We start from the raw sequence: 67,960 nt of genomic DNA on the forward strand, positions 1-67,960 counted from the left end.
ACACATCTCCACAAGAAATAAGCAACTGCTTCTAGGTGAAGAACATCCAGTTTAATTTTGAACAGAGAAAATAAACATTTCTCCCAAAGAAGCAACAAAGTCTGCAGATGCATAATTCTGGTTGCTAAACCTAGCTAGGACAATTTATATTCTAGCACAGTCACTTAGCATTTAGGCTAAAATATCTGCTTTAGGTTGCATCACAGATCTTCCTAAGAACAATAGGCAAAAGCTTGTTTTATATCTGTATGACTTAAAGGGCCAGAGTTTTATCCCCATGAAATAAAGGATAATCTGCCTCAAAGTGCCTTTTTGTAGGACAGAAACTGCTTACCATTCTTTAACAACAGTATTTTGCAATGTTTTAGTCACCAATGTAACTGAGCTTAGCAGACTTCCTGGGAGCAGCCATAGCTCTTGCTCCAGGCCTGCTATTGAGACTGCATTCAACACTTTGACATGTCTCCAGTATAAGTCCACCTCTTCCATGCATGGATGAGAAATGGATATTTTACTGAAGTTTCCATGTAGATAGTAGAAGAGGTTTTGTATTACAAAGTCATATTTTAAAACTTAATAAAATCCATTTAAATATGCTCTTTCCCCAATTTTCCATTATGGATAGCAGCTTTCTTATCTCTTCAAAAATTTTCCCTGTTCGTGGCCGGGCGCGGTGGCTCAAGCCTGTAATCCCAGCACTTTGGGAGGCCGAGGCGGGTGGATCACGAGGTCAAGAGATCGAGACCATCCTGGTCAACATGGTGAAACCCCTTCTCTACTAAAAATACAAAAAATTAGCTGGGCATGGTGGCACGTGCCTGTAATCCCAGCTGCTCAGGAGGCTGAGGCAAGAGAATTGCCTGAACCCAGGAGACGGAGGTTGCGGTGAGCCAAGATCGCGCCATTGCACTCCAGCCTGGGTAACAAGAGCGAGACTCCGTCTCAAAAAAAAAAAAAAAAAATTTTCCCTGTTCTTCCATAATCATTCTCCAGATTCACATTTTTCTTCAGCCTCTCATCCCAAGTCATCTTCATCACCTCGCCCCCATTCATAGTTCTCTCTCCAGTTTGCATTCTCAGACCCATCTCGGCACTTAGAAAAGGAGTCCCCTCTTTTTAGAAGAGGGAAGAATGGGAGCTTCTAAACCTCAGCTTTTATATTGGTCTTAAAATCTTCTTTTTAAATTACAAACTAAATTAAACATGTGAAAAATAAATACAATATATATGAATGAATAAAAAATAATAATGCACAAAACCAGTGTACTGTATTATGCTAGATCAACTTGGTTAAGCTGGGAACAATGTTTCTCAGTATTCATTAACCCTGTGACTCAGGATTAGCGTTGGCCCAAAAGAGAAACCTGCATAAATAGGAATATGGAAGTAGGCAGCAGCCATTATTCTCTGAAGGTCATCATAGTAAAATGTGATGGATGGACACAGAGTTTCCAAATGGGCTCCTACTTGTCCTGCTTTCCTCTACTTTGTTAATACATCTTGTTCTTGACTGCTTACCCTGCTGCAATTCCAAATATGGTTTCGTGGCTGAAGCAAAACAGCATATCCTCTGGTAGCTACCAATGTAGCAGATGCTTTTTTCTCAATGCCCATTAGTAAAGACCACTAGAAGCAGTTGTCTGACCCAGCAGATCCAATAGTTCTTGGGGCATCTTGACAGAGATGCATTAAAAAGCACATGGCAAGCCTTTGTAGTTCAGACTTTTTGGAATTTTGGAGCAAAATTATGTCACCCTCTCCCACTTGCTATTCTCCTTTTGAGAAACAGCTTCTGACTTGCTACTGGGCCCTAATAGAGACTAAATACTTCACCATGAACCAAGAAGTTAGCATACAATCTGAGCTGCCCACTGCAAAGCAGGTGATGTCTGACTCAACAAGCTATAATGTTGAGTGTGCATAGCAGCACTTCATCATTAAGTGGGAGTGAAATGCACGAGATCAGGCTCACCCAGGTCCTGAAGATACAAACAAGTCAATTACATCAACAAATGGCTCAGATTCCTATGAATTCTACTTCTGCTACCTTGCATCTCCTTTTTCAATCTGCACGTATGGCTTCATGGGATATTCTCTATGAACAGTTTGATTAAAGAAGAAAAAATAGTGCCTGGTTTACAAATATTTCTACCAAATTTGCTGGAAGAAGTTGCATTGAATGCCCTATTTAGGTGTGGCCATGAAGGACAGTGTTGAAAGGAAACATTTCCAATGGGTAGTGCACTTAATTGGTTAATTTGCCTGGAAGGAGAGATGGCTAAATGTGTGGATCTATTAATTCATGAGAAGTGACTAATGGTTTGGTAATTGGTTATGAACTTAGTTGGAAGAAAGATGATTATACAAATGGAGGCAATGAGGTCTGGAAAAGAGATATGGGGATAGACCTCTCTAAATGACTACAAAATATGACAATGTTTGTATCTGAGGTGAAAGCTCACCAAAGTGCAGCCTTACAATAGAAGGATCTTACCAATAAGATAGACAAGATGACCTGTTTTGTGGATGTTGGTCATCTTTCCCCAGTCATTCTTGTCCTTGCCCAATGCTCTCATAAATAAAAAGGCTGTGGCTACAGGGACAGAGGTTATCCAGCAACATAGATTTTCTCTCACCAAAGCCAGTCTGGTTACCTCCATGGCTGAGTCTCCAACTGTGATCAGCAAAGACCAACACCAACTGGAGATACAGCACCATGTTTCAGGTCACCTAGTTCAGGCTGATTATACTGGAACATTTCTATTTGGAAGAGGAAATGCATTGTGCTTATTGAATCCTTTATTTGTCATCACAGTATCTCATACAGCATTGTTTCTGCACTCATTTTATGGAGAATGAGCCCAGTACCAGTTTTTATCTAACCTGGAAGAATAGTCTTCTCCCTACCTAGAAGAAGCTGACCTAATAGATTTTTTTTTTTTTGTAAGAGATGGGGTCTCCCTTTGTTGCCCAGGTTGGCAGGTTGGTCTCAAATCTGGCCTCAAGCAATCCTCCCACCTCAGCCTTACCTGGAATTAGACAGGTGTACTCCACTACCAGCTCTGACAGATTTTTGCAATGCCTCTAAAAGACTCAATTGAGTGCCAGATGAGTGACAAAACTAATTCATTGCATCAATTTATCTAGAGGCATGGTTTTATAATGTTTTTATTTGGAAATTAAATATGGTTAAAGACATGTATGTGGATACCAAATTGACAAGTGGTGGATTGTGCAGGATTGTGTTATGTCAACATGGATAAACTGAGAACTAAATTTCCTAGAATCCCATTTTTTTGTATGATTGCCCAAGAGAGGAACTTGTGTTAGTTTTGAAAGGCAAAGTGAAGCTGTTGTCATTACTGTCTTAAGGTTGTTGTAGTCGGATGTGGTGATGGACAGATTCAGAGGTGCCCAGTGGGCCCATCTTGCTGTTTCTCTCCCATTTGCATTTAAACATGTCTTTTCCATCTTTAAAAAATCTCTTCTTTAAACTCATGTCTCCTCCCATATTACCTTCTTTTCTTTCACGCTTGCTGTGTTCATTTTCATTTTTCTGCTCTATCCTCTGCTATGGGTCTCTGCCATGTCCTTCCCCCTAAAATTGTTCTCACCATTCTTCCCCCATACTCATTATTTCTGGATGTCTATTACTATCAGATGCTGATGGCTCTCAAGAATATGTCTACTGGCAGGGTGCAGTGTCTCACACATGTTATCTCAGCACTTTGGGAGACCAAGGCAGGCGGATGACTTGAACTCAGGAGTTTGAGACCAGCCTGGGCCACACGACGAAACCTCATCTTTATAAAAAATTTAAAAATTGGGCCGGACACAGTGGCTCACCCCTGTAATACCAGCACTTTGGGAGGCTGAGGTGGGGGGGATTACAAGGTCAAGGGATCAAGACCGTCCTGGCCAATATGGTGAAACCCCATCTCTACTAAAAATATAAAAATTAGCTAGGCGAGGTGGTGGGTGCCTGTAGTCCTAGCTACTTGGGAAGCTGAGGCAGGAGAGTCACTTGAACCCGGGAGGCAGAGGTTGCAGTGAACCAAGATCATGACACTGCACTCCAGCCTGGAGACAGAATGGATTCCATCTAAAAAAAAAAAAAAAAAAATTTAGGCAGGTTGTTACATGTGCCTATGGTCCCAGCTACTCAGGAGGCTGAAGCAAGAGGATAGCTTGAGCCCAGGAGGTTGAGACTGCAGTGAGCTGTGATTGTACCACTGTACTCCAGCCTGGGCAACAGAGTGAGACCCTGTCTTAAAAAGAGAGAGAGAGAGAGAGAGAGAGAGAGAGAGAGAGAGCAAGAGAGAGAGAAAGAAAATTCATCTACCCAGATATCTCCTCTGAGTTTCATACTTTCATATCTAATGACCTCCACCTCTGCCTGGATGGCAGACAAGTGCTTAAACTCAGAATGTTCATAACCAAACTCATCATATTTCCCATTAAAACTGTACCTTCTTCATATCTCAGTGAATAGCGCCATCATCCACTCAGGTTTCCAAACCAGAAATCAGGTTTGAAAACTCCTGCATGTCTTCCTCCCACTGTCACTTTCCTATTTTAGATTACCTTTATCTCTTGCCTGGAAGAATGTAGTAGCCGTTCTTCCTGAAGTTGTGCAGATCCAATTGTATAATACAATTGGAAGGTACCATACATATATTATGGTTCATCTTCAGTATAGACCCATATTATTATATGGATTATTGCCTACTTTGAGAATGTGGGCAATAAATCCATTTTATGGGAGCAGTTGAAACAAATAATGCGCTAACATGAACAAAAGGAAAACACATTTGCACAACAGTGGACATTTTCCGTGTGTTAGACCTGGTGGTGATGCTGTCCACTTCACAAATATTTATTAATTTCCCACCATGCACTAGGAACTATGCCTGCAGGAGAAGCTTCCAAGGCATTGATTCACTGTGTACTCTTTTCTGGGCCCAGCATTATGTGACATGCAGAGGATACAAAGATGAAAAATTCATGGTCTCCATTCCTAAGGGACACTCAACTTTCTTCGGTCACTACCCAAGTTGAATGATGTCCCAGATGGTCCCACCTAATGCTGAGCTCCTTTTATAGACAGTGTTGTAGTGAAGTTCCTTTTATGGCCTTTTATTTTTAGAGAGTAAATTAAGTGCAGAGGGGAAAATATTCATTTCAAAGTCAATCTACAGGCACATGGAGACTGTTGTCTAGATGCAAGAATTCTTTTCCAGGGACACACAGGAACCACCTCCCTAAGACCTGATTTAAATTGTGAGCAATTTCAGTAATGAATTCAGCCTTGGGCTCAGCCCATTCCCAGAACCTCGGGTTGAATTATGAGAAGAAAACCTATTTATTCGGGGACATCACCACTTTGGGATAAATTCCTGGAAGCCATCAAAAAAGCAAAGGGAAGATCTTTCTCAGAGTCTCTTCTCTGAATTTCTGAGAAAGAAGCATTTCATGTTTGGCCTGTCAAGTTGCTTTAAGTTTCAGCCCATGGATTTGCCCCTTATTTAATTATCTCTGAACTTACGTCTCCCTGTCCATCCAAAGGCCTAGGTCACCTGTGGGAGACTAAGTCAACCTTTCTTGGGATTTCCTCAGATACCATCTTCCCCTGAACACATTCTTCATATTATTATAAAAATAATAATATGTATACAGTACTTTAAATTTTACTAAACTCTTTTCAGGTATTTTAGTTCACTTTAATAGCAACCAAGAGAGGTGCAGCTATGAGGAATCTGAGCCTCAGAGAAAAGTAACCTGTTCATTTATCACGCTACTGAGAATAAGGGGAAAAAAAAAGTAACATGATCACACAGCTATTGCATGACAGACCTCGGTAAGAACCCAGATATTCTAACTCCTATGCTCTTTCCAGCTTGTCTCCCTGTATCTGTCCAGGGGCCAAAGTAATTTCTATATCTGATATACATCAAAATTATTATGAAAACTGAATAAACTATGTTGATATTGGGAATCAAGGAATAGTGACGTCTGTCCTGGAACTAGCTAGGTTATGGGGATCCACTGTGGCTCCCTATAAGCCACGGTCCCAAGGGGACCTACAAAGAGCAAGGAAAGGCAAGCAAAGCTCTCCTGAGGCAGTGGTTCAAAACCTTGGCCACACATTGAAAACACCCCAGGAGCTTTAAAAAAAAAATTGAAGGCTTGGTTTCAGCTCCAGAGATTCTGATTTAGTTCAAAAGTCTTGGGGGCAGCCCTTCCATTTAGATATTTTAAAATAGCCCTGGGTGATACTGTAACAAGATTTGCTAACATTGCCTGAGGGCACCCACAGTTTCTTTGTAGGGGTTGTGGACTCATTCTTTCTCTTTTGTAAATGCTTATTACACTAGTCATATTTAGTCATTGAATAAAATCTAGAAAATACTGATTAATTTTTGGAGAGTAATCATAATTATGCCACAGAGAAATACATTTTGTTAACAATTGGCTGTATATCCTTCCAGGATTTGTCTACATGCATACACACAAATAACCCTTTGCTTTCTCTTTAATCAAAAATGATATACATACTGCTGTATAATATGCCTTTCATCTTTGACTTTTTTTTCCATATCAACACATTCAAATCAAGGCTATTTTCAAAGACTTTATTGTATTCCACTGTGTGGCTGTACTTCATTGAACCTCTAATAACAAAGAGGAGTCTTCTTTTTTATCCCCATATCTGTTTCCCATCCAAGGAGATGCTTGAAATCCTAGAATCTAGTAGGGAGGATCAGATTTTGTCAATCCTCTTGGCTTCTACATCACTTCCAATTTATCTGGAAGATTTACAATTAATCAAACAATATACTAATGTGGGAAAAAATTGTATTTTGGAGGAAAGTTTGGAAACTACAATTAATACACAAGCCCTAATAGTCTTAGAGAATGAAAGAAACTGAGAGTTCTACAACTCTCAAAATTCCAATTGGTCTTCACTTGTTTGAGGTCCTTTCTCAAAATTGTTTAAGCCTAGTCATTACCTGGGTAAGTTCATTAAGGGAGTCTATGACATAATGCCAAAAGTAATAACAACAACTAGTATTTGCATAGCACTTTAAGGCGGATAATTCTAACATAAAAATAATATGAACTAACTACCATTCATTAAGTATCTAGAGAATCAATGTGCCAGGCACTAAACTAGGCACTTAACACAGTTTTCTATTTGATATCTGTCATAAAGTCTATATACAATGGTATTATTATTTCAGTTTTACAGATAAGACAGCTGAGGCTCAGAGAATTGCCTGAGCTCACCTATTAAAACTAGGCTGTAAATGTGGATTGTGTCATGGTTTTACTCAGCATTATATCTCAGAGTCTGGTTCAATGCTTTGCACTTTGCCTAGGATAAGGTAGGGACTCAATACATAATTGATGGATGAAGGAATAATTAAATCACTAACTGTTTCTTTAATTCATATTGCCTCTGGGTGATGCAGAGATGCTCTACCCAGAGGAGACTTGCTTCCCGGGCCTTCGTCTTCTAGCAGTAATTCACATAGTAATGATTTGGCTCTGTGTCCCCACACAAATCTCATCTTGAATTGTAATCCCCACATGTTAGGGGAGGGGTCTGGTGGGAGGTGATTGCATTGTGGGGTGAACTTCCTGCTTCCTGTTCTCATGGCAGTGAGTGAATTCTCATGAGATCTGGTGGTTTGAAAGTGTGTGGCGCTTCCCCCTTCTCTCTCTCTCTCTCCTGCTCCATCATAGTAAAGATGTGCTTGCTTCCCCTTTGCATTCTGCCATGATTGTAAGTTTCCTGAGGCTTAACCATGCTTCCTGTGAAACCTGCAGAACTGTGAGTCAATTAAACCTCCTTTCTTCATAAATTATCCAGTCTCAGATAATTCTTTATAACAGTATAAAAACAGACAGATACAGTGGTTTATGGAAATGTCCCTTCATTCTTTTCACTCTCTAGAGTAATGGTTTTCCAAATGTGATCCCTGTCCCAACAAATTCATGGACCTTACTTCAGACCACCAAATCAGAATCTCTGGTCTTGAATATCAACAAACTTTTAATAAGCTTTTCAGAGGATTCCAATGAACATTAAAGATGACGATTAAAGTTTGAGGACTTAATAGATGAATGACCTTTCTGTCCTGAGACTCATAGTGGTAATTTAGCCTGGATGATTGGATGGAGGAGCCATTTACAGAGATTGGGGAAACAAACGGAGGAGCAAGTTTGGAAGCAGGTCATGAATTTGGATCTGGTGTGTTTAATTTGAAGTACCTTTGGAATATTCACGTGAAGGTATCTGGAGGCATCTGGAGCCTCTAGGTCTGGAACTCAGAGGACAGGACTGAATTGGAGATACAGATTTGGGAGTGGTAATTGAAGCCATGAATAAGACTGCTCAGGAGAGTGGGAAGCATTAGTTTACCCTAAGTCATAGCATTATTTTAAGATAGTGGGGAAGAGGTGCTGAGAGAATGAAGAATCTGAGGACAGTCATTCTTCCTTGTGAGTGACTTGCATTGGAATGTTTGTCTCATCTCCTCTGGATTATAAGCTCCTTAAAGGCAGGGACTGTGTAAACTTTAATAAGTCCCTCAAACAAAAGTACATTGTTGCCCAGGCTGTGAATAATCAGTGAATTCCTTCCTGGATTCTGCTTTGCAGAAATCCAATGTGATCAGAGCCGCCAGCAAGATGTTTTCCCAAAAATCACTGCTATCATTTCCCAATGGACAGTATGGCAGATTAAAAATAAGTGAATAAATAAAGGGCATCATGTATAATCCACTGATATCTATGCTAATCACATTAATCAGAGTGAATTAATTACACCTGAAAACAGATGCAAAGTTAAATTCCTCAGAAAATCAATTCATTAAACTCATATTGGAATGCACAGTCAACAACCCCCATGTTTAGAAACTATCAGCATGATTTGTGGCAACTTCTGATTTACTAACGAAACTGCTTAAAACATTTTTAAAGGCAATTACAATTACTGTCTGGCATTTGATGGAAAGAAATCTTGTCAGCATTGTCCCTTGTGTGTCAACTGTCACAATTTTCTAAAAATTTTGAGGCGAAAAATAGGCAGGCTCTACTATTTGCTAGCCTCGATTAGGGTTAATTCAATGTGTGTCTGCAAATAATAGTGTTTAATGTAATCTCTCTAATTACAGATAAAACACATTTACAGTCATGCTCATCACTGACAGTATTTTGGGATAAGTTAAACTGACAGCTGCTTTCTGAAGGAAAGGAAAAAACAAACCTTCCTTGGGGTTGTGTTGATTTTTTTTCTCTCTCTCTCCATCTCTCTCCCTCTTTCTTTTACATTAAAGATGAGAAAAAGATGAAACTTGACACTTTGGCTGTGGATACCAATTTTGGAAGTCATGACATAGACTGTCTCCTGGGAATTTAACATATTTTCCAGCTCCTACTCCCGTCAATGAATATCTAACTTGAATTCACTCAACAAGCATATTCTAAGGGTTTCCAGTGAACCAGGTATTGCACTAGGCAGTAAGGAAATCAAGAAGGAATTCTACCAAACCTGCCCTCCACAATTGGCCCCTTGAGTCAAGTCAAGCTTCCTACTATACTAGATTTTACAGTCATAGAGCCCTTATATTCTCAGCTCTTCCAGAGTGAAATTATTCAAATCACAATATTTTCTGAATGGCCAATGCATGTTCCTCCTCAACCACATCTGACTGGATCAGGGACTACTCAAGGACACCTAATCCTCAGATTGTCCCGGCTTCTGTAACATGGTCTCCCATGACAAGTTGAGCCATACCAGTCAGATTTTCTTTCTCAGGAATAGAAATTGGAAAATACTAGATGAGGTGGTTAGGGGCAAAGGTGAAATTAGAAGGCTGTAAGAGAAAACCACAAGATAGGAAGAATTAAGACCTTGAGAGGGCAGGCATCATTAGGTCTGTGAGACTGTGAAGAAGCTGAAACACAGGGCCTAGGTTGAATGAATGAAAGAATGAATAAATAAATAATTGTGACCTAAGATGTCTTTGGCTTTTTTAGTATCCTCAAAACATGAGTGATTCACACTGAGTCACTATCCTTGATACTCCTGACTTTTTTCACCTGTGCTGTAGATGAACCATGTTTCTTGCATCCTGTCTGTCTTAGTTGGGATATAATTCAGCTTTGAGTAATGGAAAAACTCAAAATAACAGTGGTTTAACAAGGAGTTTATTTTTCTCATGAAAAGTCCGCTTATACGCAATCCAGCTCAGGTATGGCTGCTCCATAAAATCCTCAGGGCTGATTCCTTCCAACTTCCTTTGCTACAGTTCTTAGGAGATACCCTTATCTCCATAGTCTAAAGTCACATCCACATTTTAGATGAAAGGATGGAGAGAGGGATGAAGAAGAAGGGGTAGGAGTCACGAGCCATCGCTTAAGATAGGTTTCTAGAACCTGGGAAAGTCTTACTCATGATGTTTGGGTGGAAATTTTGGAAAAGATCTAAATTCTACTTCCAGAGTAGCACCAGAAGCAGAGATGACACTAGCAGTACAGCAAAAAATAAAAATAAAAAAAAATCAATTAACAGAGCTAATGTCAAAGAGAAGTGGGAGCCTGAAGCCAGAGCTAACAATAAAAATTGGGAGAATTTACAGATATCTTGAGGAGGACTTTCAGCTTCCCTGTTTGTGAAATAAAGTGTTGAAAACAATCCCTTCTGGATCTTAAGGAAAAGAGGCCCCAGCAACCTATGGGTTACAATACAAATCAGACATATTCCAAGACCAACCCTACATCTAAACCATTCCTAAAATATCACCCATCATGATACCACCCTTGACTCTCACTAAGTTGAAATTTTCACACATAGAGCCACTCGCCGGAGCCAGATAGTAGCTACTGTCCAATACCTTCTGGAAGAGACAGAGCCATGTAAAACATAGTGCCCAAATTTCTAGCCTTCAAGATGGTAGAATTTACACCACCTCAGAAGTAGGGGAGCTAGAAAAGAAAGGAAAGGAAAGCTAGTTCTGAAAAGTAAGGGGGCTGTTTTGAGTATATGGACTTTGTTCTGTAAAAAGTGAGGCATAAAGCAAAGTAAGATGCTGTTTTATAACCATAATAAAAAAAAATTCTGGGCCGGGCATAGTACCTGATACCCGTGATCCCAGCACTTTGGGAAGCCACGATGGGTGGATTACCTGAGGTTGGGAGTTCAAGACCAGTCTGACCAGCATGGAGAAACCTCGTCTCTACTAAAAATAAAAAAATTAGCTGGGCATGGTGGTGCATGCCTGAAACCCTAGCTACTTGGGAGGCTGAGGCAGGAGAATCTCTTGAACCCAGTAGGCAGAGGTTGCCGTGACCCTAGATCGTGCCATTGCACTCCAGGCTGGGCAACAAGAGCGAAACTCCATCTCAAAAAAAAAAAAAAATTCTGATGAATCAAAGTGTTGGGGAAGATGTAGAACAGTAGAAACTCTTGTTGGTAAGAGTGTAAATTGGGGCAATGCTTTTGAAGAAAATTAACCTATCTAGTAAAGGAAACAACATGTATGTCACATATCCTACAACCTCTACTTCATGGTTGGCCTACAGCTGTGAGTCTTAAACTTTGGTATGCATCATAATTACCTGGAGGGCTTCTAAAACACAGATTGCTGGGCCCTCCTTCAGAGTTTCTGAATCAGTAGGTCTGAGTGGGGCCTGAGAATCTGCATTAGTAAGGTCCCAGGTGATGCTGATGCTGCTGATCTTAGAACTACACTTTGAAAACTCCCAGCCTAGAGAAATTCTTTCCCGTGTTTATTAGGAGATATGTACAGAAATTTCATAACATCATAGCTAGTAATAGCAAGAACCTGAAAACAAATATCCGTTGACAGGAAAATGAATAGAGAAATTATAGTGTATTAACAGAGGTACTACAGAGCAGAGAAAATTAATGAATTAAAGCTATACAACATCATAGATAAAACAAGTTGCAGAAGAATATATGCTTTATATACTAAATATAAAACTCAAAGATGGCTGGATATGATGGCTCACACTTGTAATCCCAGCACTTTGGGAGGCTCAGGCAGGCGGATCACAAGGTCAGGAGTTCAAGACCAGCCTGGCCAACATAGTGAAACCTCGTCAATACTAAAAATGCAAAGCTGGACATGGTGGTGTGTGCCTGTAGTCCCAGCTACTCGGGAGGCTGAGGCAGGAGAATCTCTTGAACCTGGGAGGTGGAGGTTGCAGTGACCCGAGAGCGTGCCAACTGCACTCCAGCTTTGACAACAGAGTGAGACTTTGTCTCAAAAAAAAAAAACCAAACTCAAAGACATATAAATTTCAACAAGAAATTGTTTAGGAATATATACATATATAATGATAAACCAAAATTCAGAATGGTGTAGGGAAGAGGGAATGGACACTGGGGAGGCATAGAGATTCCGATAGTTCTTGAGTTGGGTGGTAAGCTCAAATATATTTGTTCTGTTATTCTTTCACATGTATAAAATATTTAACAATTATTTTGTGCTTTTTTTGTTCCATTATTCTTTCACATATATAAAATATTTAACAATTATTTTGTGCTTTAAAATCAGTTTCATCAAGTTTGGTGGCTTACGCCTGTAATCTCAACACTTTTGGAGGCCAAGGCAGGTAAATTACTTGAGCCCAGGAGTTTGAGACCAACCTGGGCAACATGGTGAAACCCCTTCTCTAAAAAAAATTACAAAAATGAGGTGAGGGTTGTTGCTTGTGCCTGTAGTCCCAGCTACTTGAGAGGTTTAGGCATGACGATTACTTGAGCTCAGAAGGTCAAGGCTGCAGTGAGCCATGATCGTACCATTGCTCTTCAGCCTGGGTGACAGAGTAAGAACCTGTCTCAAAAATATAAAATAAAGTCAATTTCACTTTTGTATGTATGAAGTATTTCACTTTTTTCTTTTTAATCAGTTATATATTTCTAACCACATTATTTTAGTTTCCCATAGAATCTTGACAATATGAAAAGCAAAAATAAAAATATAAAAATGGGCCTGGTGCGGTGGCTCATGCCTATAATCCCAGCACTTTGGGAGGCCGAGGCAAGTGGATCATGAGGTCAGGAGTTCGAGACCAGCCTGGTCAACGTGGTGAACCCCCATCTCTACTAAAAATACAAAAATTAGTGGGCGTGGTTGTGTGTGCCTGTAATCCCAGCTACTTGGGAAGCTGAGGCAGGAGAATTGCTTGAACCTGGGAGGCGGAAGATGTAGTAAGCTGAGATTGTGCCACTGTACTCCAGCCTGGGTGACACAGCAAGACTCTGGCAAAAACAAAAAACAAAACAAAAAGTCATATATATATATATATATGTATCCTTTTTTTTTTTGTAATAAGGAAAAATCCCCTGAATATTTATATATGGACGAGGAAGGAGGTAAGCAGCTATGTTAGGATTGTGTGTGTGTGTGTGTGTGTGTGTGTGTGTGTGTATGTATGTGTGTTTATAATTAAAATATCTTTATGTAGTTCTGAGCAATTGATTAAAAACTGGCAGCACAAAATAAGCAAGGGATGAAAGGGCTGGGGGAAGAAACTATGGTTTTAGGAACAAATGATAGAAAGTGTTTTTGTGGATATGTAAATTCAAAGCGCAAGATAGAGGCTAGGCTACCAGGAAGGGAATGGCTGTGAGATATACAAGGATTGGCTGCTTCTCTGCATTTGTTCCATCATCTTTTCTCAGAGATAAAGAAGGCAGATCTGGGGGGTGATGGCTTTGTGGGTTTTATGTAAGTAACCAGAAGGGGACAGAAAGGTGGTTGTAGAGTCCGAAGGAGAACAACTTGGAAGAGGTGTACTACAGAGCTTGAGTGGAAGTTTTAAATCATTTGGAAATTGGGAGGTTGGCCAGAATCAGAAAAGAGTTATGAGGGGTTGAATGACTGAAGCCCACTCTGAGGATAGGGAATGATTGTGTTTAGAGATGAAAGCACTAGAAAGGGATTTCAAAAATGGAGCAGGGCCTTGTTATTAAAAGCCTCAGTGGGACTGAGGCTGGTGATGGGCGAGCTTTGAGAACTCTGGAGATAATGGTGGGGACCTGCTGAGTCAAGAAGTCTGAAGAATTCACAAGACAGGTGACATGCTTGACAGGCAGGAATGATGAAGCTGAGTCAGAATATTGGATAGTAGCTGTGTTGCTCTGGTAGAGTTTTTACTGTTGCTGATGAGCAAGGAACTGAGATTAGATGACCCCTGTGTTCTGGGAAGGAATGGGGGTCTAATCACAGCTGCATGAACGCAGCCAGGGACAGTAGAGCCATATTGACTTGTGTTCAAATCCACTTACTAGCTGTGAGGTCCTGTTGCTATGTACTTAACCTCTCCTGGCTTCTTTCCCCATTTTCAGACAGAGGATATCACCTCCTTCCTAGAAGTAGTAACCATTAAATGAGAGCATGAATGAAAGGGTTTACCAGAATATCTGGCACCCACCATAGATTTTTAATAAATGTTAGTGAGACAAAGCAGGGACCCTTCTTAGGGACCCTTCTTAGGTGGAAATAAAAGAAAAATCTTGAGTCTCTTCGAGGGAAATTCCAGGCACCCAGATATCCCTGAGAAATAAATAAGCAGGGAATAGCATAAACAGTAATCTCAAGCAAGTTAGAGTCACAAAGTGTTTTAGTTTCCTCTAGAAGCTTAAAGATAACATCTTAACATATGTTCATGAGTTGTTTATTGGAAACCAAGACTCCCACTGATGAAAAATGCTGACCATTGTCAGGGAGACCTTAGATAAAGGGGACCTGAAGATTGAATGCTGACCACCATTCTTTGTTCTAAATTTCTTCCTGAGGGACCTGGTTAAGAGTCACACCTACAGGACAAACGTTAACCTTCCTTTCTGCTGACCCCAAGTTTTTAGACAAAACTTTGTTTCTTTAACCAATTGCAAATCAAAGAATTTCTGAGTCCACCTAATGACCTGAAAGCCACCACTTCAAGATAGCTCACCTTTTCAGGCCAAACAATGTATAACCTCCATGTTTGACTTACAATTTTGCCTGTAACTTCTGCTTTCCTGAAATATACACTGCCTTTAAAAACCTTTGCTTGTAAGCCATCAGGGAATTTGGGTCTTAAGCGTTAATTGCCCGATCCCCTTGCTTGGCACCCTGCAATAAATGCCTCTACTTCTATCGCTGCAAATCCCGGTGTCAGTGTTTGGCTTTTTCTGTGCACTGAGTGAGCAGATCCGAGTTTGGTTTAGTAACATTAGGTTTCTCTTCTCTTCCCCTCAAATCAAGTACCCTTAGAGGCCCAGCATAGGGGATGGCCAGCATCACAGCAGGTAATCAGAGAAGGTTCTGATGATCCTTCAGCTCACTGATGGAACCACGAAATGAGTCAGACAGAGATGGAAAAACTAAACAGGAAGGACAGTGCACTTGCAACAAAAGCCAAACAAAACAAGCATTGCCTATGTCAGTGTCACAATTCAACTCAGAGACAACCCTGAGGAAGACTTTTCTGAAGCATTTCATGAAGAATTTTGTTCATAGTGAGGGATGGTAAATAATAGAAGGTACGAAACCTTCTTTGAAACTGATGGGATTTTCAACTGGTTGGGCAAAGGATGGGCCTTCTTAGAAAAGTGCGTCCAGACAGGATGATGAACCACTTAAGCCTCTTAGATTTTAGTCCTTTCAGTTTTCAGACTAGCCCTGGAACAAAGGTTTATAAACAGCCTTGTTCATGGAGCAAACTCAGATGCCTCCTGACATCAAGAAATGGGGAGGCTCTGAAATCATGCCTAAGACAAAAAAAAAAAACCCACATAAAATCAAGATTGTTCTTGAAAAGCACTTAAATCACATTTAAGCTTAAAGATCAACAATTAGTCAAAATAATGGAAAGCAGGGTTTGAAGAGATATTTGCACACCCATGTTCATAGTAATATTATTCATAATAGTCAAAAGGTGGAAGCAACCCAAATGGCCAATGACAGATGAATGGATAAACAAAATGTAGTATATTTAGCCTTAAAAAGGAAGGAAATTCTGGTACGTGATACAACACGGATGGACCTGAGGACATTATGCTAAGTGAAATAAGCCAGTTACAAATATACAAATTCTGTATGGTTTTACTTACATGAGTAGTCAAATTTATGGAGACAGAAGGTGGTTGCCAGGGGCTGCAGCAGGGGGAATGGGGAGTTAACAGGTACAGACTTTCAGTTTTACAAGATAAAAAAGAGTTCTGGAAATTGCTTGCTTAACAATGTAGATGTACTTAACACTCCTGAACTGTACACTTAAAAACAGGATGGTAGATCTTATGTGTATTTTACTACAATTAAAGTCAGAAATTAGTTGCTTGTGTTTATCTTTGCATTTAACCTATAGAAATCCAACTATAGGCAACTGCCTTTTATTTAGTCCTGTCCTTCCTGGCCCACTCACCATTCAAACCATACCTTTGTCCTTATTGTCCCTCGAGGAGGAGCTTATGCCTCTCCTCTTATTTTTTATTGTAGCCAAGCATTTATGTTTGTTGTTTCTTATTGATAAAAAGCATCTGTATTTGAATACATATATCAGATGGCACTCCACCAGATCTGTCATTCTTTTCTTAAGTTATCATAGTTTATGGTTAAATAATGAAGGTCCTGTTGAGAAGCAGAAGGAAGTGTTTGGCTTATAGACCAAATGCTTGCATAAAGTATTGTCTGTGACATCTAAGCACTGTGTCTGCATAGTACACAAATAATGTATTTATAATTTAATGCTGAATAATATTTCACTGTATTTATATACATTTTATCCATTCATCTGTACTTAGATGTCACAGACAATACTTTATTCATGAACTGATGAAGTCATAAGAACTCCCACACTTTTGAGCCATCAACACACAAAAAGCATATTTGCACTAATTCAGAACACATGATGTTTTGGGTAGAGTTGAACGAAAGTTGCATTTGTATTGTCCACAAAGAAGGGGTTTCTAAGTAATGTAATAGTGATGGCTTAAACAAAAAGGCAGAGAGCACATATCTGTCTTTGAGAACTATAACCCTGATTCTTGGAAATGTTGGTTCACAAACAATTAATATTATATTGTCTTGATATAAAAGTGAATCTCCTTACCTCTAAGGAACACTTTCAGCCACCAAATTTTAGCTCCATTTACATTATATACAGTTGAAAGAAAAATGGAGTTTCACACACTGTGCATGTTTGTATGTCCTCAAAGCACTCAGCAGTGGTTTGCCCCTAGGAAGTAGTCAATAAATGGTTATTGAATTTAGAATGTCCTTCTTTCCGATCAGTAAGGTTTAATATATATCCAATTCAGAAATCCTATTAATTTTTCAGCATTACTGAGCCTTTATAAATCAATTTTGGGGATGTGCTTAAGAGTTCACAGCAAATACTATTACATAATAATTAAGAGAAGACTGTTAAATGAGGCATGCGTATTCAATACACCAGTACCAATTGATAAAACGTAATTTAATTTAATCATTTAAATTTACATTGTTAATGTACAAGAGCATTTCTTTCAAACCACAGGTTAACACACACTAAAGAGCAATGCTGTTAGAGGAGCAGAGAAACTTTGGAAAACTCTGCTGTCTGAAATAAAAGCAAGGCACTCTCTATTAACAGCTGGTAGCTTCCTGATTTCTGCCCACAGAAGGCATGTTCACACTGAGAGAGCTCTCCCACAAGGGGAGGAATCACCTGCTTTAATACATGTTATCCTCTTCTGTGCTAGTGTGGTCATCAACTCTGTATAAACTTATGTGCAACATTAAGACAAAAAAAAAGGGAGTTTAATTGATAGATGACTTGGGAGGTTCTCATAGTTGTAGTAACTATGAGGACAGAAGAACACGCTATCATCTTTATTTTTAGCACTCATATCTGGACCTATTACTAAAAAAGCTTCTTCATTCCTTCCAACCACTAGATTATAATGGCTAAAAAAATCTTTTCCTTAAATCCGATGGGTGTAAAAATAAAAAGTAACAGCATTTCTCTAGGGCTGTGTTTTTGTTTTGTTTTGTTCTTCTTTATAGACATGACAAAAACAAGGATTAACTTTCCAAATACTCATGGTGCACAAGAAGGTTATGTATGCACAGTATTTCTAATTTATTCAAATTCAATTTGAATTTGGTCTGAAGCTATCTTGTATGAAATGTTAGCTTTCCTGATATTTAATAATATTTATTATGTTTGCATATAAGCTCAAAAAATTAATGCAGAAGTACTACTTTACTCATGGTTATCTTCAGGTAAAATGTAAATATTAGTGGTTATGTTTAAAAGCCTGATTTTATATAGATGGAGTAAGTCGAGAAAAAAAAAAGACTATGGAAAGGTAAATTAGGTCTTAGTCTTGATTCTGTTACTAGCTGTTTGACCTTGAGTAACTCTTCACTCTTCAATGGGCCCCAGTTTGCTCCTCTATAAATTTTAGGGGGTTGGACTAATTGACAGGCCAGGCTCCTTCCAAGTCCAACATTTCAAAATGCTGACATTCCAGGTTCTATAATCTTGATATATAAAAATAATCTTTCATAAACACACACATAAACATAACACATGATCACATATTAGAATGACTCTTGGAAAAAAACATACTTCCTATCTGGGTTATACTTTGCAGCAATTAGGCAATTCATTTGGCATTTGTTTGATTGTATAATTTAATGACAATATAAACAGCATAGTTTTGTTATTTTTCCTTTAAAAAGACTAAAGAAAAATGATTTAAAGCTAACAAAAACTACTGTGACATCAGTTTGACATTCAAAGTTTGTTTCTTAGCAAAATGGCCAAAGATATTTTGACTTGATACAGAGTATATAATATAAAGACTTTTAGACCTAGAAATCTTCAAACATTATTCGAATTTAGCAAAACATAAGCAAAATTTTCATATCAAAGTGCTAAACAGTACTGCCTTAAAAGTCACTGCAAATGAACCATAAAATAACGGCATGGGAAGTGACATTTATTGTACAAATGGTTAATAAAAAGACACGTTATAAATATATATATGTAACCTGCTATATTTATATATATATATATATTTGCTTATTTAATTTCTAATTGGTGTATCCAAGTCACTGTGAACACCTCATTTAATTACTCTGTAACTCAGCTTTTTGGAGCTGGTGGTCTTGCAATAAATACAGGCAAAGCTATTACAATATAACGTGCATACAAATGTTTATACAAAAAAGGACACTATGCAACAAATTATCTCATAATAATATGGCATTAACAGTAGAAACATACAAAAGGGAGTACGAACACGGAATGTTGAAACGCAGCCCACTAATCCTTCCTAGTACTCACACTCATACTATTTTTTAAATCTTTTCTAGTATTCACATTCATACTATTTTTTAAAAAGAAGATTTGCTTGCTCTCCAAAATTGTCTCCTTAACCAATAACAAAAGTTAAATTATATCTATAAAAATCCTTATTGTCCCTGGTGCTTACCCTGTATGACCCAGTTCCTGCTGATTTACATGTTCTTATCTAGGGATCAAATACTGACTTATGGGGTTTCTGAACGAATACACCAGTCAGTTGCTATAACTGAAGTAAGTTTAGGGAACTCTGGTGGGGTTGATAGAATATAACCAAAACAGTTACACAGTTTATAATCTGATCCACTTTCAGGACAGCTGGACAGTCAGGGCAGGGATCTGGTTCCATCAAGAATGGCCTAAAAGTCTTGGATGGGCCATACCTCGGAGGGGTTCTAAAGGGAAGGTGAACCCAGCCTCTGCTAAGAATATTAATGTGTCATTTGCTAACATGACTGCCTCCTTTGTATTTCCATATAGAATAAAGGAGGAGTTAATAAACAAGACTGAGTAAGACAGCACTTTAAAAAATTGCACTTGTTTATGGAAGCAAACAGCCATTATTATTTTGCTATGTCTGATTTGTAGGTAATCCTCCATCTTTCACCATTTGTTAAAGGAAGAAAGAAATTAAAAGGACATTTCTGCCTTGTTTGCACCACATACATACCTTTGATACAGGAAGCATATTTTCAAGGGACCAATCTTTAAGACACATCCTACCCTGGCGAACAACCCTTGGCTGTTCTTGTTTTTAAATACAAAGCAACTATAATTGAATTCCCCAGAAAGAGTTTTAAAACAGTTATATTATCCTTTTTTTTTTCTCCTGCTGGGATAGCATTGTCCAAAAGTGCTTTGTTAGCAATTTCTTAGAAAACCCTCATGAACTATATCCCCCTCCCACCCTATCCCTCAATGCCTAAATATAAAACACAACCCCAACACAATACTCTGCAAGTTTTAGGTTGTAAGGAAAAGAGCCAGAAAAAAAAGTCTTTGCTTTCTACAGGAGCTGCTTTTCCTCTTAAGGAAGGATAGGAAATGATAGGTTTCCAGACATATCCCTTTGCTGTGTAGCAAGCAGGTGCTAGGAGAGGAGGCGGCTCACTGCTCAGGCTGTTCTTGATTAGAAAGGTAGGGTGTCCAGGAAGAGCTTGTCAATGATGGAAGGCGGAGACACCAAGTCTTCCAGCTTCAGGTAGAAGATGCGCTGGAGGCCCAGGGTGCAGATCTTCCTCAGTTCGACCAGCGCACTCAAGACCTTGGGCTCCGTGGGCTCCAGAGCCTGTCCCTTACTCTGGTGGTCTTTTAAACTGCTTGTGATCTTGTTGCATAGCTCCTCGACTCTCTTTGGTTCTTTCAACCCATGTCTTTCTGCAGAGGGATAGAGAAGGGCAAGTTTAGGAGGCAAATATATCTTAAGACAGTTTGAATCCCTAATTGAGGTCTGTGTCTCATTCTGCCAGTTCGGATGGCTTTTTACAATCAAAGTGCCCTCCCTCTTAGAGGTAGCTCATGGCCTTTGGTATTAAACAACACCAAGGTTTGAATCCTAGTCCCAACACTTACTTGCTGTGAGTCCTAGAGTAAGTCTCTTAACTTCTGAGGACAAATTTCCTTATGAGATGAAAAAAAATGATGATACTGAATTCAAGGTTTCTGCAATAGCCAGCTTAGGTAAGTAACACAAGGGAAGCACAGCTCCTGGCACACAGCCACGTGGAATGAATGGCAGGGTGGTTATTATTTTGCACACATTATCCTACTTAGGTCTCAGAAAACATGGTCAGTAGGCAACTATTTTTCAGAGTGGCATAGAAACACATCCAGGCAAATGAATTCATATTTCTATCTTGACAGACTCACTTGAGGGAGGTGGGGAGGCTGTAAGTTCCATTTGCTAATCCAAGGACTGCCTGACAAGACCCAACACAGCAAAGTGCATTCTTGTGTTTTCATGCTAACCAGCACTGAGAAGAATTCAGCTTTTCTTTTCCTTGTTTTGTCCCCCCGCCCTTGAAACCCCTATTGACATACACCTGGCACTCTGTACAAAATACACATGTTCTCCTGCTGTGGAGATGGAAAAGCCAAAGAGAAGGGGAGGAAGCCCAGAAGGATGTGGTGCAGTCATTTTATAATGTATCAAGACACAAATACCAATATCTTATATTTTATAAAACAATATATAAAATGATCTCAATGTTCAATGCTATCATCTATTTTATATATAAGGTTAAATGAATTTCCCAAAGTCACTCAGCTGCTAAAAACTTGGATTTGAACCCAATTTTCTGAGGCAAATACTGGCTTCTTGTTCCAGAGCAACAGGAAGGGAGCCCCATCCACAACAAATCACTGTGCTCTCCCTCAATGTTTAGATTTCAGAGCCTCTTTTCTTCTCTTTCTTTCTTTCTTTTTTTTTCTTCTGAGACAGAGTCTTACTCTGTTGCCCAGCCTGGAGTGTACTGGTGCTATCTTGGCTCACTGCTCCCCCACTGCCCACCTCCTGCCCCCGGTTCAAGCAATTCTCCTGCCTTACCCTCCCAAGTAGCGAGGACTATAGGTATGCACCAACATGCCTGGCTAATTTTTTTGTATTTTCAGTAGAGACGGAGTTTTGCCATATTGGCCAGGCTGGTCTTGAACTCCTGACCTCAAGTGATCCTCCTGCCTTGGCCTCTCAAAGTGCTGGGATTACAGGCGTGAGCCACTGTGCCTGGCCTCAGAGCTTCACTTCTAAGGGAGGAGCTTGGCCTCTGTTATCTCAAAGTTTTCTTCTCTCAGTACATTTACATGTAAAATTATAAACCTTGAGAGATGGAAGACATCCTTCTAATGGGAAATCAAGCAATAGTTTCTAATTTTAACGAATTTAATTTTTTTTTTTTTTTGAGTCAAGGTCTTGCTCTGTTGTCTGGGCTGCAGTGCAGTGGTGCGATCATGGTTCACTGTAGCCTTGAACTCCTGGGCTCAAGTGATCCTCCTGCCTCAGCCTCCCAAGTAGCCGGGACTACAGGTATGCACCACCATACCTGGCTGATTTTTTAATTATTTTTTGTAGAGGCAGGGCCTCACTACGTTACCCAGGCTGGTCTTGAACTCCTGGGCTCAAGTGATCCTCCTGCCTCAGCTTCCCAAAGTGCTGAAATTACAGGCATGAGCTACTATGCCTGGTCCTAAATTAATTTTTTAAGTTGGAAACATTTTGTTAGAAAACTTATTTCCTTGAATCAAAAGCCAATCAGAAAAATGAAGAATTATCCAGACACTTTTCTCTTGTCCCAAATAAGAGGTTTGGAACCAGGAAATCTACATTATCCTCAGCTTGGCTAGTTGTGTATGATTTGGGGAAGTTCTTCCCTCTTTGGAGCCCTGTAAAAGGAGAAGGTTGAACTTAATTATCGGTAAGGTCCCAAAACAGCTCTGATGTGTTATTTTCTTTTTCTTACTTTTGTTTTTTTTTCTGAGACAGAGTCTCACTCTGTTGCTCAGGCTGTAGTGCAGTGGTAAAATCTCAGCTCACTACAACCTCCACCTCCTGGGTTCAAATGATCCTCCTGCCTCAGCATCCCAAGTAGTTGAGAATACAAGTATGTGCCACCACACCAAGCTAATTTTTGTATTTTTAGTAGCGACAGGGTTTCACTATGTCAACTAGGCTGGTCTCAAACTCCTGGCCTCAAGTGATCCACCCACTTCGGCCTCCCAAAGTGCTGGGATTACAGGCATGCACCACTGCACCTGGGCTGATATGTTATAATGATATGAAAATACAACCAAGAAGATTGCCAGTGGCATCTCCATGGATTGTAAGCTGCAGGTGTCTTATCTCAATGCAATATGCTATAAAGAGAAGGGCACTGGGCCTGGAGTTAGACCTGGGTTCTAGCTCTGGTTCTGTCACTAGGTAGGTGACCTAATTTCTGTAAGGCTCAATGCCTTCATAGGAAAATCGGGATTACTGGGTGGCAGAAACCCAGCCTTTGCTGTATTCTTCCTTTGCGTCTTCATTGTTATGCAATAAATTAAAAGAAAAAGTGCAATGATATTAAAACCCAACTCCATGGATTGTTGTGGCTCAAATAAGATAATGTTATCGTAAAGTGGTTTGTCAACTGTAGAGTGCTATATACATGGAATAATCAGCACCAAAGACAATGCTTGCCAGTGGGCAAGTGGCTGGCAACTACAAGGTCTAACAAAAGGCAACTAGTGGCCTAGTTCCCAAGCTTTGCAGTGCATCATTTTGCTTTCCCTGAGAAACTATTAGCTAATCAGCCCAGGTGCAGACCTGTCTCCTACGGCTTATCTTTACAAAATGCATAGGCTCCATGTTTCAGTCTCAGAAGAAGCACCTGAGAGTGAATTTTAAGAGAATTCCTGCATGCAGTGGTGTTCTGCCTAAAGTTTTATTTTTTCCCCAAAACAAAAAAGCAGGCTGTAAATTTGGCAGTAAATTTCAAGAGCTATAAATCGTTCATAGCCTCTGACCAAGTAATCCCACTCTTGGGAATTTATCCAAAGGAAACATTTAACAGAAGAATAAAACTGTATACATGGAGACATTTGGTTCAGCATTATCTATTACCAAGACAAAACAAAACAAAAGCAATCAAACAAAAAACTGGAAAAAGGCAAAGGGCTGAAGAATAGGAGAACTGCTAAGTAAATGATGGTATATGGAAGGGAAGATTCTGGAGACATCAAACAGAACAAATATGAAGGCTATGAAGCAAAATGAAAAAAATGTTTAAATAAAGAGCAGAATATTAAATAATATCTAAGCTGTGATTCCATCTATGCAAAAATTATTTCTTCATATAGAGAAGGGTGAAAGAAAATATAAACGTGAAAATACCTATGGGACTCTGGGATAACCTTTTCCTTCCTTTAAAAATGTCCAGGTTGTGCTCTTTGCATAATAATGTTAAAATGGAATAAGATAGATTTTGTCCTTTGTGAAGCCCTTGAGTAGCTATAACATGATCAAACATCACCTTGCTGATCCTAAATTGAATTAATACTGAGAAATATCCAATTAGATTCATAACCTAGGGAGAGACGGCTTTCTCAGAATAAATAACAGTCCATTGATTTAAACTATCCCTTCCCTTCAGTGTCTCATGTCTTACATAACATTCAAGATCTCATATTCATCATCAGGATACAGTAACTGAACAATATGCTGGCTGGATTTGGGGAAGGGGCTAATGTGGAACCTTGTAACCAGACTTTCTCATGGCCAAACTCACAGAAGGTGCTGCAGAGTTTTCTCTGCTCTCCAACCAGTTGTGACTGCTCAATAACTATGGCAACCATTATTTATTCAGTGAATTCAAGTGGAGATCGATACCTCCTGCCAGCTGGATCAACTCTAGGCCTGGAATTCCTCGAGGAATTCAGAGACACTCCTGTTAGAAGCCAAAGGCACCTCAACCCTTCTTTGTTGTTTTGAACAGCCACTGGATTTGTAGCTTCTTTACTTTTTCAAAAGGGCTGAGATAATATTCAGTCTCCATGCTAACTACTGCCAGCAGCCAGTAAGATTTTCAAATCACTAGGGAGTCACCAAGTGTCTGGGTCCTTCCCTAGTAATTTGAAATCCCTTAAAACCCAATCACTGACATTTTAGTTAAAGGGATCTCCTTTCTTCTTGTAGCTTGGTAAATATGGCTACGGAGCTGATATACAGAGTTCATAAATTCCGGGGGAAATCGGACATTTGGACTATCCCCTTTCCTAGAGAATTACACACAGAAGATTTTAGCTTACGGTCTTTGTCCACCACTAAACAAAACAAACTTCTTAGTATTTCTTGCATTTTGATCTATATAATTTTCATAGAATGCTTCAGTATATTAACCCAGGCATTATATAGTCAAAACTTTATAACATACAGAAATGGTTAAGTAATGTATGCATCATCATTGTATAGATAGATTAGAAAGAGTTTGAGTTATTTAGTTCAAATTCCTATCTAAGACAAGAATCTCTACTACAAGCTACTATAAAGAGAGTGTCAGGTAGTGGCTGGACTGGGAGTTAACTATAATATTATGCCATAATAATGTAAATATATTTAATAGCACTTTATATAACACCCTTTTACTTAAGATTATTTTATCTCACTCTCACAACAATCCTGTGAATTAGGCAGGACAAAGATTATCTTTAATTAATAGGTATGGAGGGTAAGTCTCAATTAAATGATGTGCCCATAGTCAAAATTAGCAAGGGGCTATTTTCTTTCACTCCACGTCCAGAGACATTTCTCTTATAACAGGCTGCCTTCCATCTATGGATGTCTCTAATTGTTAGAAAATTTCTCATCCTGAGATGAACTAGCCTTTCTATAACTCTCTCCTATTTTCTATACACCAAATTAACTAATTGTTTCTTTCAACAAATATTTATGAGCACCTATTCTGTGGCAAGCAATGTTATAACCACTGGGATTAGAGACTCGACAGACAACAGATCACACTCCTAATCTTTGTGTGGTATGACCATCTAAAGACACCATTGGATTCCTGTGCATTTTAGCTATCCATGCATAGACATCTCTGCTTAGAGTGAGGGAGTGGGGTTGGGGGGGAGGGGGAACCAGGGAAGACGGAGTCGGGGGAGAGAGTGATGGAATGAAATAATAGAGCTATTTAGGTCTGTGCTCATGTCTTCCCATCTTCATCTGGTTAAGATCTACTCATTCTTTGGATCTCAGATCAAATATTTCTTGAAGGAAGCTTCCCTGTTTACCCCATTCTAGATCATGTTCTCCTCTGGCACTCTAATCTTTCCCTTTGCAGGACAAAACAGTTTGGAATCAGATGTTATATGATTTTTCTTCTCCCATTAATGGTAAGCACCATGGGGGCATGAACTGTATTTGCTCAACATTGTATCTCCAGCACCAAGCCTAGTACATAAAAGACACCCAATCAATATCTGTTCAATGGATACATAAATAGATGAACAAGGGTCTATAAAAAATGATTATATAAGTACTAAAAATGTAAGTTGCTAAGAACAAATATACAGGTTGGGAGTTATTAAGACGCTAACAACAGTAAAGAACTTTACAAACTCTAGAACCTACCACATCAAAGCTTTGGAATTAGATTTCCTGGCTATAAATCTGAGTTCTACCACTTATTTATTTATTTATTTATTTTTGAGACGGAGTCTCTCTCTGTTGCCCAGGCTGGAGTGCAGTGGTGTGATCTCGGCTTACTGCAACCTCTGCCTCTCAGGTTCAAGAAATTCTCCTGCCTTAGCCTCCCGAGTAGCTGGGACTACAGGCGCGTGTCACCATGCACAGCTAATTTTTGTATTTTTAGTAGAGGCTGGGTTTCACCATATTAGCCAGGCTGGTCTTGATCTCTTGACCTCATTATCTGCCTGCTTTGGCCTCCCAAAGTGCTGGGATTACAAGCGTGAGCCACTGTGCCCAGCCTCTACCACTTATTAACTGGGTGACTTTGGGTCTGTTACCACATTTGTAAAATGGTGCTAATAATGGTACCTGCCCTATGTGTTATGATGAGAAGTAAACGAGTTAATAATATATGTCAAGTATGTGGAACCAGGCCTAGCATATAGTGAGCACTTAGTGAATATTTGCAAGTATCCTCTCTACCTAAAACTCAAGTCATTACCTTCCCCTTCAAATCAGCCACTTCTCTGAGCTTGTCTATTAATGATATTACAGCTTTTCCCATCACTCTCATAATCATCTCTAACAATTCCTTCCCCCATCCATCATATTTAATCCATTGTAATTTCAGTTCTTATCTCTATGATATTCCTTGCATTTATATCTTCCTGTCAATACCCATAGTCTCTGGACCAGGATCTTCAATATCTGTGCTATCTAGATCATTTTAGCAGCTCTCGACTGATCTCCATGCTTCCTGTATCTGCTGTTAGACCTACCTAACCAGAATCTGCAATGCAATAAGATGTCTGGTGCTGTGAATGGTGGCGAAGCTCTGCTCTAGTCAATCCTAGTCCTCATAAGATGCTCGACTCAGTCCACACCTAGTGTTCATCTCATCTCCATAAACCTCATTCCCCAAGGCAGGAACTCATTCCTCAAGGCAGCTTATTCCAATTTCAAATGGTTCTTTCTATGATAAAGTTTTTCTTATATTGAGCTAAAATTTGCCATTCTACATATCAGGGGTCCCCAACTGGTTTCTGTCCATGGCCTATTGGGAACTGGGCCACACAGCAGGAGGTAGTAGCAGGCAAGCAAGCAAAGCTTCATCTGTATTTACAGCCACTCCCATCATTTGCATTACTGCCTGAGCTCCACCTCCTGTCAGATCAGTGGCGGCATTAGATTCTCATAGGAGCGTGAACCCTATTGTGGACTGCACATGTGAGGTATCTAGGTTGCACACTCCTTATGAGAATCTAATGCCTGATGATCTGTCACGGTCTCCCATCAACCCCAAATGGGACCCTCTAGTTGTAGGAAAATGAGCTCAGTGCTCCCACTGATTCTACATTATGATGAGTTATACAATTAATTTAATTATATATTACAATGTAATAACAGAAATAAAGTACACAATAAATGTAATGAACTTGAATCATCCTGAAAACATTCCCCCAACCCCAGTCCATGTAAAAATTATCTTCCATGAAACCAGTTCCTGGTGCCAAAAATGTTGGAGACTGATGCTATATGTATTTTCCAGTTCTGCCTCTTGGGCTTAGATGAGAAATGTCAAATTCTCTTCTTTGCAGGGAGTAGGGGATAAAGAAAGGGATGATAGTAACCATCAGGAGCCCCACCGAGGGGAAAAGTAACTCCCCTTTCTGAGCAGGTCTTAGGGCAAAGGCTAACTTGGTGACAACAATACAGTTCCAGCCAAAGGGGCAGGAAAGGTGGGCCCCTGGAGAGAGGTATATGTAACTCAAACACCAACAAACAGAACTCCCAGCTCTGAGCTCTACAGCTTTCTCTGGGAATTCACCTTGCTGCTACCACTCATGTCATATACAACATCCTTTACTGATGGGCAGTCCCAGAGACATTGAGCCCATGCTGGTCAGGAAGCCACAAGTCAGTTGGCAGTCTGTGTTGAGGCTGATTTAAATGGTACTTTTCAGTCTATCTTTGATTTGGTAGAGTATGTGTCTGTCTCTCTCTCCAGTGAGATCACAGACTCTTTAAGGGTAAGGGATTGTGTCTGGTGCACAGTAGATGCTCAATAAATATTTACTGAATTAATCTGAATCAAAATAAGGCAATTCTCAAGAATTCATACTTTTCTGATAACTGTGGTAGGTGAAAAATAATTAATTCAGATTTTTCTAACTTGGGAGACTTTCTGATACAATTGGCCCATTCATTCAACAAATATTTGCCATATGCCAGATACTTGTAAATGCTAAAGTAATTTTAAAGCTAAATAAGACTCTCCCTGTCCTTAAGAACCCCACAGTCTAGTTGGTAAAGAAAGACACAAATAAATTCCTTAATACAATGTGTATATTCAATGGCAGGGATGTATGAACACTTTTATGGATTCTTAGACAGCAAGACAGCTGGCTCTCCATGGAAGTGTGTAAAACAAATAATACAATAATAACAATGAAGGTTTGTCTGATTTTTTTTCTCTGCATAGTATACATTAGTTCATTCAATCTTTATAAGAAACCTGCAAGTAGACATCTTTATCCCTGTGATAAACTAGGAAATGGAGATTCAGAGAGGGAAAGGAACTTGTCCAAGATTGCAAAGACAGCACATTTCAGGGTAAAGACCTGAACTCAGATCTCCAGTCTCTAAATCCTGTGGCCTCTCTCTTCTCCCACCTTTTTTGTTCTTAACTATTCTGCCCTGTTACATTTTACATTTAGTTTTCCTTGCAATGTAGCTGACAGCTTTATTTGATGCAAAAGCAGGGGTAACCAGGTAACCATTTAGAGTGAGCTGTGGAGCTCTGGAAAGACAGATGGCGGAGGGTGTGGCACAGTCAGCCACCTGTCTAGTCCTGCTGTGTCACTGTGTCACTGCTTTCTGCCCTCGGTTCTGCTGTCCTTCCGCCTCCTCAGTCTTAGAGGTCATGTTTCAACATGACCAGGAAAAAGATGACAGGCAGAAGAGAAAGGAGTCATTTTCTCATCTGACAGATGACCTGAGTAGGGAAAAGAACGCCATGGGGAACAGCAAAATGGCATTTGAGCACTCGAGATTCCCTCCGCCATCTAGTTCAAAACTACCTTTCCAATCTTATTTCCCCTATTTCTGTACAGGAAATGCATTTTTCTGTGAGGTTAGGTCATCATATCAGGCCAGAATTATCACACAGAATTAGTTTTATCCCTGAAAATCCTTTAACTTTCCCAAAAGCATAAGACATGTTCTCAGCATTTATCACCAGAGGCAGAGAAACCATGACCGGTAGTGGATTCATATTTTCTCTGTTAAGCTCGCTCCAGGACATACAGTCATCAAATGTAATAACCTGCACTCTTAATTTTTCTCCTCTTGCTACTTGGATCATATGTGTGATTTTAACATATGCATAATGTAATTCCACTGTAATTGTTTTACCCCTTAAGTGTACTGAGGCATTCAACTGCCATGCCCTTGCTATACTCTTTCCTTCATCTGGAATGTTCTTTATATCTTCCATGTCTAGATGCTACCTCTTTGGGAAGCCAGTCATGACCAACACTTCTACCTTCCTTCACCTCAAAAAACTTAGCAGTAATCTGGACTTCCCCCACACTGCATCTGTCCCTTTTCAGGACCTAAGCACTAATCACTAACACATCAAGTTCATATATCATAATCTATGGCTTCCTAGTAGGCTACCCACTTCCTGGCAGAAGAATGCATGCCTAGCTCATCTTTGCATCCCTAGGGACTGTCACAATGCTTGGTACACAGTAGGCCCTCAATGCTTATTTAATGAATGGATATTTATGAAATAAATTCCACACTAACTTTCTGTTTGGTGGTGGTGGTTGGGGGCTTCTTATTTATCAACTCATTGGTATCCCATCAGAATCAAAGCACTTCCATTACTTCAGAGACACAGCACTGGCAAAAGGCAATGGTTAGGGTAGATAAACAGGGAATCTAAAAAATGTTTGAAAACCAACCATTGTGGGGAAACCCCCTATTTACTGCAGGAAAAGAGAGTGATCTGATTGAAACCATTTCCTGCCCCACTTCACCACCTAGTTTTTCTTAAGGGTGTACAGAGAGAGGAGGAAAAAAAAAAAAAAAAAAAAAAAAAAAAAAAAAAAAAAAAAAAAAAAAAAAACGTGTTTGTGTAAACTACCAATACTGACCAGATTCTTAATACTTTTCCTGGAAGCAAGCCTAGTTAAACTTCTAAGATGCCATTTCCTTTTCATGAGCTCTCCTCTGTGGTTTAAGAAAAGACAATTTTGGGATGAATTTTCTAATGTAAATAGCCCAGCTGATACTCCACAATCACCCTTTATCATCAACGAAGCTTACTCAGAAGTCTAGATCCATGGCAGCTCATATTCAAATGAAAATTAACATCCATAGCAATGCACAGTTTCCCAAGCATCGCCTTTTCGGCCATTTCCTGATATTTTCACACGTATCAAATCCACTTTCAACCAGTAAATCACAAAGAGTGTGTTTTAAGGTCCAGAAATGAGACAAGAGAGCCTAAAATTTGTTGTAGGCTAAAACCTACAGCAGGAACGAGGGCAGGAATAGGAGATACCTGGTCCAGGAGGCCCCAAGACACCACTGTAGAGCACTTGGCCCATTGTAAGTGCTCGTTAAATGCAGCTTAATTACTTTAATATCACTGTCCTCCTTTGAGCCTCTCTTTCAAGTATCCAAGGAGACTGACACCAAACATACTACCTTCTAAAGCCACCACCTGTTTCCTTATGCTATTGAGTTTGATGTTTCCAAGGGGCAGGGGAAGGCATATGCCTAACTTGAGGGAATCTGTCACTATTACTCCAAGGGGGACCACAGGTGAATTCAGAACTGCCTATCCTGAATCCAGTTTGGTTATACTGCCAACTGAATTTTCTGTAATCCTCACTGCTGCCCTATGGAATAGACATGGTTATCCTCATTTTACAAGTGGGGAAACTGAACTTCAGGGAACTGAAACGTGTTACCCAATAGCACCTACTTATTAAACTTGGGGCCGAAGATTAAAATCTGGGAGTGCTCGATTCCAAAGTCCACGCAATTTCTGCCATGCCAAACTGCCTCCTCCCACAGCCAGTCTCCACATAAATGGGCAGTGGGCTAAGGAGCTATAACTGCAGGGCATAGAACAAATGGGATGCAGAAAGAGGACTGGCACCACCCTTCTCCTAATTTCTACTCTGTATTCTCTGTACTGAACTGCCCAGTCTCTCCGGGTTGGGTCTTCCTGGAACCCACACGTCCTGGCCTCTTATATATCTACCAATTTCTAATTCAAGAGTGAAATGAAGATGTGGGCTTCAGGGATGGGCCCTCCTCTTGAATCATGGCTCTCACACCTGAACTGGCCTTTTTCCTCTTAGATTCTTCCCCATTCTAATCTGTGCCCAAAACGCACTTGACAGGGTAAATCTTTTAAAATGCAAAACTGACCATCAGGCTCCTTTGGTCAAAATTTGTGGATCCTTGTTGTGCTCAAGATAAATTCTGCTCCCCTCACCTAGGCGTGGAAGGTTCCTCATGTCCCACCCCACCCTGACCTATCAGACCAGTCACATCTCCTGTCATTCCATTTTTCGGCTGTTCACTTTCTGAAACAGCCATATTTTCAATGGCTTTTGGCAAATGTTTATTTATGCCTGGATTCTCACTTTTTCCATTTTAGCCAGGAGACATCTTCTGCATTTACAGAGGACCAGCTCCTGTGATCTCTTCTTAGAGGACCACCCGACCTGCTGTCTCTGAGCACTTTGAACTCACTCCCTTGTCTCCAGGGTGGCACTCAACACCTTGCATCACATGTAGTACTTTGCATGTCTGTCTCCTCTAGGGATGTGTGTTATCATCTCTGAAAAACCTAATAACATGCAGCATGGTGCCTAAGTCAGTGAATATTTGCTGATTAACTAGACTCAACACTCATTCCCATAGAGATGAGGCAATGAACGCCTTTACTTACAGGAATCTGAAGCTGGATCTAGATTTTGTTTTTGTCTTTTTAAAATGAACTAAACTCCAAACTTTCTAGTTTTGAATGTTTAACTGACGTAGGAATTGCTGAATGGTTTTGAAATTGAGCTAAAGAGCTTTAGTTCAAAGGTAGCCTTGAACCAGTTTCCTTCCAGTCCCGATGAAGTAATAAGCTTGTGCCTTAAATCTGTTTATTTTATTCAGATGCTCCCGTATGCCATTTGAAAGCCCTCCAAATGGAATCCATACTCTTTAAGACTGCCTTGGTTTTTGTTTTGTTAATGGCTCTCTGGGAAGTCTAGCAGCCCCATTAAAAAAAAAAAAAAAAAGTGAGTTTCTCATCCTGGACCAAAGACCAGAAGGAAGTCAGTTTCTATTTGGAATACTGAAGGAACAGCTAGTGTCTGAATCCTCACTGCAGCCATGCCGTTTACTTGTCTTTGCCTTCATGTTAACCATCAAATTGTGAACCAGCCTAGCTTCTTAAGGCACACAGACACATCACATCTAACTTTAGCTAAGAAGACATGTCCCAAGAAATGCATGTAAACAATGCCTGGGCAAACCAATGGAATATTCCAGTGAAGCAGAAAAAAGGGGCCATCTGTACCAGAGGATGCATTTGGTGCTCTGGAAACTCACTGTCTGCCTGAAAAACATGTTTTCTACAGCCAAGAGCATATTAATCTGATCTTGAACTCTCAGTTCAACAGCAAGCCTGTGCTTGTGTCTGACCAAAAGGACAAGGATGAGCCCTTCATTTGCACTTCTGGAGCACTCACCCTCTGTCACCGCTTCCCCAGGCCCCAGTCTGACTCAAAAGAATGAAGTCTAACAGGACCCTCTGAAAGGATGAAAGGGCAAAGGGAGCTGGGGCCAGAGCCTCCATGGCCACAAGGAGATGGTATTCCATCCCTTGCCCAACATGCACCTTCCTCCATCCCACCCCACCTTGGGATTCTTTATCTCCCAAAAGATAGAAAGAGAGAGACGTATAGAGGGAGACAGGCATAAATCAAATATGTTTTATGCTTACAGTTAAAAAACTGTTGAGTTGGCTGGGTGCAATGGCTCACACCAGGAATGCCAGCACTTCGGGAGGTTAAGGCAGGCAGATCATTTGAGGTCAGGAGTTCAAGACCAGCATAATGGAACCCCATCTCTACTACAGATACAAAAATTAGCCAGGTGTTGTAGCAGGCACCTGTAATCCCAACTACTCAGGAAGGTGAGACAGGAGAATTGCTTAAGCCCAGGAGGCAGAGGTTGTAGTAAACTGAGATCACATCATTGCACTTCAGCCTGGGTAATGGAGCGAGACTCCACCTCAAAAATAATAATAACATTAAAAAAATAAAAAACTACTGAGTTGAGCCATTTTTGCTTTTTCTCAGTCCTTTGACAATCAAATTTATTAAATCAAGTTGTATTTGATATGTCTGTAGTTTTTTTGGTTTACTTTAGGTTGCTAGCCAAGAACTGGGGAGAGGGGAGGCCTTATCACCTCTGCTCCACAGGAATGGGCTGGTTAAGGTAATCTTCCTAGGAAAGGCTTTGTAAAAACAACTCTGAACCAGTCTGGACAACAGGGTGAAACAGGGCTACAAAACAGCCAAGTATGTCTGGTGGCATGTGCCTACAGTCCCTACTACTCAGGAGGCTGAGATGGGAGGTTCACTTGAGCCCAGGAAGTCGAGGCTACACTAAGCCATGATTGTGTCACTGCTCTCCAGCCTGAATGACAGAGCAAGACCCTGTCTCAAAACAAACAAACCCTGAAGCAGCTAGTCCCACTGTCCACAGATCTCTGGTGTAAACTTAGATTTTCATATATTGGGCTTGTTGACAATAATAATTCAATAGACTAGGGATTCTCTTTCCTAGAAGTTTATGATGACACATTATAGATGCATGTTTCTTTGCTTAAACTTGGTTAAACTTAACAGATTTTGGAAAAATGGTAGTAATTTTCCCGTTTTCTGGTGTATGTGGTGGTCAAGGCCAGACTCCACCATAACAAAGGGAAGGAGAGAAATGAAGATGCAGTTCTGGCAAGGTGGTGCTTACCTGTGATCATGCTCAGTGCTGACAGGCAGGCTAAGGCTTGGATATCAAGGTTCAGGCTCTGCAAATTTAAGGAAAAGTCTTTAATAGAGTCGAGCCACTCCCCAAATCCACGAAGGCACTGAAGTCGATGCAGGACAAGTCCATTGCAGAATACAAACTTATCTTCAGCAGTGTTTGACCTGGCAGGTGAGAGGAAGAGACACATTAAATAGTTCTGTCCAGTCTGTCCAACATGATAACGTGACATACAGGCACCCAAACAGCCATGGAGCAGCACTGGGACCCCGGTGTGGTGCTACGAAGCATGCCCAGATACCCAAAATGAACAAGACTATGTTCTCCAGGATGAACAACTATCACCACTTGCCTATGCTAGTATCTTTGGTGAACATCAGCCCAGGGGAAGATACGGGCTGTGGCACCGGCTGTCTTATTACTAGAATCAATTATTGGCTTTCCTTGGGACAGGACATGGGGGAGCAGGCACTCATGGGTTACGGAAGTGAAGCCCAGTTCACCCTCTCTCTCAGCCATGACCATGAGACTGTTCCTTCCAGGGCTCCTGAGACAGAGCTTGTCCTTGACTTTCTTAAATGTTAAAAACTGCCAAGGCCTGAGGCTAGACACTACAATTCCATTGTGCTTTAAAAATACCAAGTCCTTGGCCGGATGCAGTGTCTCACGCCTATAATCCCAGCACTTTGGGAGGCCAAGGTGGGTGGATCACCTGAGGTCAGGAGTTTGAAACCAGCCAGGGCAACATGGTGAAATCCCATCTCTATTAAAAATACAAAAATTAGCCAGGCTTGATGGCACGCACCTCTAGCCCCAGCTACTCGGGAGCCTGAGGCAGGAGGATTGCTTAAAGGCGGGAGGTGGAGGTTGCAGTGAGCTGAGATCATGCCACTGCACTCCAGCCTAGGTGACAGAGTAAGACTCTGTCTCAGAGAAAAAAAACAAAACAAAAACAAAAACAAAAAAAACCCCAAGTCCCTGCAAGTGCCAGAAGTCAATCACAAACAGAAGGGTGGCCTAATGTAAAACAAGTCCTTATTTTGTATTACCTTCTCTGCTTTTAACATTGGGGCTGCAGAGGGCTATTTCTAAATCTGTCCTGATAGTTTATATTATGTCCATTGTCATCTCCTTCTTTCATGGAAGATGCCCTGGAATTTCCAGTGGGACATCAAGACTTAGGGGTATGGCTTTGGGTGCTTCTTAAATCTCTCTGGACTTCTTTTTCCTTAATTATAAAACAAAAATTCTAATTGCTACCTCCTAAGATTGTTGAGGGAATTAAAGAAAAGATTTGAAAGCCCATGCATGGCGCCCAGTACACAGGATGGTTCAACAAATATTGGGTATAACAAGTAATGAGCTGAATTCTATGTGGTCCTTCCTTTAATCTTAGATTTCCTTTAACTTTCAAATCTCTTGCCACATATTTATCTATCTTGGCCTGTTGTATTCACAAGTCAGATATCTCTTTGTGCTTCTTGGATAAACAGCTTCATTCATTCCTTCACTCAGCCAAGTGTCTAATGAGCATGAAGTATGTGTCATTCCTGGAGCCAGGCACTGGAGAAAACTTGGTGAATGGGACATATATGGTACCTGCCTGCATGGAGCTTATAGTCTACTCAGTCCTTTGTTGCATGTCTAATAGATGACAGTCACATTGCTGGCTCAGCTCTGGTGTATACTGGATTGGCTACAAATTAAGCTATTACTGGCGATCTAGTTGTAACTCTACCCAATCTCTCCTACTGATCCCTCAACAGAAGGCAGAGACAGGACAGAATGATTCAGTCTCAGAGTTTAAAACATGGACCCTGATGACTGGCATCAGAATAGTTAAAAGCATCAGTTAAAAATGCAGACTTCTAGACTTCTCCCACAATCTACCAAACCAAAATATATGGCAATGAGGCCTGGCAATCTGCACTTTAAAAATTAAATGGGAGTTTCTGGTAACAATATGAAACTGGGGAGGGGATGGCAGGAAAGAGAAAGAGGGGAAAGATGGATTTTTCTGATAATATTTGGTAAAAAGTTGGTATCATCTCCTAAAAATATATAACTAAAAGGAAGCAAGGAACATGAGTTAAACAGGTTATATGTAAATAAAAACAGTAATGAAATAAACATTAAAAAGTCTACATGTGGAACTTACTAGAGGAGCTTAGATCCAAGGTTCTATCTTTTTGAAAAAAATCACTTTTCCTTTTTCTGTTTGGTGTCACTGAGTATGACAGGATGGACTAAATCTTTCAATCTAAGAGTGTTCTCTTGGAATAAAACTGGGGTTGAGAAGCTGTGGGAACTCTTTAGGGTCCCATCAGGTGTGCTATAATAGTAACTTGTTAAACAGAAACCCACGAGGTAAATACAATGTTCCAAAGCAAACACTTGCTCCCAGGAAATAGCTTATGCACCATGAGAATCCTTCCAGAATCACAGAATGTTGGAGCTGCAAGGGACTTCAAGAGATCATCAAATCCAACCTCTTCCTTTTAAGGAGGAGGGAACTGAATTTCTGGTCATGCAAATGACCTGCTCAGGGTGTGACAACAAGTCCACAGTAGAACTAGGACTAGAAGCCAGGGGTCCCGGTGGCAAGCCTAGTGCTCGTTCTGTGACTTGCTGCTCAGTTTTTTTAATGCCTGATCATATTTCACATTTGCTTCTTGAGAAAACGTTTCACCAGTGATTCAGTTACAAACACAGAAGGTTTCAGCCTTCTTCAAAGAAAGGAGCAGACGGAAAATAAAATAGTAGTAATTACCTGATGGAAAGTCTGAGGACAAACAGCTCCAAAAAGGCTGATTCAATAAGTAATGTCTGATCTTCTTTGGGGAGATCAGTAAATCCCGGAATCTTTTCTGCCCAGCTTCTGGATACATCAATGGAGGCTGTCAAGAGGTTGTAGAATTGCTGCACATGCTCAGCATCTGTGCCTGCAGCAGCCTGGTCAGTGGGACAGTACTAGAATGCAAACCAGAGAGAGCAGCATTATCCTGCTTCAGTGGGGATAATGGCATCAATTGCAAACAGGCCATTCCAAGACCATCAATGCCTAAATTCTTCCTTTTAGGCGTCACAGTTTATAAAACCCCTTCACATTCACAGTCTCATCTGATTCTTACAATGGCCCTCTGATACAAATACAGCAAATTTTATTGTTATCACTTAATAGACAAATTTGCTTAAGTCAAATTAGCAAAGCGGTTTCACCCTTGACAGTGCAATCACCTGGGAAGCTTGAAGAAACAACTCTCATCTGGGTCCTGCGCCAAGAGATTCTCATTTAATTGGTCTGGGGTGCAGCCTAGGGGTCAAGAATTATAAAAGCTCCCCTGGTAGCTCCAAAGTGGGATAGCCCAGTTGACAACTACTGCCCCAGCATTTTGTGTTCAAGTAGATCTCCAGGTCTACTGCTTATTTCACTACAGCACAGCTGTCTCCCCATGAGATGCTAAATTAACAGTGGTTCTCAAAGTGTGGTCTCCCAACTGGCAGCATCAGCAACACCCAGGAATGTGTTAGAAATGACAGTCTCGGCCAGGTGCGGTGGCTCATGCCTGTAATCCCAACGCTTTGGGAGGCTGAGGCGGGTGGATCACCTGAGGTCAGGAGTTCTAGACCAGCCTGACCAACCTGGTGAGAACCCCCCCCCCCCACCAACCACCATCTCCACTAAAAATACAAAAATTAACTGTGTGTGGTGACATATGCCCATAATCCCAGCTACTTGGGAGGCTGAGGCATGAGAATCAGTTGAACCTGGGAGGTAGAGGTTGCAGTGAGCCAACATCACATCACGCCACTGCACTCCAGCATGGGTGACAGAGTGAAAAAAAAAAAAAAGAAGTGACAATCTCAGGCCCTACCACAGACCTACTGAGTTAGAAACTCTTGGGGTAGACCCACCAAACATTAAAAAAAATTTTTTTTTGTAGAAATGGGGGTGTGAGTTGGGGGTGGGTATCATTGTGTTGCTCAGGCTGGTCTTGATCTCCTAGACTTGAGCAATTCTTCTGCCTCAGCCTCCCAAAGTACTGGGATTACAGGCATGAGGCACCATGCCTGGTCCACCAAACTGTTTTATCAAGATCTCCAGGTGATTCTCATACACAGTAAAGTTTGGGAATCGCAGAAATAGTAAGAGAAAGAATGATTTTTGCTTGCTGTTGATGGATTTCTGTGAGATAAAACAAACCAGGAAGTGGTGGAAGGGGAGGCCTCCTTGGCAGAACCCAGGCAGCTGTGTGCCATCAGACTCAGGACTCGTGGCTATTTAAGTTAATAAAAACTAAATGAAATTAAAGTTTCAGTTCCTCAGTCAGGTTAGCCATATTTCAAGTGTTCAACAGCCAAATGTGGGATAGAATATTTCCATCACTGAGGGGAGGTCTATTGGACAGTATTGATCTAGAGTCCCAAGAGCAAGAAGATATAAGTAGGAATAAAGTCTTCACCCAGCTTTCCAATATTCTGGTAGAACCAGGGTTTGTTTCTAATCACTGGTGGAAAGACTTTTCTGCTGCAGGCAGGAAGATTGATACAGTGATACTAATCAAGGGACAACCAACAACATAGAGATTTAAGAGATTATGCAGAAACACTCATGTAAATAGGCACATCATTTCCTTCACATTAACATGGCTGTGTATCATTTTGCATCCCTTTTCTGAATTGATCCTCATGGGGTAGGGATTTTAATCTTTATTTTACAGATGAGAAAACTGAGGCTCAGAGAAGCTAAGAGACTTTCTCAAGTTACACAACCAATAGTGGCAACAGCCAAGACTTACACTGACCCTGTGATTTCAAGTTTTACCCCTCTTAGCTGTTAAGCATGTTCTGATGTTACTAGCTGGTGGGATCATTTATGAAATATTTTTTTTTGAGACGGAGTCTCACTCTGTTGCCCAGGCTTGAGTGCAGTGGTGCGATCTCAGCTCGCTGAAGCCCCCACCTCCTAGGCTCAAGAGATTCTTGTGCCTCAGCCTCCCGAGTTGTTGGAACTACAGGCATGTGCCACCATGCCTGGCTAATTTTTGTATTTTTAGTAGAGACAGGGTTTCACCCTGTTGGCCAAGCTGGTCTCCAAATTCTGAACTCAAGTAATCCACCTGCTTTGGCCTCCCAAAATGCTGAGATTACAGGTGTGAGCCATCATGTCCGGCCTATGAAATCTTTAAAAAGCATTTTGTTTTACTCTCATTGGAGCTCTCCAGGTATGTATTCATTGGTCCTATGTTTCTGTCAACAGTACAGTGACTGGCACATAAACCTCAATAAATAATTGTTGACTATTTTTTCAATGAAAGAGTAGTCAGAAGAGTGCTTAGGTTTGCTGTAATACCTTAACCTGGTTGGAGGAGAAACAGCTAATAAGCAACTAGGTGCTTACTGTGGAGCTACCTAGTGTGAGGAAAAGAGACACTTATTTAATTGGGTCTTTTTTTGTGTTTTCCCAAGAAGCAGTATTAAATAACTTAGAAAAAAATCAGAGAGTCCAGCTACTTTAATCTCAATTTTGTTCTGGCTCCTAATATGTGAAATAATGTAGCATCATTTTACTTTTCTGAATCTCAGTTTTCTCCTCTTAAAATGGGGATAATACCTTCCTCAAAAAAAATTTTTTTTGAGCCAGGGTCTCACTCTATTACCCAGGCTGGGGTACAGTGGTGTGTGATCACAGCTCACTACAGCCTTGACTTCCCTAGCTCAAGTGATCCTCCAACCTCATCGTCTTGAGTAGCTGGGACCACAGGCAGGAACCACCATGCCCGTCTAATTTTTTCTATCTTTTGTAGAGACAGTGTCTTACTATATTGCCTAGGCTGTCTTGAACTGCCTGGCCTTCCTCAAAATTTTGTTGTGATGATTAAATTTGATAACATGTGAAGGGCCTGATATATAGTACATGATTAACAAATGACAGTGATGATATTGAAAACAGTTATGGTATCTGAAACTATTGCCATCCCTCAGCTTCTATATTTATGAAATGGAATGGACTGAAGTAGAAAGTTTTTTATTTTCAGCCCTGATGTTCTAAGATCCCATAACATCTGGTTCAGTTCAGAGCCCTGGCTCCTCTGTTCCCAACAATCCTACACAGTGCCTGGGATTCTATGAAGTCCTGAATATTCTGTGATGTCACAGACCATGGGAGCAAAGTCCAGGAGAAGGAAGCAGTTCTCCTTCCCAAGGATATTTAAGGATGGCAGCACGATCCTATGTCATAGACACTTCCCACTACCTCCTTTTGGCATACAGACTCTTAACTGGAAGAGAGTGGGAAAAAGGGAATTAACTTTTTTGTTTTTTACTTTCTTCTTACTTATGAATCTATTTAATAATTTCATAGATTCTCCAAGAGCAGAATGAAATTCAGGGCAGACCCTTCCTTTCAAAAGCTGAGGGAGTTACTTGTGAAACTCCCAAATGAGTGGGAGTAAAGGAAAGTATGTTGGACCAAGCAGCAGGTCATGGGGTCCTTGTCCAGGCTCTGCACTGACTTGCTGTGCAGTTCTAGACAAGTCACTTAACCTCTCTGAGTCGGTTTCAGCCCCTGGAACAGGAATCAAGCGTACTAGCTGATCCCTAAGGTTCTTTCTGGCTCTTGCATTAAATGATTCTAAATATTACTAAATAACACCAGGTATGATGTTATTGCCTGGAGCTTGACACTGATTCAGCATTACTTTGTTTTAAAATAGTGGGTTAAATGGAAAGAAAAAGACTAAAGAATGAATAGTTTCCCCTGAGAATGGATCTGACAGCTACCTCCTGCACTGACTCCTCTGAATCCATGGCTCACAACTCAACAATTTCTCTGCTTCCATTATTTGTTCAGAATCCACCAGAGCACATAGCGTTCACGCAGGGTCCTCTGCAGGCTTCTGCCCCTGCTGGGCTCACATTTCATGCCTCCTGCACACAGGGAAGTGAAGTCCCTGCCCGCCTTGTGTGTGTACTTTTCTCTGATGGAGCACAACAAGAAGGAAAGCCAATCAGCCGGGCCTGCCAGACTACAGACAGATCCTCTGGGCTTCACCTGCAGTAGTTTTGGTCCAAGTCTCAGAATTATGGAGCCAAACTGAATTCAGCCTGAGCCACCAGTAACTTGGGGGTGACTGGAGGGTCAGGATCCAATGCTGGAGGAAAAGAAAAATCTCCTCTATTGGAGAAAAGATTTAAAGGAATGGAACAAAACATTTTATTCTTTCTCTGCCTGGCCTACCAATTTAGAAAACCTCACTCAATGAATACTGGTCCTAGAGTTAGAAGAACTGGGCCCCCAGCTATGCTTCTCTGCTGCCCTACATTGATTGTGCTATCTCTGGGCTAAGTGGGTTTCAGTGTTTGAAAAAGAAAATCTAGAAATATTTGCTTACTGCTTATGACAATCAAACATAGGTCAAATGCAAAAAAAAAAAAACAACAAAAAAATCTTTAAATGGAGTTTTTTCCTGTTAATGCTCATTTTTTTCCAGCCTTATAGGGGTTATTGATTTGTCAGAACTCTGGCTTTCTCACTAGTCAAAGACACGGTATTACATTTACTGACAGCCAATGCCTAAAGAAGGTTTCTCTGAAGCACCTAGAATGAGAATCTAGAGCTGCAAACAACAGCAATGGATATTATTTAAACAAAAATGGGTCTGCATGTTTCATATGGCAGTAACACAGCTATATGAGTCAGACTTCAGCAACAGCCCAGGCCCAAAATGAGATATTTGTGTAGAAATTAAGTGAGGCCCATGGAAAATACCACCCCTCAAAAATTAGTGATGTGAGGCTTTAATAGCAGAGTGGAATCTAATATTTACTCTATTTCACTTTCAGCCCTGGCTAAATATGTAGCCTATGCTAAGAACACATTTTCCTTCCCTTAAAATGTTACTTTTCTCAATTCTTTATAGCTCTAAAAATTTTAGATGTGATCATTGCGTAGGTCAAACTACGTATACATATTCTTAGACTCTTATACTTTAAAAAGTGACATTTAAAAAATTGGCAATGAAAACAATTCTCAATGAATATATTTTATTTCCCCCCCAATTTTTTCTTTTCTGATCTAATTCTATGCTCCCCACTCCAAAATGCAAAAAGCAAAAAACTCCTCTCCTCCCACCAATGACATCACTGCAGTTGTATGTTTGTTTACTTTTTCTCCTTTACTGGTATGTAAGGTTCATGTGGACAAGGCTTTGTCTTGTTCAGCAATGTGTCCATTGCCCTGGACAGTGCCTACTACCAGGTAGCCATTTAATCAATATTTGCTAAATGAATTAATTGCTTTCAAGAAAATTTATATCTCTATTGCTCATCCCTTCTCAACCCCTGGAAAAGCTGGAAAATTCAAGGTAAAATTGAGTTGTTATTATAAACTATATCCATGGCTCTCAAACCTTAGTGTGCCAAAGAATCATCCGATGGCACCTTTTAAAATACAGATTTTTGCCTGCCTCCCCTTATTCCCAGTTCTGTTTCAGTATGTCTGAGTGGGTGTGGCCTGGTAATCTGCATTTTAAAGCAAATACACCAGCTCTTTTTGGTAGAAGCAGTCTGGGCACCATGTTTTAGGAAATGCTGACCTGTACCCATAGTGGAACTATAGCTTAATATTATGGACAGAAGATCAGGGAATGAAGGTTAGAGGAGATCATGGGAATGAATTTAGTTTAACCTCTTTACCATTTGGATCAGGAAACTGTGGCCCACACAGGGACAGGAACTGGCCAGAAATCATCTAGTAAATTGGTAACAGTTTGAGAGGGTCTTCTGAGATGCTTTATGAAACCACTCCTTTTGCAGTTTCATTCTGCTTACCTTGTAGATCTAACCTGTCTTAAGCCACATTGTATCATAGGCTATCTTGTTAACACATTTAAATGCCATTTGCTGATGCCTGGTTTTATCTGGTCAGTATCTCTCGTATTTGCAAGTCTGTTACTACATTAAGTGGCACTGATTACCAGAAAGCATCCTAGTATGCTGAAAAATACTTGAAATGATCAGCTAATGAAGGTACTAAGTATGTTTTCTCATTAGTAATTATGCAGGCTCTGAAGCCAAGCCCAGTATCTATACAGACTTGTACTGCTAAATTAAAAGCAACTGTGGGGCAGAGAATAGCAACATTTTGAGGAGAGACAAATCAAACCTGACATATTTTGACTGCACTGGTGTACAATGATCTGAGCTCACTTTTAAGGGAGAGAAGTTTGGCCCAAAGGAGAAGTGAAGGTCCCAGAGCCAGGAATGCTTCACAGAACTCAGGAGCTCTTTCTGGCCTCTAAAACATTCATTCCCTCTGTGACTTGGAACAAAACCCCTCCACCTCCCATTCCCACAAACAGAGAAAACTGCTCACTTACTACCTTAAAGGAACACATGCTGGTACACGAAGATTAAAACATACTGGGCTGGCAACACATTTCTTTCTTTTTCTATTGACCTGACTCATTGGGGGAAGCTAGCATCTTTAATAAACTGTAGGGCTCAAATCAACTCTCAAACTTGACAGGGCAAATTCTTATTTATCATGTAATAAATTATGGATACACACTAAAACACTGCTAAGGCGTGGAATCAGGCAGCTATAAATGAAGCAGAGAGTTTCGTTTTTCATTTTATCCACCTCAGAATGGTTTGCCTTCAAAAAAAAAAAAAACCCAATGGAGATATATATATATATATATATATATATATAATTGTAATTTAAAGTTTCTATGTTCAAAAATGTACATCATCATTAAATAAAAGTGGCAGTATGATGAAATAGGAACATATTACTTTGAGTGATGAGATCTGGATCTTGCCCTCTACTCTGTCACTGACATTAGGCAAGCCAGTTAACCCCTTTAATCCTCACTTTACTCTTCTCAAAATATGGGAGTTGGATTAAACAATCCAAAGGTCACCTCCAGTTCTATGAATTTGCAAATGTAAAATTTTAAGAAGGAAGGTATTATGAAAATTGAATTTTGGTGAATGATAGTATTAAGAAAATTAAACCATAAATTGTACCACACAGAGCTGGAATCTTAAGTGAAATTATTTAAGAATATATGTGATGGTCAGCAAAGGAAATAATTTAAAAAGTGAAAGCCCACAGAATGGGAGAAAATATTATCAAAGTATCCATCTTACAGGGATTAATAACCAGAATATATGAGGAATTCAATGCAATAGCAGAAAAGGATTCTGTTTAAAAAATATGTAAAAAACCTAAATAGACATTTCTTAAAAGAAGACACAGAAATAGCCAACAGCCAATTTTTGTTTAAAAATTCTCAAAATCACAAACCAACAGGAAAATGAAAATCCAAACCACAAGGAGGTATCCCCTATTTGAATGATTATTATAAAAAGACTAAAATGCTGGTGAGGATGTAGAGAAAGGGGAATGCTCATATACTGCTGATGGGAATGTAAATTAGTATAGCCATTATGGGAAACGGTATGGAATTCCCCAACAAGCTAAAACTAAAATGACCTTAATTAGTCCTTGCGTTGATGAACTCATGGCTAACACTTGTCATTAGACAAGAGAGCGGGAAGAAGCCCTCCCAATCTTTTTAGATCTGTCTTTGGGAGAATAGTTCTTTTTGCCATAGGGCAAAAGAGTGGCCCAATTACACCAAATCTTTTCCCTTCCTACCTACATATTTCCATTTCCCCCAATCATCTATTACAAGTTCCCAGAAACAGTGAATCCCAGCTTAGAACTGGTCTCAATCCATGAAGTACGGTCTGACAGGACAGCGTCCATGCAACCATCATCAACTTGGGTCTGGTCCCATACTTCTACTAATGCAGATGAAGGTAATGTAGCATCCCTCCCTTCTACCACACATGTTGTTGGTTCATATTGAGTGTATATGGAATAATCTCCCCAGATCTTCTTAACATGAACCACTGACAAGCCAAGGCGCTCCCATTTGTTTAAATTCTAAATGCTGAGCTTCACATTTATTTTTGTTAACTTTCTTTGTGATGGCTTCAGCCCTTCCTGTTCCAACCTGTCGAGATCACTCTGAATGTTGATACTGACATCCATCATATTAGCGATCCCTCCCAGCTTTCTGTCATCTGCAAATGTGATCAGCATGCTCCTATGCTTTCATCCAAGTTTTTGATGAAAACTCACTGTATTTTTTAAAAGTCTTTTAATTTAGTTGATTTTGGTCCAATTTTTGATAATTGTGTAATGCTATCTAAAAGCAGGGGAATCCAAGTTATGAGGTTCAACCTGATTCCAAAATAATGTAATTAAAACAAATATGCTTTGCAAAATTGAGCCAGGCCCCAAAGGTAGTACCAATGTGACCCAGACTCTGGCATGGTCAATCTGCTATTTTGGACAAAGCTAACAATTAAATTGGATAAATGTTTGTTGATGAAGATGATGACTCTAGACTAACAGACTGAATGGTACAAAGGCAAGCAAACACACTAGATTGATTTTTCAGTGTGGAGACAGTTCCCAGCTGGGACAACTCAAAGTGCTGGGAAGGGTTTGCCATTGAATGACTAATTAGGCCATGTAGACTGATAATTGGATAATTTGGGGCCAAAAAATCACTTTTGAGGCCTAAATTATCTGAACTGGCCATCTATCGTGCTTTCAAATGCCCTGGAACAATGTCGAATTGTGTGCTCCAGCCTTAGCCTAGGCAGTGCTAAGAAGCTTCACTAATTGAGATGAACTGCATATGGAGAGGCCAGGGTGCCTGTGGGAGGTAACTCTTCATTCTTGAATACTTTTCTAGCACCCACTCTCACTGGAACCAGAGAGACAGTGAAGCTTGGTATTTAGGAGCACAGATTTTGGGTTCAATATACTTGGCTCCTAGTACACTTGGCTCTTAATTCTATCTCTGCTGCATATATTAGCTACATGACCTTTGGCAATTCAGCCCTTTAGCCTCTCCCAGTTTAAATTTCCTTATCTGTGAAATAGAGATCATACTACGTACCTTAAGAGTGTTCTGCATGGTATCTGATGTGTCGTGTTCATGCTCATTAGGACATTCAACAAATGGCAGAGTAAGAAAGTTTGGCCAAGGAAATAACATCAGGGCGCTGTGCTAAAGCTTTGACAAGTATAATTGTATTTAATATTCACAAACAACCCCAGGAAGTAGATATTATTGTTACTCTCATATCACAGATGAGGAAGCTGAGGCATCAAAAGGTGTAATCAGTTGCTCAAGGTCACTTAGCTAGTAAATGACAGTGTTGGGATTTTCACCTAGGCCCGCATAATTCCAAAGAAGCCTAAACTGTTAACTTAGTCTTATTATTCTGCTTTATTTTCTTACACTATTATTTGAAACTTGATTTTAGTCAAGAGCCACTACTTATAATCAGAATAAGAGTCCTCAACCTTTGATGCTAAGGATCTACCATACTTCTCATATGATGTTTTGTGATCAGGTGCAGAGAGGAGGCTTCGAAGCCTATAATGAGGGTAGGGAAGAGGGAAAGAGGATCACAGCAGGCACACTAATCATTTCTATCAACACTGCAACCTAAGAGAAGGGTACATAGCAGGGACACACTCACTCTTTACCAGCCATTAGACCAGAAGCTTGAGACACTGATTAGACCTGGGGACAGCAGTTTGGTAGCAGCCACCAAGACAGATCAACTGACTGGGGGCCTCTAGACTGGTATTTCTTTATCTGAGCACAAGCTGTGATTCTAAGTATTTTTTGTCTTCAAGTAGGAAGGATAATGATGCCTACATGGTGGTTTAAAGGATAAAATGAGACAATGTACCACAATGTCTAGCATATAGAAACTGCTCAATAATTGTAGACTTTTTTCCCTTCCCTTCTCTCTTCATTTAGACCCTGTTTTACTAGAAGTTTGCTTTTCTAAGCCCTTTAAATAAATTGTCTTGCAGAACTATTTATTCATTTGCTCAGAAAATCCTTTCTTGTGGCTTTTCTCTGTGTTACCCAAATTCTGAGGAATTTGCAGGGTTCAGACTGATGGGACTTTACTATATCTCATATGAAATAAAAATGTTGGTATGTTTTGGTTGACTTAACAACACCAATCGTCATTTATAATCTTCAAAATGTTTTTACAACCATCATTCTTGTGTGGCTGGTGTTCACAATACTCCTCTGAGGTTAAATATTGTAATCATCTCCATTGAAGGAGGGAGGGAGCCAAAAGCAGGAACCAGGTGACACAGGCAGGAAGCAGCATAGGTGGCGTTCCATCCCAGTCCTCCTGACATCTGATGTCACGGCCAGAGCTCGCTCCTCTCCACCAATGGTCTAATCTCTCGGAAGAAGCAGCAGGTCAATCAATGTTGATGCAATTGCATAAACTGCTTAAGAATAACTGGAGGCTCACCCAGATGGTTTGAACACAATATGAAAAAAAAAAACAAAACAGTAGTCACTTTGTCTAGATCATGAGAGAAATCTACAAATTGTAGTTCGCCTGTGCATATTTTCATTGGCACAAACACCAGGAATCCTTCAACAATGTGTATGACAGGTGCAGCACTGTCAGGGTCATTTGTTAAGGCATTTAGAGATTCAATAAGGCAAAAATTATTTGGCGCAATGGATGCACTGAATTGCTAAATGAAGTGAGAAATATAGAAAAGGTATGAAAACTGTCTAACACGGTGCCAGACACAAAATCATTCAATCAACTCTTATTGCAAGTACCATAAATAGAGACCCTGATCATTCATTTGAAAGCAGGAAATCACAAAACTTACTCTGGAATAATCGAGATCTCTGGGTGTTGAGTCTGTTAAAGCTCGGACAAGGGCATTCATCATGCAGATTGGAGGAGAAGGTGGAGAGGGCTGAGAAGGTTCCTGTTGTAATGGACTCTTTGGTTTGGAAGGTAGACGACCTCTCCTCCCTTTCAGACTATCTGTACGGACAACTAATGCCAAAGAGACAAAAAAAAAAAAAAAATCTTCAAAGATTATGTTATGAATGACCATAAATCGCAAAAGGGAATAAAAGCACATTATAGCTGAGTAATCGTTAATGAGACCAACCATTTAAAAGTGGCAGTAAGATTGGAATAATATTCATACAATGATTTCATGAGAGTTGAAGCAAGCAGCATAAAAGCCACCCATATTTACATTTGGTAATGAATTAGCACTAAAACTCTCCTTCTAAAATAGAGCAAAGATGTATGTATACAAGTTCTCTATTAATTTTGAGAAATTAGAATAGTCCTCAATTATTTTAAAATGTAGATATATATGATAAAATGTTGAAAGGAAAAAGGAACAAGAAAAATTCACCATCCCAGTGTAAATATTAACTTTTTTTTCAGTGATTTCTGAGAATATGTATGAGCAAACTGGGTAAAAAGCATTATACCATACCTTCTTTTACCATTCCAACACTGAGACACTTCTGAAATCGACAGTACTGACATCGGTTTCGACGTCTCTTGTCTACTGGGCAGTTTTTATTTGCCAGGCAAACATATTTTGCATTTTTCTGCACTGTTCTCTGAGAAAACATAATACAAGATAGTCAACTGATAGTTTCTGGAAAAAGGTAGGACCTGACAAGATGTATTTTAATTACAATGTGAAAAGCGACAGTGCAATTCATATAATTCGATAAATTTAATTTCCTAACACGCTAGCCTGCAGGAGAAACAATTTTATTAGTGTTAGCTGCTGACAATGAAAATCATCTCGGATTGTTCTAAAGCAAGTCTCAGGAGACACCCAACTCTGAATGATAAAATCATATCTGAAATTACCAGGTCAACATATCATACCTTGGAGAATTAGATTATCTCCACTTTTAATATCCCTTTGGGAACAATTTTCTACTTGTTCCACTCCCCTGATTATTGCTGACCTTATTAAAATAAAATCAAAATTATCTGGGATGTATTTTGTTTGCTATCACTATTGTAAGTCAAATATCACAGTAACTGGCTTTGTTACCCAACAGAGATGAAATCATAAAAAACAAAATCAGGATTTTTCTGATTAAAACATATAGGAAATAATATTATAATGCAAAAAAATTCACTTAATCAGCCTGTATAGCTTATTTTATCTTTAAAGACCATATATGATAAACAGGCCATTTCTGATTTTTCAAAGCAAAATATTAAAAGTAGTTATTAGAAATCATTACCATATCTAAGGAAGAAAGCAAAAAACCCCAAAGAATAAAAAAAATAAGACAAAGAAATATGAGAGCCATATATTTTCAGTGAAAATTCCTGTTAATAGGTCATTTTATAAATGACTATTCACATAGACACCAAAATAACCATATTGTAAAAAATATAAAACTTAAGCTTGGGTAGAAAAATAATGTTGTGTTTTTCAGAATCCATATAATTTGGAAATAACACATGGAGATATAAACATATTTCAAACTCCAAATTTAAACAAATGCTTCCTTTTAAAATTGAAAACATTTGTGCAAATGAATGTATTTTACCACTTAGGGTATAACTGCTCAGAAATTACCTGGATCTATACAACTCCTAATAGAGCAGAAAGTTGGAATTTATTTGGGAAGCCTGGGCTGCATTAAAAAAAAAAGAAAGAAAAGAAAAGAAATCCAGGTAACTTGGGCTTCATGATCTATTTTGTGTTCAGACATCTGGATTTGCTTTCAACCTTTATTTTCAGTCATCCTCAACCCCCATGTTTCAGTTTTACCCTATTACCTTCTAATTTCATTTTAGGGGATAGAATAACAAAGTCAACCTATCTCAAGTCTAAGACATGTTTTCCCTGCCTTAGTAGGTGATTTTAGTTTAAAATGCAAAATTCTGAAACACAGACACACTTCTGAGGTTCCAGCATTTAAATTCTTAGCAGTCTGTAAGGGTAGGAAACGTGTGTTTCCTGAATAAAGCTTTCATTGAACATGCAGTAATTTCTAACACTCTGCTTCTTGCCATCATCCTCAAGGCTATGTGCCAATTTGAATGCTGGTGGCATTTTGCTTCAGGTATACATTTTCCCAATAACTAGCCTTCCCTACATTTGTGTGCATGCACAGTTTAAGGACAGGGAGAGATCGTTATGGTTCAATCACCGAATTCCTATCATTAACAGCACTTCATGTCACATTTTTAAAGAATTCAATTTAATGGTAGAAAGCCACTGGGTAAAACCCACTCCGGTTCCCTTAATTAACAGATCTGTGGGGTGGTTCTCCCCCATCTTGCCCCCACCCTTTCAAGTATAGATTTGTTTTCAAGGGATTGCTGCAGAAAAGGGAAGCTGTTGGGGAACACTTAATTGACATTTCTAGACTCAGAATTGTATTACCACTCTGGTATTTTGGTCAACTCTCAATTATTTAGGGATAATTATATTTGTAGATTATTCGTAATTCTTTATTTTTCTTTTAGCCCTTTCTGCTGCCAGTTTCATTGTCCTTCAGCACTTTCCACTGAAATCCTGTAAAAATAAAATCTGCTAAAGGAATGTAGTTACTTGAAAGTAGTTCTGATAAAGCTTGAGAAAGTAAGACAAAAAAATGGCTAAACTAAGTGGCTAAAAAATAAAATAAAATGGCCAAGATTCTGCATTTAAAACATCATAATCCCAAATATCTGTAGGGCACTTAACATACTGCAGTCTTTCCAAACATTTTCTCATTGATCTGCAGAATTCAGGTAGTGACATGATTACTATCTGAAGATCAAAAATAACTGTTGCTTGTTGCTACGTATATCCCTCCACAAATGTGCATTTTTACAAATACTTTATAGCTTTTGCTTAAAAATGAGCTATTGTTTATAGCCCTTTAAAGATTATAAAATACTTTCATATGTATTTTTATCTCATTGAATACACGGCCCTTCTCTGAATTTTATTCACTGATCGGGAAACAGGCCTAGAATGAAATGTCATGCCCAACGTGGTACAATTGGAAGGTGAAAGATCAGAGTCTTCTATTTGATTCTTCTCTCTCCAATTCCAGTATGCTCCCAGATATATTCTATTGGCCTCCCAAATCCCAGTTACCCAATCAGCATCCCCTTCCTCTTTCTCTCTACCCTGTCCAGCAATGGAGGATAGGTAATAATTTGTGTAGGTTTGTAAATGCCTGAAATAACGGCCAGTAGTGTGGGGAGTGAGAAGGATGACACAGAAGTAAGTGTCTGATAAAGTCTGGGAGTCAATAGCAAAAGGTGGCACAGCAAAAGAGCAAGGTCTTTTCCCTAAGTGGCAGAAATAACACTGAAAGATTCAGGAGTCAGGAGAAATCAGCTGGAAACATCTCATGGGCAGCTAAATTACTGCTTACAGCCTACATAAGGCTTCACTGCCCCTCCAGGCCTCAGCTTCCTCTTGGGTAAAATATGGGGGAGGCTGATGGCTCTCCCACTGTAAAATTTTTCTGTTAGGCCTATGAGGGAATGAACTGTGTTTATGCCTGGCACTGTATGTGGTATAGAAGTAAAGAAGGGTTCCTGGAGGACAGGAGAACCCCAAGTTCTATCTTCTGCGGAAAAAGCTGCCTCACATGCATCTAGACAGCTGCTCCTGTCTTCCAGAGCTGCAGAACTATGTAAAGGGAGTGGACTTTGGGGTCAAACAAACATGGGCTGGCATCCTGCCTTCATCTCCCTCTCTGAAGGTGTGTCCTGAGGCAGCTGATTAACTTCTCCAAACCTCAACATCCTCATCTACAAAACAAGGATAATTAACATCTACCTTTAAAACACGGTTACTAAAAATAGCTAGTGAGTAGCCAGAATTCAATCTTAGGTGTGTCTGACTCTAGAGCACCAGCTCTTAGTGTAAGGACTAAATGAGACACAAATGTCCAGGGCTTGGTACGCACACCCTATCCCCTCAGGCACCCTGGATGGACAAAGAAAGCAATGGGGTTTTTGCATTTTCTAAGTAACAGGTCCTTTTAAGACTCTGCTGAAAGCTCTCCGGAAAAATGTTCATAGGGCAGTGTCAGGCCAGGACGTTCACGGACCCCCGGAATCCAGCTGGGGTGGCCGGCTGTACATGGAACTCAGTGGCAAGTCCCTGATAAAATGGATGTGAAGGTACTAGGAAGAACTGTAGGAACGCAGCGTGCGCATTACAGCGCTCAAACCCGGAAGGACCAGGACGCTCCTCCGCCCACTTAGAAGCTCCCTTCAGCTAGGGGGCTGGGTGCAGAGGGGAGGGGGCGGCGTGTTCTCACCTTGAAGAAGCCCTTGCAGCCTTCGCAGGTGCGCACGCCATAGTGCTGGCAAGCGGCGTTGTCTCCGCACACGGCACACGTGCCCTCGCCCGACGACGAGCTCCTGTTGGGCGGCGACGGCAGGCTGGGACTCTCCCCCAACAAACTGGACGCGGTAGGAGAAGGCGTTAGGCCGAGCGGCGGGAAGGCCAGAGCGGCCGCCCTCTTGGCCAGCGGCAGCCCGTACGGGTGGCCCTCGAGCGCGGCGGCCTGGCTGCCCGCCGCGGCTGCGGCTCCCAGGGGCAGGCTGAGTGCGGCGGCGGCCGTCGGGTCGTAGCTGAGGTGGTGGCCGCCGGCCGGGCTGGGCGCGGGCGGGTGCGGCGGCGAGGGCTTGAAGTGGAAGGGCGGGAAGCGCGCTCCGGCCACCGGGGGCACCGCCTTCATCCGCGGGTCCAGCAGCGGGCCCGGCGCGAGGCAGCCTGGAGCTGAGGGCAGCGCGTCGTCCCACAGCGCCCCCGCCTGCGGGGGGAAGGCCGGCGTGGTGGGGGTGGACGGTGGGGACTGCTTGAAATACATGGAGGTGCTGGGCAGCACCTCGTCTTCCGGGCTGGAGGCGGAAGGGATGGATGGCTGCTGCTGCTGCTGCTGGTGATGGTGGTGGTGGTGGTGGTGGTGGTGGTGATGGTGGTGGTAGCCGTGCGCCCGCCCCTCCTCCACCTTGATCAAGGGCCGCGGCTGCATTTGGTACACGCAGGAGGGCTTGAGTTCGTAGTTGCTCGAGTAGCCCTCCATGAAGGTACTGAAGCTGGGCAGGGACGTGGTGGCGGTGGCCGTGATCTCAGTGCTGCCGAGGTCCATGGTCAGCTTGGTGTAGTCGGGGTTCATGATCTCTGTGGTGTATTCCGAGCTGTATGTCTGTGCGGCATAACTGGAACCTGGAGGTGAAGGGCTATATTGGGCTTGGACGCAGGGCATATCTGCAGGGACAGAGAAAAGGGTCTCTCAGAAGCAAGTTAACACTGGTTTTCTAGCTAACAGGCAGCAATGGGTTCCGCTCTCTAATCTGGAAAATAGAGAGGAACTGACATCCTCTCCGTCTGGTAGCATAGACAAAAGGCCCCACACTTACTTTCTTTGTCCCTAGTAAGGAAGCTGAATTCCTGACAAGGGGGTGCCAAAACCTGGCCTCCTGTGGACCTCTGTACCTATCTTCCTTCCCTTGCCCTGTCCTCTCAACCAGATTTGGGAAACTTGAAGTCTTTCCTCATAAGCTCAGACATGGTTTTAAAAAGTGGCTTTGAGTCCTGTAAACTAATTGAAGTGGCCTCCTCAGCTATAACCTAGGAGGACAAAGAGAAAGCCAGTCGGTTTATTTTTGGGGAAAGACACCATTGGTCTCATTGACTTATAAACCTGAGTTAGTCAAAAAAGAGCTACCCTGTGAGAGATTTAGTGGCCAAGGGAGACAGTTGACATTCTAACATTTTATAAGTGCCAATTGAGCCTGCCCACACACGTTGTGGTTGCTTTCTCCCACCCCTTCCCACTCCTCCAATAGGGCTAGCAGCCTGCACAAACTGGACCCCTGTTGATAACTTCAGTCAGCTAGGTGGGGACATAGGCCCAGGAAATGGACTCGGGGGAGTTTGTACCATCTGCAAAGAAAAAGATCAGCAGCTGCAACAAAACACCCACCCATATATATATAAACACACATACATATATCCCAATTCTAACTAATAAAACATATCAGTGGCTGTTTTGTGATAACAGTTTATAACTATCATAATAATAGGCAAGTTAGTATAGGTATTTCCTTGTGACATTATAATTAGTACCCATGATTTAAAAAAAAAAAAAAGCAGTTTGTGAATAGACTTGATATCTCCTCCAGTTTGACTATGTTGCCCCCAAAGTGGCTGGTATCCAGGGTGCTTAACATTGTGCAGAGGCTGAACTGAGTGAGAAGGCTCTGAGAATTATTGGACGTAGTGGATGATTTATCTAATTATTTTCCTTTATGGCTAAATATAAATGGTTAAAAAGAAAAAGGGCAGGGGGTGGGGGGTGGTTTCTGGTGGTTGGTTTTTCTGAGCCAAAGGAAAACCAGGTGCTTTACGCCTCTTTGGAGTCTATGGTGTAAAAGGTGTGACTAACAGAGAAGTGAATACTTCACATTTCCTTTGACATCTTTCTCTTACCCACATTTCCAAATCTGATTGAGTCATGCGTGTATGGGATGAAATCTTGACTTGAAAAAAGATGATGAGGGCCTGTTGGAAGAAGCAGTGATGAGGAGAGGCCAGTTCAAGCCTTTCTTTTCCAAGCAGGGCTTTAGAAATACACTCACTAGTTTGAAGTCAAAGGTTTACTTATCTTGCTGTCCAATTGTTGGGATGAAATGAAAGGCTAATCATTTAAAAGAAAGAACACTGCCTGATCTTTCATCTGTTCTCCTTCTCACTTTAGCACCTCTAGGATTTCTCCTTTAGTCTTTTCTGTCATTCTTCCCTGCCAATCCCTTCCTATTGCTCTTATTTGTGTCTTTCTGAGGTTTCTAGCTAGAAGATGACCTTGCTGGGATTGTATTCTATTTATCTGCATTATCTATGGTGCCTACACAGGCTTGGCACCTACTATTCCTTTAACAAATTTGTAAAGAGGTGGTACAAATCAAATCTAGAATCTGTTCTTTTGCCAAACTCAAATTTACTCTTTGGTTTTCAGTTCAAATGCTTTTCTCCTTCCCTCCGAGCTTTAAGCATCCAAACTTCTTCAGCCAAATGATTTGGGTTTTATATTAATGAAAATGCTCAGTATTGCCCTAAGTGATTCCATAACTCTTACATGTTTACACTAAAAGAAGAGCAAAATGAAATTGAAATGTATAAAATACCCCAATCTATTGGTATATTTGTATTTCTCTTAGGAAAATTAATTTTGAGCAATGCAACGCTTAATTTAATCTGGCTGCTCTACTCAGTAGCAACAGGGTGTGGTATACAGAGGAGCTTCCTGTGAGGAAGCCACCTGTGCTGTGAAATTCGTGGCCAGCAGTTACCGTCCTGCACTGGGCAGGTCGACCACGTTGCCCGCTGGGTGTGTGGTTCCCCCACCCGCTTCCCTCAGCCAGGGAGGAGAAAGGTGTCCTGCCTTCGGACCTACCTGGAGGATATCTTGCGCGCTGAATGGTGGGGCTGGGGGTCTCTCCAGCGGAGGCTGAGAGTGTAGGAGGAGGGGACGTCCGGCGAGGTGAAGCGCAGGCAGTGCTGCCCGGCACTGCGGTGGGTCCAGGCTCAGGGCCCGGACTTGCCGGGCTGCGCTCTTCCGCAGTGGGCTCTGGAGAGGACAAAGTCACAGTGAGACCAGGATGGATCATTACGGCCTGAGCTGGGCGCATTGGGGACTGGGGGAATTGGTTGGGAACCTCTAGAAATGCTACATTAATTACAAAGACTTATAAAATTAAGGGTGATTAATGGTACAGAAGTCCCCCTGGGCAAGAAGCATCACACGGCCTTGAGGAAGCTGAGGAAAGGTTGTACGAACCCACGGCGCCTACCGCCGTTTTGTGGCACCAGAACCGAGGCTAAAAAAACGCGCAGCCGGTCCCATCGCCTATAAATTGATCTCTCTGCTCCCACAATTGATTCCGAGCTTGCGAAGTCAGGAAAACCGAAGAAAGCAGAACACTTGAGGAAGGAGCTCTTCCCCAATACGGGGATCAGTTAGTGTTCACCAGCGGAAAAAAGCCATTTTCCAACTCCACCAGCCCCCACCCCTCAAATACAAATTTTACAAGTTGCATAGGAAATGCACAAGGTCCGGAACGAATGCATGAATGCCCCGAGGAATTAAGAAAGTCTGCGCTTTTCATTCTAAATGCTAATGGAGCTTCGCTTCTATTAGCCTCGAGTTTCGAGGGCCAGGGGTCAAGCAAACAAAAGGACACCGCGAAGAGAAGGCTGGCGCTGGAATCTAGGGGACGAAGCGGTTGGCGTTAGCGGCTGATGGGGTGGGCGGAGGCAGGTCCGTGCACCCAGAGGGTAGTGTCTTCGAGGGTGGGCAGCTTGGAGGCTCCTAGCCACCCAGCGGCCCAGAGGGGGCACATTCCTGAGGGTGCCGAGCGCGGCTCCCGGACCAACGCATAGCCGCTGCGAAAGTTTGTAGCTGAAAGTGCAGCTCAGCAGGCCTCACGTTAGGATCCGGATGCCCCAAACTCCGGCCTATAGCGCCCCCTTTGTCCCTGGTGGGCACAGCTCGAAGGGTGGGAACAAGGACCGAAACACCCGCAAACCAAACCAAGCCAAAAACCTCTGAGGTGCCCGGGGCCACGAGGCTCGTATCTTGGCGCCGCTGAGCCCGGGGCTTCCCTGCAGGAAGAGAGAAAGGGACTCAGAGCCCCCAGGTCCGGGAAACCCTCGACGGCCAGGAAATGGGGGATTCCCTTGCCACCTCTAGCTCCAGCCGGAGCTACTCGGACGGAAAGCTTGCGCTCGCTGTAGCGCTGGTAGAAGCGGATCTTCCCACGGAAGTAGCCTGTGCTTCCCGTCTCCCCGCATCTTCAATGGGGGTCTCCAGCAATGCCCCACCCACCCCTTCTTCAGTGGGTGCCGGCACTCCTGCCCTGCATTCCCCCAGGGCCTTTCAAGCGCAGTCTTTCTCTGAGGGGAAGCCTCTGAACTCGGGTGGGTGGGGGCCGCATCTCCCTAACGAAGGGGTTCCCCTCGAGTGCCCAGCGTTCGCGGGAGGGACCCACACCGCCTTTCCTCCAGCCCAGCCCAGCGCCCTGCCGCTCTCTCCGCCCTACAAACGGCCGGTTACCTAGGCAAAGCCTCAGCGCCTGGAAACACGTTCTGCCGCTCCGGCTTGCGGCCGCCGGGGCCGGGAGCACAGAGCCTTGGGGTTGTAAATTAGAAGGAAATAACTACCTCTGTCAAAGCCCCTTTCTTTCTCGTGGGCAGACGAAAGGAACACCCCCGTGTTCCCCTCCCCGTGGTGGAGTGTGTGGAGGAAACCGTGAAACGCAGCATTGTGACCGGAGCTCCTCTGCGGAGTTTCCAACCCTGGGGAGCGGGGGCGGAGGTTGGGCGGGGGCAATAGCAGCAGAGGAGAGACCGACAGAAAGGGAAAGACTGAGATTCTCAGAAAGACCGAGGGAGACGAGACAAACCGCGGGGAAGAATTTCTGTGAACGAAGGGTCCCAGGGAACCAGGTGGGTGGGTGCAGGGGGAGGGAACGGGCGTGGAGGTTGCTATGGCCTAAGGAGTCTTTGATACTAACTGCGAACATCTTGTTTAGGGAAAATAACTCGAATAAAGTAACTTCATTCATTGTGCCCATTAGCCTCGTTGGGCGGCTTTTTCATGCCCCAACTCGGCTTTGTAAAATGTTTCCCCGTCGTGGGAAAAGAGATCCGGCATTGGACTCTCGGTGGAATGACAATGACTGACGGCTCCCTGTACTTCTCTCCCGGCACCCCAAGGCCCTGTGATCACAGTCTGATATTTCTGATGACTAACTCCTCGCAGCTCTTCCCTCTGGAGAATCCGGACGCATAAATAAATAAAAGGCAATCTCTAAGAACGGTCTTGGAAATCAAGGGACAGATGCGTTCTTCCTCGCTACTGCTCTGAGGCTTCCAACAGGTTGGAGAGGTGCCTTTGGAAGTCAGTCTCCGCAGCCTGCGCTCGCATGACCGCTCTCGTCTCACCAGCGAGAACTTTGATTTCTACCAAGAGTAAAACACCCTGAGCAACTTCTCCAAAAGCGCTAGTTCTGTCAGTGAAAAGTAAAGCATGCCTTTCCCACACAGAGCCAAGGTCCGAAGGAGAGGGACACTGTTCCCACACGTGTCAGGCCGCTGGAGTCGGCAATTACACCCGATTTACCTCCTAAAGGAAAAGTGTAAACCCGCAAGTCAGCGACGCCAGGCAGACGTGCCTAGTGGAACCCCAGGCTCATTTCAATACAATAAGCCACATTCCTACAATTACGCCCTCTTTCCTGAGGTCCTCCGAGTGCCTCTGCAAACTCTGGCCGCCTCTGCCTAGGCCCTTCCCTCCCAAGCTTCCTTCCAGAGAACCAGCTCGGTGACACCATTAGGTACATTAACTTGGACCCACCAGAGCTCCTATTTTCAATCCTACTTAAAAGGCAGGAAAATTACTGCCGTTCATCACCGGAGCTGCAACTCCTGCCGCTGCTGCCGCCGCCGCCGCCGCCGAGAGCATCATTACCATGACAACTAGAGCCGAAATACCCTGAATTACAACGCTGGAGCCGCTACAGCTCAAATCCCGGTCCTCCTCTTTGTTAGAGGCTTTTCGCCTCTTCGAGTGGGGGGAGGAATCCCACAAGCTCCAGAGATCCCCGCGGGCCCGCTACTGGGGAAAAGTTTCAGACCAGAACCTACGGGCCGCTAGGCTAGCAAAGCCAAAGCCTGGCGGTGAGGTGGGGGGAGGAAACCCCACACTCAAAGTTGTCAATTTCAGGAGCGACGCTTCCCAGGCAGCCAACTTTTTAAACAAGTCCCCTTATTAACTGGGCGAATCTCATACGTACTTGAGTGCTGTGGCGATTCCGTCTTTAGAGCGAGTTTCTAGAGAGCTGTCCCGAAATCTGCACTGGGGGGGAGTCACAGCTGCTGTCCCGGAAGGGCTGCGGTGTACAATCCCAGCGGCTCCCGGAGGCGGTGAGTGACTGGTGTGGGATGCTGCGATCCCGACTCATGGGAGAGCACAGCCGAGAGATTCTGCGGGCGTCCTGGCTCGGGCTGCGACCAGGGGGAGGATGCCGCCGCTGTTCCCACCTCCACGGCCACCGCCAGCACCGTCAGCGTTGCAAAGTGAGCCCGGGAGGGGCGTCCAGCTGCGGTGTCGCGCTGCACCCGCGAGGGCTCAGGGCAAGAGGGGTGTGAGCGCGCGGGAGAGTGAAGTGTGTGTGCGGAGTGTGTGTGCGCGCTTGTGTCTGTGTGTGCGAGTGAGGGAGCGGGTGTGAGCGCGTCTGTGTATGGGGAGCGGAGGAGGAGCAGGAGCTGTAAGAGTGGGGGGCGGGAGGCAGGAGACTCCGCTCTCCCGGCTGCGCGTTCGCTCGCTCTCTCGGCACGTCATTTATGCCACAGGAGCCCTAGCGGCCTCTCCATAGAGTGCCTGGAATGCGAGACGTCAATGTGACGCCATGGGACGCTACGTCACCCTCCTCCTCCCTCCCTTGGCCCAGCCGGTTCCGCGTGTGCGAGGGAGGGTGTGTGTGTTCGTGCGCGCGCCCGCGCGCGCGCTCCCCGGCCAGTCACACGGCCGCACAATGGAAACTCCGCCGCTCGGCTGGCCCCGGCCCGGGGGCTTCTCGCACCCGCGGTGCCAGCCCTTTTGCAGCGGACCCGCTCGCCAGGGCGTGCGTCGGCGGGACGGTGCAGCGACCTGCCCATGGGTCAGGCGGGACCGCCCAGCTGTCAGGCTCGGGTGGAGTAGAGTTGGAGGAGTGCTGCTGGCGCGCCTCCGAGGCTGCCCCGAGGCACCAAGCCAGGGCGAGGGGGTAAGAGAGAGGACAGCTCTTCCGAAAGGGAAGGCTCCGCCTGCCAGCTTCTCCGAGTGACCTGGCAGCCGGTGCAGAAGGAGTCTGGCACCAGCCCGAAGACGCCCTGAGGTGCAGCTGCACTTTCCTCCTGTAAAGGTTCTAAAACTGTTTACCTCTCTCCGGTCCTCTGCGTCCAGGTTAATCCCCTCTCCCCGCACCATTTACTGGGTGCGTGTTTCACACAGGGATGCAGATGGCTCTGAGGATAATGTTTTATTTCTTTACACGTACGTTTCTTAACTGGACACGTTATAACCCAGCGAAGTGCACATCCATCATCCACACGCGCGCTGCAGCAAAAACTACTCAATGTGTATAAAACAAACACACGTGTTCAACAGCTGAGCGGGTCTGACTATTGCAAATCATTCCTCCTCCCCAGTCCTGGGTCAGAAATGGAACTTTCAACTAGCACTTTCACTTTTTGATGGTTGTAGATGCCCACATCTCCCAAATTAAACATTTCGAAATCAATCAACAGGATTTATTAGTCAGTCCCTCGCTAGAGGATTTGCTTTGGTCTCCTGGGACATATTTGTCATAAAATGGTATGCCGAAAGCCTAGGCGACTGTATAAGGGGGAGCAATTTCTTGCTGGAAATGATAAATTTAAGTGTAAATTTCTTGATGAAAATAAAATTTATCAGAGTTAAAGACTCCTAGTCTCAAAGGTTGCTGCTGAATGAACAAAACCTCCTTCGGAAATGAATTTTTGCAAAGGAGAAAATATTTGAGTGAAACAATGCAGACAGAGTGGTCCCCATGTGGTCCACTTGAATCGCAAATACCATTTTGTATCTTTGACCAGTCCCAATGTTTGTGTGTGGCAGGGGCAGGGGGTGCGCGGAGGGGAGATAAAGGATTCCGTTGTAGACAGCACACGTTTCAGAATCGAAGAAGGTTCGAGCTAGGACCAGAAACTTGAAAAGGAACTACATATAGATAAATACGGCATGTATATCTTTCTTCATCTCCACTTCCAATTCTGACTGGGTGGTGCGTAGAGGATCGTGGGAGGATGCCCCGAAAGTTGACCCAGCCAAAAGCAGCCGAATCTCTGCACAGTCGCGGGTTCCAATCCAGCCTCGAAAGGAAGGAGGGCGCTGCTACATTGTATCCATTCAAAGACTGGAGGGGGGAGCAGGACCTGGAGCCGCGCGGCGCTGACGCACGCGAGGCGCGTGATTGACGCAGGCGATGTTACTAAATTCAGCGGTTGGCCGGGCCCCGCCGCCGGCGCGCGCCGCAGATAGCGGAGTAGGTTCCCCTCGGTCACCCCCGCCCCTTCTCCATTCAGCGCCGCGTAGGGCGGGGCAGGGCGCGCGGGGCGGGGCGGGGCGGGGTGCGCGCGGCCGCGCCGGGATCCGGCCGAACCAAATATAGTCGGGCCTGTCTATTTTTAGCCGGGCCTCGGGCGCGAGCCCGCCGCGTGAGGGGGCGCCCTGACCCCGCGGGGAGTGCGAAGGGGGCGGGGGCGGAGTCGCCATCTTGGACTTGGTTCGACCCTGTCTGGTGACCGGCGATGCGGGGCCGGGCTCGGCGCCGGGGGTCGGGGTGAGTGGGTGCGAGCCGTGGGAGAGCAGGGGGCCGCCGGCGGCTCTTTCAGTCCGGCGCGGGCTGTGAGGAGTCAGTGGGGCGAGGCGCGGGCGACGGCGGGGCGCGCGGCCCGTGCGCGTGTGTGTGCGCGGAGCGGGGAGATGGTGATCCCCGCCCGCCCTGCGGAAGGCCCGGCGGTCCTGCCTCCCGGCCAGCCCCGAATTGCGTGGGGGCGGAGCTGCCCGCGGCCACCACTTCCTGAGTGCCGGGGATACCCTTCCCGGACGTCACGGAGGAGCCGAGGCGGTGGTGGCGGCCCAGGGCTCATCCTGCACTTGCATCACGGGTGCAGCAGCAGCTGCCCTGCTCCTTTGTGGCTTTTTCCCTTGTTGAGTAACTGCTTTGTTAACTGAAAATACCATGACGGGCCAGTGTGATCACCAGCTCCAGACCTCAAAGAAGTGAAGCTGTCAGGCAAGAAGAGGGTGACTCCCCCAGCCGGCTGCGATGGTATCTGGTGGGTGGGTGTGTAGAGAAGCACTTGACAGTTTCCACGTCTTCTTGCCTAACTCTTCACCCCCAAGAAGATTTAAAAATACTTTTATTTCCATGCTGTAAAAATTTCATTTGTGTTGTGCACCTACCTCACCCCCCATAATCCCCCTTCAATTTAAACTTTCATGCAGAACTGCGATCACTGTAAGCAGGAACCCTAAAATTTAGGAAACATGACATTTTTCAATGAATTTATTGAATAAACTACATTTTCTAAATGTTAGTATATATGAAAGGTCTTTGCCTTTCATGTAACAATTCAGAGTTGTTATAAAGCTACTAGATTGTTCATATGAGTTGGGCTCCAGTGACCGTTTCAAACCAGTATCCTTGTTTACCTAATTTTTTTTTTTAAAGAATACTCTTCTCCCTAGCTGAGAACCTCTAAGTTTTCTCTCTTTGAGTGGGTGTGTCTTCTGGACCTCTATCTTGGTTACTTCTGTTCATCCTCCTCCTTTCTCCCCTTCGCCTTCCTTTACATCCTTTTCTTTTTTTTCCACATGCTTACTCCTTTACATCCGTTTCTTCCTTTACATCCTTTTCTTCCTATCAAGTGGCCAATCTCTGTTCCTGGACTGCTCTGTTAGATTGAGGACTGTTGTCTGACCTCCCTGAGCCAATGCACTGTTCCTGTCTCAGTGCTTCTCTGGGTAGGAAGCTGGACTGACTGCTGGAGAGGTCACTAAGTGGCCGCCTTTTAAAACTCAAATGGAACGTTATGGAAGCAGAGACACAGCTCTCTTATAGACGGAGACAGCATCCTCTGCTGAATCCTACATCCCTAAACGTATGCTATTCTTTAGGTGACCCAAACATAATTAGTCTTTCTCGATTCTTTTTTTTTTAGAATTAGTATCTACTGCTCTATAGCTTTTCAAAAGTCAGATTTGTTAGAAATAAGGCATAATGTTCTGTAAGGCATATGTAATGTGACTTTCAGTAATCTAAATTTCCTTTTTAAGATTTTATTAATTTTTTTTGTCTCTTTTGGGAAATCAAATCAAATAAAACTACCTTAGTTTGTGAAACGTTGAAAACTTTCTTGGTTCAGTCCTTTTTCTATAACAGAAGAGGGACAATTATATGTCATTAGTTTACATACACAAAGTTTCTGCTTTCATGATGCTCACTGCAACCAGCCTGTTAAAGAACTCTATAAATTAACCATTACAGATTCGCTGGATAGTTACCTTTCATTTTGTTTTGGATTTGTAGGCCTAAACTGCCTGCAAAAAAAGAACCTATTTTTCTTAGAAAGTAAAATATGAAATTTGGGGGAAACTTATTGTATGTGATATAAAGCAGTTGTTTTAAATTGCTTTAAATGCTCTTCTGATGAAGTAATGACACAAAATCTTACTGCTTTTGCTGATATATAAAGAGGATGATTTCTTTTTAAAGCAAAGATTGGGTGAGGAATGGTGACATAAAAATTCTAAGCCAAAAGTTGTTACCTAGGGTGAAAACAGGAAAGAAAAGTAAAAAATTGTAAGTTCAAGTCTTCTAGAATCAGTGTAGAAATTCTATACTATCTTTAAGGTACATATATAAAATTTAGTAACTTCAGCTGACATTGATTTATACACTTAGATGTACCTGACTCAGTAACCTACAATCATTATAGTAAGTTTCTCTCTGACCTACATGCTTGCCATTCCTTAACAGTTTTGTCATTGCCAGGTTAGTCTTCCTAAAATTTAGATTTTGTTATATAACTTTTGGCCTCAAAAGTCTTCAGCAGCTGCATATTTTCTCCAAAGTCAAACCTAGAGCCACTTTTATTTCCACAGAATTTCCCTGCCCTAGTCAAACTGGTATTCTCACTGTTCTTCAAACGTCCTTTCAACTTCCCACATTTGTTCATAGTTTTCCTTTTTATGGCATCCCCTCCTTCCTCTTCTCCACTAATTGAAATGTACTCTCCTCTAAAACTAGCTCAGGAAGTGAACTCAGATTGTACTTTACAAAGTCTCACAAAGTTCTTATATTTCTGCCGTCTTTTTGTGCTCTTGTGTCCGTGGTCTATTCCCTTGTCAAACTGTAAGCTTCAAAAGCATGCCTCACACATCTTTGAAATCCCTGTAGCACCTACGAATGTTCAGTTTAGATAGTATCAATAAAATATTGCCTCATTTAATTTGGATATGAATACAGAATAGATATAAGTAACACGTTATATGGATTTTTATTTGTTTGTTTTGTTTTGTTTTTTAGAGTCTCACTCTGTCACACAGGCTGAAGTGCAGTGGCACGATTTCTGCTCACTGCAACTCGGCCTCCCAGGTTCAAGTGATTCTCCTGCCTCAACGTCCAGAGAAGCTGGGATTACAGGTGCTTGCTACCACGCCTGGCTAATTTTCGCATTTTTAGTAGAGATGGGGTTTTCACCACATTGGCTAGGCTGGTCTCCAACTCCTGACCTCAAGTGATCTACCTGCCTCAGCCTCCCAAAGTGCTGGGATAACAGGCCTGAGCCACCATGCCTGGCTGGATTAGGGTATTTTTGGCATGAATGGACATATGCAAGTTCATTCATTATTTGCTTTCTTTACTTCAACTTTTTTTTTTTTTTGAGACAGAGTCTTGCTCTGTTGCTTAGGTTGGAGTGCTGTGGCGCAATCTCAGCTGACTGCAACCTCCACCTCCCGGGTTCAAGCAGTTCTCTCTCAGCCTCCTGAGTAGCTGAGACTACAGGCCCACGCTACCATGCCCAGCTAATCTTTTGTATTTTAGTAGAGACAGGATTTTACTGTGTTGCCCAGGTGCAATCCACCTGCCTCAGCCTCCCAAAGTGCTGAGATTACAGGCATGAGCCACCATGCCTGGCCTACTTCAACTTTTAATACTCTGGATAGAATGTAGCTTATCAAGGTGCCTGCCACAAGCCCAGACAGCTGCATGGTGATAACAAGAAAATGGCAGTTTGGCTTGTACCTGTTGTATCTGCGTAGGAAGATTTGCTATGATTTGTTTTTTCCTGATAGACTTTTGGTTTGACTCTTATTCTAACTTCTTTCCCCTCTATTTGTACTTTCTCTTATGGTGCTTTCTCTCACTAATGGACTAGATGCTGTAAGTTAGGAAATGTTAATATCAAATTCTTTGGAAAAAAAATTTTAAGGTTTGGAAAATTGAGAACCATGACATTTTTGTATAACTCATTAAATATAAAAATTCTGGAATTTCTTATGTTTTCCAAAATATATTGAAATAGGTTAGCTTGCTACTTATGCAGAAGTAAAGTGGGCAAACCAATTTTGGAATTATGATTGTTTAGAATTTTTAGATTGAAGCTTATGTGACTGAATATTAAAGTTTATATTAACAAGTATAAGATAATATAGTAGATCAGGAAAGACTTTAAATTGTAGAAAAGTTTAGAAAAAAGTAGAAACCTGAGATGGAAAGATTACATAACAGTATAAGTGCCAATAATACTTTAAAATCTCATTAAATAATGTGTTTTCATTTATTAGAAATAATAAGCATCAAGACAGGCATGCCGTCTGGTTAAAAAGATAGTTTATTTCTTGGTCATGTTTTCCTCAATCATTTGTAAACTCTGGAAGACCTCAATAATTTGGGGGAGAAAAGTCATCACTCATGTGATAAACCAATTCAGGATATTATTTATGCCTATGAAACAAGATCTGCCTTTTAATTAGAGTTGATGGATGAAATAAATACCTCTTTCCAAATATAACTGCATAACCCCTTTCCCGTCATTTCAACACTGAAAAAAAAAAAAAGATTACCTCACATCTACAAGTTCAGTTCCTTCAGCATATTCTCCAACAGTGAGATGCTGATATCACAAAAAGCACTAGACTGCTTCTCAGAGACCTGGGTCTGGCTTTGCTGCCCGGAAGGTGCCCAGCCTTGGGTAAGTTCATCTTTTGGGGGGCCTAAATATTATTTGTAAAATGATAGTGTTAGGCTCACTTTATGATCTTTAAGGAAATTTCAAGTTCTAAAGTTGAATGCTTTTTTAGACATGTTAAATATTGTGAATCATGTGTCAGCTGTGCCCTGGTCTCCTAAGTGATTGCTATGGCAAGGAGACTTACAAACTCTTGTATACAACACATGTGCTTTTAGTAGTAGTTACATTAAACTGCTTTGGCCTGCATGGTAATGAACTAGAGCCACTGAGTGGGGTCTTGGTGGCCTGAGAGAGTTAATGCTGCCAGCATCACAGCCTTCTGTCTATGAAGTAGAAATGAGCAGAAACCTGGATAGTCCAAAAGTCACTTTATATTTAGCTTTGGAATTTGTTTTTATGCCTTCATTTGAATATGGATGAGTCACAAATTGACTTCATACAAATTAGCAAACTTTCATTGGAATGGATTCTGTTGTTTGCTCCTCTTCAGTTCTTTTCTGATCCTCACTGCATGCGAAGCACAAACCATTTCTTAAGTGTAGCAGTGGAGGCAGAACTGTCCTTTTTCTGCTTCTTCCTAGAGAAGGCTTGATGATGGTGGGGTTGCAAGTCTTGTATCTGCTTTCAGAGTGTAAAATAAATAGAGAAAGTGAAATAGTGAGAAGGCAGGTCACAAGGAAAGTACCAAGTAGGTGTTAAGTTGAAAAAAATTTGGCAAAACAACCAGGATGAATACAGTAGGTTGTATTTGCAAACTTGTTCAGTTTGTGGATGGATACATCTTTATGGATAAGTAAGAGCTGACTTCGTAGGCATTTGGAAGTATCTGAATTTTAGTAGATTGTAGGTTGAGGTATCAGTTAGATTTGGATAGTAAAAACATGGTTTATCTATTCTTTAAATGCCTGTTCTACATATTTAGGTATCTGGTTTCCTCCTTACATCATGTAATTAGTAACTGATGCTGATTTTTTACCATAATACATTTTCCAGTATTCTGCATGTTTATAGTTCACTACTGGAAAAATTCATCCCTGACATCTGTTCTCAATTAGCTCCCTTTTCCAGTTATGTTTTCCTGTTTTATCAGTTGTGGTGAGGAGAATAGAAAGCCATGTTTTTAAGATTTCTGCTACTTAAGTTTAGTAAAATTGAAATAAATGACCTAACTTTTCTAATTTCTGAAAATTTGCATGTTAAATTACTGGTTTCATTTTTTAAAACAATAGCATAAACTGGACAAAATTTGAGATTCAATTACCATAGCATTTTATAGTTGTCGAACTGACTTTTCCATAATTAAAAAAATTTTTGGAGAACAGCTTCTATTGTCTCAATGTCCTTTTTTCCTGAGGTGGAGTTTCGTTCTTGTTGCCCAGGTTGGCATGCAATGGCACAATCTCAACTCACCACAACCTCCGACTTTCAGGTTCAAGCAATTCTCCTGCCTCGGTCTCCTGAGTAGCTGGGATTGTAGGCATGCACCACCACACCCGGCTAATTTTTTATTTTTAGTAAAGATGGGTTTTCTCCATGTTGGTCAGGCTGATCTCAAACACCTGACCTCAGGTGATCAGCCCACCTCGGCCTCCCAAAGTGCTGGGCTTACAGGCGTGAGCCACTGTGCCCGGCCCCTC

The 67,960-nt window shown here is 42.0% G+C and overlaps 1 protein-coding gene across 2 annotated transcripts; it reads right to left on the reverse strand.

Annotated features, from left to right (window-relative positions):
* Window positions 1-17,480: 17,480 nt before the first annotated feature.
* NR4A3 (nuclear receptor subfamily 4 group A member 3) lies at window positions 17,481-59,902 on the reverse strand. Of its 2 annotated transcripts, XM_017527809.2 has the most exons (9): window positions 59,336-59,902; window positions 55,936-56,109; window positions 54,972-55,043; window positions 52,792-53,747; window positions 48,981-49,110; window positions 48,351-48,523; window positions 37,368-37,567; window positions 34,583-34,761; window positions 17,481-20,748 (listed from the first exon to the last, which is right to left on the reverse strand). In XM_017527809.2, the coding sequence occupies exons 4-9, from the start codon at window positions 53,743-53,745 to the stop codon at window positions 20,501-20,503; spliced, it is 1,884 nt and encodes a 627-aa protein (XP_017383298.1). In that variant the 5' UTR covers window positions 53,746-53,747; window positions 54,972-55,043; window positions 55,936-56,109; window positions 59,336-59,902; the 3' UTR covers window positions 17,481-20,500. The 2 variants fall into 2 exon arrangements, with proteins under 2 accessions (XP_017383298.1, XP_017383297.1); XM_017527808.2 differs by lacking the exon at window positions 54,972-55,043.
* Window positions 59,903-67,960: the final 8,058 nt, after the last annotated feature.

Source organism: Cebus imitator, unplaced genomic scaffold, assembly GCF_001604975.1.
Source record: "Cebus imitator isolate Cc_AM_T3 unplaced genomic scaffold, Cebus_imitator-1.0 Scaffold51, whole genome shotgun sequence".
NCBI classification, from domain to species: Eukaryota; Metazoa; Chordata; class Mammalia; order Primates; family Cebidae; genus Cebus; species Cebus imitator.

Coding starts and splice junctions, on each gene's coding strand:
- NR4A3 (XM_017527808.2), bottom strand. CDS start 53,745: ATGCCCTGCGTCCAAGCCCAATATAGCCCTTCACCTCCAGGTTCCAGT. Junction 49,111..52,791: donor GCTGCAAGGGCTTCTTCAAG/GTGAGAACACGC, acceptor ATGTTTTCTCAG/AGAACAGTGCAGAAAAATGC. Junction 20,749..34,582: donor AGCACTGAGCATGATCACAG/GTAAGCACCACC, acceptor ATCCCTCTGCAG/AAAGACATGGGTTGAAAGAA.